At 40.9% G+C, this 68581-nt stretch overlaps 9 protein-coding genes across 13 annotated transcripts in view; 8 read left to right on the top strand and 1 right to left on the bottom strand.

Annotated features, from left to right (window-relative positions):
- The window catches only part of prrc2a (proline-rich coiled-coil 2A), a 14515-nt gene extending 5207 nt beyond the window's left edge, over positions 1–9308 (top strand). For 2 of the 4 annotated variants that reach the window (XM_031866457.1, XM_031866456.1), the window contains exons 6-17: positions 68–211; positions 777–1012; positions 1854–1942; positions 2091–2242; positions 2650–2740; positions 2882–3068; positions 3272–3364; positions 3598–4153; positions 4280–4536; positions 4758–5109; positions 5309–5531; positions 5820–9308. In XM_031866457.1, coding sequence (XP_031722317.1) covers positions 68–211; positions 777–1012; positions 1854–1942; positions 2091–2242; positions 2650–2740; positions 2882–3068; positions 3272–3364; positions 3598–4153; positions 4280–4536; positions 4758–5109; positions 5309–5531; positions 5820–8916 — 5477 coding nt within the window. In that variant the 3' untranslated portion in view covers positions 8917–9308. The remainder of the gene's footprint in view (positions 1–67; positions 212–776; positions 1013–1853; positions 1943–2090; positions 2243–2649; positions 2741–2881; positions 3069–3271; positions 3365–3597; positions 4154–4279; positions 4537–4757; positions 5110–5308; positions 5532–5819) is intronic. The other 2 variants (XM_031866458.1, XM_031866459.1) reach the window with 2 other exon arrangements.
- A 4421-nt stretch (positions 9309–13729) lies between these two features.
- csnk2b (casein kinase 2, beta polypeptide) lies at positions 13730–21372 on the top strand. The gene is made up of 7 exons (XM_031866460.1): positions 13730–13872; positions 14457–14538; positions 15428–15530; positions 16134–16249; positions 17686–17761; positions 18306–18495; positions 19134–21372. The coding sequence occupies exons 2-7, from the start codon at positions 14467–14469 to the stop codon at positions 19222–19224; spliced, it is 648 nt and encodes a 215-aa protein (XP_031722320.1). The 5' UTR covers positions 13730–13872; positions 14457–14466; the 3' UTR covers positions 19225–21372.
- A 4773-nt stretch (positions 21373–26145) lies between these two features.
- Positions 26146–36525, top strand: LOC116393927 (sperm acrosome membrane-associated protein 4-like). The gene is made up of 3 exons (XM_031866655.1): positions 26146–26292; positions 34026–34139; positions 35089–36525. Exons 1-3 carry the CDS (start codon positions 26241–26243, stop codon positions 35310–35312), a joined length of 390 nt encoding a protein of 129 aa, XP_031722515.1. The 5' UTR covers positions 26146–26240; the 3' UTR covers positions 35313–36525.
- Positions 36526–37038: 513 nt separating this feature from the next.
- On the top strand, positions 37039–40329 carry LOC116393928 (alpha-elapitoxin-As2a-like). Its single transcript, XM_031866656.1, has 3 exons — positions 37039–37822; positions 38909–39019; positions 39685–40329. Exons 1-3 carry the CDS (start codon positions 37771–37773, stop codon positions 39906–39908), a joined length of 387 nt encoding a protein of 128 aa, XP_031722516.1. The 5' UTR covers positions 37039–37770; the 3' UTR covers positions 39909–40329.
- Positions 40330–46431: 6102 nt separating this feature from the next.
- On the top strand, positions 46432–48984 carry LOC116393781 (protein Bouncer-like). The gene is made up of 3 exons (XM_031866391.1): positions 46432–46480; positions 47635–47745; positions 48667–48984. Exons 1-3 carry the CDS (start codon positions 46432–46434, stop codon positions 48885–48887), a joined length of 381 nt encoding a protein of 126 aa, XP_031722251.1. The 3' UTR covers positions 48888–48984.
- A 292-nt stretch (positions 48985–49276) lies between these two features.
- LOC116393896 (sperm acrosome membrane-associated protein 4-like) lies at positions 49277–51107 on the top strand. The gene is made up of 3 exons (XM_031866603.1): positions 49277–49465; positions 50307–50417; positions 50840–51107. Exons 1-3 carry the CDS (start codon positions 49414–49416, stop codon positions 51049–51051), a joined length of 375 nt encoding a protein of 124 aa, XP_031722463.1. The 5' UTR covers positions 49277–49413; the 3' UTR covers positions 51052–51107.
- Positions 51108–52721: 1614 nt separating this feature from the next.
- On the top strand, positions 52722–58984 carry clic1 (chloride intracellular channel 1). Of its 2 annotated transcripts, none has more exons than XM_031866601.1 (7): positions 52722–52815; positions 53055–53131; positions 54612–54721; positions 54876–55001; positions 55469–55575; positions 56029–56210; positions 56346–58984. In XM_031866601.1, exons 2-7 carry the CDS (start codon positions 53090–53092, stop codon positions 56505–56507), a joined length of 729 nt encoding a protein of 242 aa, XP_031722461.1. In that variant the 5' UTR covers positions 52722–52815; positions 53055–53089; the 3' UTR covers positions 56508–58984. The 2 variants fall into 2 exon arrangements, with proteins under 2 accessions (XP_031722461.1, XP_031722462.1); XM_031866602.1 differs by having other exon boundaries at positions 52724–52811.
- Positions 58985–60189: 1205 nt separating this feature from the next.
- Positions 60190–62086, bottom strand: LOC116393789 (prostate stem cell antigen). The gene is made up of 3 exons (XM_031866402.1): positions 62035–62086; positions 61171–61290; positions 60190–60401 (listed from the first exon to the last, which is right to left on the bottom strand). Exons 1-3 carry the CDS (start codon positions 62084–62086, stop codon positions 60190–60192), a joined length of 384 nt encoding a protein of 127 aa, XP_031722262.1.
- A 4389-nt stretch (positions 62087–66475) lies between these two features.
- Positions 66476–68581, top strand: part of ddah2 (DDAH family member 2, ADMA-independent) — a 5382-nt gene continuing 3276 nt past the window's right edge. Inside the window, exons 1-2 of the mRNA XM_031866667.1 lie at positions 66476–66559; positions 67485–68065. Of these exons, the coding sequence (XP_031722527.1) occupies positions 67766–68065 (300 nt within the window). The 5' untranslated portion in view covers positions 66476–66559; positions 67485–67765. The remainder of the gene's footprint in view (positions 66560–67484; positions 68066–68581) is intronic.

The raw sequence follows: 68581 nt of genomic DNA on the forward strand, positions 1-68581 counted from the left end.
TAATGCCCTCTTTAAAAAAAAAAACCAAAAAAAAAAAAACATCACACTGTATCTTCCCTTTCTACAGGTGGAAAGGCATTAAACCTACCGTCGCCATTCTCTCGCGAGGAATTTCCCACCCTGCAGGCGGCTGGCGACCAGGACAAAGCTGGCAGAGAACAGGGCACTGCAGATCAGTGGTATGGGCCCGGACCAAGCCTCCGCCCCCAGAGTGAGTGATGCCCACCTATTCTCCAATAACTGATCAACTAGTCATTTAAGGAAATCAGTCGTGGTGGGAAAACTTCTTTTACAGGAGTCATGTGCAATTAGTCTGCTGTTAGCCATTTGCATAAGAAAATCTAAATTACACTTTATAATTATGTAGACATTATCCTGTTTTTAGGGGTGGTTCAGCTCATTCTGTTAATGGGGCAGCTGAGCAAATAGTCAGTGAGCTTTTTTCCTATTATTCATTTGGCTTGTATTGTTGCAAATGCACAACACGTGTACAAATTTTGTATTTTTTTTTTATGCTTTGGTTGGTATGCGCTTGCCAACACCAAATTGAATTGGGGAATGAGTCAATAAAAAATGTCCCAATTAATTAACTGAAAGTAATATGAAATGAAAACTTCAATCCATTCCTATTTTTAGTATTCCAGATACGGCGGCTTATTTGAAAGGACGTGTTATCGTTCTAAAGTAATGGTTTTGCATATCTGACCGTATTGCATTAAAAAAAGCCTTTGAAGCATACTGACCACTCTGTCCTCTCCTGTGTTCACTGTCCTCAGACGTTACAAATTGGCGGGACGGTGGGAGCCGCGCCCTGGCGCCCACCCTGTCTGGGGAGGGGGCAGTGGAGGGTGGCACTGCTGGGGCTCTGCTGATGGATGGGGCAGCTGGGGTCGCCCCTCCAAATTCTCAGTCCCATGGGCCACCTAGGAACCCTCCCGCAGGCAGCCCCGCCTTGCCCCAGCCACCTGTGGGGCCCGGGTTCCCCCAATACCGAGGGATCATGCCTCCCTTCGTAAGTTTTCCTCTTGTTTTCCTGTTTGGTTTCAGGCAATGTTCTACAATTGTTTTTAATTAAATTTACTGTATCTTGGTTTTCTGCAGTGCATTTGCAGGGCTCATATATATTTGACATTTGTCTGCAGATGTTGTGCAGAATTGGCCAGTGCTGCACTTTCTTTTCATGACATTTGTTATTTTATTATGATTCCTGCATACGTCAAAGGCAATAGACTACCACAGCAACTAATGAAGCAGTCAACCAAGTTAAACTGAGTTGCTAATTGGATTGCCACTCAACAACTATATAGCAAACATGACAGATGTAAGCATTCAAAAGAAAGAAGAAGCTCCTTTGTATATCTACGACAAGAGCACCTTCATGTTGTAGTATGTTAACCTGTTCCATTCGAGGTCCCGTACACCGTTAATCCCTCAAAACAGAGGCGACTGCCCACCGTATATCCTCAGCACCATCTCTGAAGTGTCTTCCAGCTTTTCCCATGGTCCTCCTCCAGTTTTATAATTTCTTCTTTTGAATACGTCTTTGTGTCTGGGATCATGTTTTTATAACTGTAGGATTAACACTATTTACTGTCGCTGCGATTTTGTTCCTCATCATCTGCCTGCCGAAACGTCACTCCAACACGGCGGCTCGCCAACGAGATGGCTGGGTAGAAATTATGAAAATGAATTTGTCGAATCTGTGGTTTTAACAACTTTTTACAATCTGATTTTGCGCACGGTGGTTTTTAATTAAATAATTGTCTGCTACCAATGCCAAAACATGCATGTTTCAGCTCCCCTGATTACATAAATAGATAATTGTATCTGAATCTTTTTTTTTTTTTTAATAGATGTATCCTCCCTACCTGCCCTTCCCGGCTCCTTATGGCCCTCAGGGGCCCTTCAGGTACCCGGCACCCGGGGAAGGGCCTCCTCCAAGGTATGTTTCTTGCCAGTACCAATTGTAAGGCTCGCGTTGGGCTACTTTATTTCAGTTTTTTCACCTGGTGAATTCCATTTTTCCTGCCGTTTGTGCGGGCATGTTTTTGTACCTTTCGACATACCACTTACCTCCTCCACTCTTTCAGGTTCTCTCGTGGACAGGTTGGTCCTGAAGGCAGGTCTCAGGGCGGCCCACGTGATGTAGGGGGAGAGGTTGTGAAGCGACCACCTATCCTAAAGCAGGATGACCTGAAGGAGTTAGACGAGCTGGACCATGATGGAGATGAGGGCTGGGCAGGTAAATCAACAAGCTGCTTCACAGATATCAGATTTACATGTTAGTTTGATATCACATTTGATGTACAAAACACAGTTAAGACATTTTATTCTTTTTTTAAATCTTTGTTCTGTTTAATGTATCGGATGTAAGACGGAACAGAAATTGTATTTGTGTTTACGAGTGGAACATTTTCAGTCTAAATGATTAATGAGGTGAAGGCGTAGCGAGTCAGATTGATGCTTTCTAACGTTGCAGATGATTCTGCTTATCATATTTCCTGCTGATTAAAGCAGAGTCAGTCACTACGATCGGCTCAGGAGGAGGAGAGGTTGGAGGATCGGGTCTATCAAAGTAAAGGATGATGAATAATGTGCAGGGTGTTTGGTGTAAACAAGGATCTGATGTTGTTGTTTTTTGCTTAACAGGGGCTCATGAGGAGATTGATTACTCCGCCAAGTTGAAGTTCAGTGATGATGAAGGAGATGAAGAGGGGGAAGAGGAGAGAACCGAGAGCAAGTATGTGACCAAGTAGATTCAGGATGAGATCACTTCAGATTATGACGATACTGTGTTTTTTTGTTTTTTTTTTTGGCATAAATGGGATTATATTATACAAGTTACTATAATTAGTTTGACAAAAGTTTGTCTTGTCCTCAGTGAGCAGCAGAGGTCCCAGGATGCCCCCGCTGCAGCCTCTCGCTCTCGAGCCTCGGACAGCGGCGGAGACACCCGCCGCACTCCTCCCTCTAATGCTGACAATGGCCCCCAACCCTCCAGCAAGCCAGGATGGGCCGAGGAGGGAGGCAGCGGCTGGGGGGGCCAGGGAGCACCAGCCAACTACCAGGTAGCGTCCTAACCAGTAGCAACAGGGTGTTGCCTAAGACGGGCCACGCTCAAGCTGTGAAAAGATATGCCATCCAAATTTACAAGACAATTTGGACAAAGACTTACTTGTGGGCAGAGATGTGTTAGTGTATGTGCATGCGTGTTTTTGTCAGTGTAGAGTACTGTGGTGGAGCATGGCTAACTGTGTCTGCCTGTATACAGGGGCGCAGGCCTGGATTGGGGGGCCCCCGGGAGCAGTCCTCCCCCCCACCAGGGCCGCTCTTTGGACAAGGGCCTTACTCCTTTTACCGACAGGTAGCCATCTGGGTAGTGCCTCATAGACGAATCATTTCTATCATTATCTCATCCACCGCCACGGGTCTTATGAAGAAGTCATCTTTAGTTTTAAGTTCGCTTTTTTGCCTCCTGAGTTTTGTTTTCGTTTGATGCAATCATTCGTTGAACATTTTTCACATGAAGATTGCCGTGATGACATCTAGAGAGTTGAAAGCTGCATTATGACGCAATCCTGTTTTCCAACTGTTCAGGACCGGCCCCAAAATCAGGGTGCCTCTCAAGGCCCGGCGAAACCTGTCCCCAGCCAGCTTCAGCCAGCACCAGGAGGCCCCTCTCCTCCTGCCCAGCCGGGCCTACTGGTCCCTGGACCCCAGGAGAATGATGAGGATGAGACCTGGCGTCAGCGCAGGAAGCAGTCCTCCACCGAGATCTCTGCCGCTGTGGAGCGAGCTCGCCGCCGCCGCGAGGAGGAAGAGCGGAGGATGGAGGAAGAGAGGCGCGCAGCCTGCGCAGAGAAACTAAAGAGGCTGGATGAGAAGCAGCAACAGCAGCAGGGCAGCAACGTAGGAGGTGGTGGTAGCAGCGGCTGTAAAAGCCCCAGCCCGGATGGAAACTCTGCAGCTGCCACAGCAGGCAGCCCTAGTCCATCTATTTCAGCCTCTGCCTCCTCCCCCAACATCAGCCAGCCCCCATCCCCCTGTGTGGACCCTGAAGAGTCTCCACTGCTGGTTCTCCAGCCGGGGTCCAGTCCTGGAGTCGGTGACCGACAGCGAGCCAGCAGCAACAGTAGCTATGACTCCAGTGCAGGTGAGTTTCTCAGGTCTGAATCGTTTGGATCACGGACATGGTGTGTTTTAATATGGCACTTCAAATAAAGCTTCCGTGTCTTGATAATGAGCTTTGATTCAACCCTACAACCTTCTCTTGGTTCAGAAGGCCAACAGTGTCCCCAGCCGGCCGTGTCACAGCCACAGCAGCCTACGCTGGAGGTACCTTTACCAGGAGAGAATAAGGAAGAGGCCATGGGCACACCGCACATTCGTGCAGGAAGTGGAGGTGAAAGAGGAGTCGACCCAGTGAAGATTGAGAACATTGGAGGGGGAGCAGGACGTCAAGCCGGTGGTCCTCCTGGCCAGGGTTACTCAAAGTACCAGAAGTCTCTTCCACCTCGATTTCAGAGGCAGCAGCAGGTTAGGATATATATTTGTCTGTTCAGGTATTGCTTGAATGTTTTTTGCATTCTAGATGAGTTTGAAATATATCCCTCTCGATGAGCTATGTTTTATACAGCTACAAAAATAACCACCGCAGCTACGTCTTTTGCTGGCATGCCTTTTTAAATATGTCTGCTATTTCTGTTCTTTAACATCCTGGGTGCTATGTTTTCTGTTTCACATTTATTTCTCTTTAGGAGCAGCTCCTGAAGCAGCAGCAGCAGTGGCAGCAGCAGCAGCAGCAGCAGCAACAACAACAACAACAACAACAACAACAACAACAACAACAGCAGCAGCAGCACAACCAGGCTTCACAGAGCCAGCTGTCCCCCCAGCCTCCACAGGGTCCTTCACCAGGTCCAACACCCCAGCCTGGGCCTGGACCAAAGCAAGGTGGACCCATGTATCAACCCAGCAATATGGTGCGACCCCCACCACTGCCAATGAATTTCGACCCTCGCTGGATGATGATGCCCTACATGGACCCCCGCATGATGCAGGGCCGCCCTCCGCCTATGGACTACTATTCAGCAGGCATGCACCCATCAGGTGAGTGGATGTGACATTATTACTTGGGTCTAATGAAATGCGTTGAAGATCTTACAATCAAAACTTCACTGTTCAAGTTCAGATGTTGGTGCAGTAGCACGCAGGTTGAAGTGATGACTGCATAGTCCCACAAATGTCTTGTTTTGTTGTCGGTATCTGTGTGGATATTTTCTTTAAAAGTAATTCTTCACTACTACAGGGCTTATTGGGCGTGAACGGTCTGATTCGGGGGGATCTGGTTCAGACCCCTTTGACAGGCAGCAACAGCACTCAGGTCACCCTCACCGTGGGACCCCCCCTATGGATCCTAAGATGGCCTGGGGGCAGGAGGTATTCCCTGGCGGAGGGGAGGGCCGTGGGCTAACATCACCCCTCAGGCAGAAGCAGGCTTTGGAGGATGACGATGTGGCCAAAGGGCCCAGGTATGGATATACAAGTCAGTTTGCGGGAGATTTAAGTTCAACACATTCTACTGTATGTACTGAGAACAAGGTAAAAGTTTTCCAAAGTTGGTATTTATTTTCAGGGCTGTTAAATTGGATTGCTTTAGATTGTACATGTGTATATAATACTGTGTCCAACCTCTACATAATGCATATGCTCCAAATACTCAAATGATAAGGGACAACAAGTTATTTTGTAATATGGGTGAAGTGACCCTTTTAATTTGATGGATTAATTGAGTATTCTTTCTACGTTCTATATCTTAGGAGTGACACTCCTCCACAACGCATGCGAGAGGTTGGATTGGGACCCGTCCAGCAGCCCAGCGCCACCTCTGGGACATCCAATCAGACTCCACCTCCAGTCGGAACTCAAGTTGGGGCCCAGGGAGGCGGCCACCCTCATCACTACATGAGTGGGCGAGGCAACTTTAACAACTTCCCTGACCAGGGTGCAAGGATGCATCCCCACCAGCAGCAGCAGCAGCAGAGGGGGGAGAGGGGAAATCAGCCGCATAGCTACACCCACCAGGATGAAGGTCCTCCTCGAGGGTCTCAGCAGGGACAGATATGGGGAGGCCCACACCCTCACTACGATCGCAACGGTCGTGCCGATCACCCCCCTGTTGAGAGCAACTCTCATCTCCATCACCATCACGGCCACCACCCTCCGCAGCCTCACTTCTCTCTCCACCCACACAAGCCAGAGAACACCCGAGACAGAGTTGTTGAGGCCCCTGCTAAGAAGACAGACTCTTCTACTGCAACCCACCAACCTTCACTCTCATCCTCCTGCTCTTCCTCCTCCTCCTCTTCTGCCAGGGAAGATGGCAATGTCAAAGTTGCCCTGCATCATCACCCATCCCAGAGAGAGAGTGAAGCTGGTGTCGGGCACAGTCATGGTGAAAGAGGCAACAGTGGCAGTGCTAGCAGTAGCAGCCATGCGAAACAGGAGAAAACGGGCCCGGCGTATGCTCCCCATTCCGCCATGACCGCTAGCCCACCTCCTTCTCAACATGGCAGTCATTCTCAGCCTCAGCACCAGCAGCAGCAGCAGCACCAGCAGCAGCAGCAGCAGCAGCACCCTCATCCTAAATCAAACCAAAGAGGGGGGCGGGAGCACAAGACCGAGACCCAGTGGGGCCCACGGCCTGGCAGCAGCAATACGGGTGGGGGGTCCTCTCATGGTAGGAGGGCTAATACAGGAGGTGGAAACAACTCTCGTGGAGGGGAGGACTCCTCCAACACTCCATCAGACCACAAACCCTCCCACCAGTCAGGAGGCAGCAACGCCAACAGAAGGGCTGGCCCCATTAAGAAGCCAGTGCTTAAGGAGATTAAGAGAGACGGAGGGGAAGCTGATGGAGGAGAAAAAACAAGCTTTGGGAAAGATAAAGAGAAAGATGGTGGCCAACACACCTCCATGAAGCAGGAAGCCTCCTCCACCTCCCAGAACCCATCAGCTCCATCTAAAGATGAACTGGCCCAGACAGCCAAACCCAGGAATGCAGGAAAAGAACGATCCACAGGAGGAGGCGGGGGCGGGTCTGGGAGAGGGCCCAAAGATGTAGACGCCACTTCTTCAGGATTTTCAGGGTCCTCCTCCAGGAGAGACAGGGACCGCTCCTTTGAGAGAGGAGGGGGCCCCTCCCACCACCATGGAGTACCTGCCAAAGGCAGCAGAGCCAGTCGTGGACGAGGGGGAGAGTTCTATGGGCGTGGCCGTGGTTTCCGTGGCACCTACACCGCAGCTGCTGGCCCCACCGGTGGCAGTCGGGGCCGAATGGGTGGCAGGAGCGGCAGAGACTACCGCCCATCTGTTGGCGGTGGCCACCACCATGAGTCCAAGGGCGAGGGAGCCAGTGGTAGGCATGGTCAGGATCGGTCCCAGCATAACCCAGCCAGGGCCAGGAACCGAAGTGAAACCCGCAGTGAGGGTTCAGAGTACGAGGAGATCCCTAAGAGAAGGAGGGAGAGAGGTTCAGAGACCGGCAGTGAGAGTGGTGCAAGTGACCTTGGTCCCTCAGACAAGGAAGACCACCAGAAACCCAACACCAAGAATGGCTCTGATAATGCCAACGCCACTGGCGGCGGCGGCAACATGTCATCAGCACCTTCTAGAGGTTCCCAGGCCCGGGTCTTCACTCCCAGGGGTGTACCCTCTAGGAGAGGAAGGGGTGGAGGTAGTGGAGGAGGAAACATGTACAGAAGTGGTGGCAATGTTGGAGGACCACCTGGTGGACACCGGGCTGGACCCAGCTCAGCATCTCACAGTGGGTCCTCCAAGTCATCGGCCTCAGCTCGAAAGCAGCAAGGCCCACCACAAACCTTTGGGCCCAAAGACTTTGGCAGGGGAGGAAATGGAGGAGAGAAGAAAGACAAGATGGCTGATGCAAGTCAAACTCAAAGTCAGGGGTCCAATCCCCCTCAGCCATCTTTGCCCGCTGCAGCTCCTGCCTCCTCAGCTTCCACTGAAAATGGAGGAGTTGTGACCCAGCAAGCTTCGACCAACCCGACACCAAACTCTGGAGGGCCAAATGCGCTCCCTCTTCCCACTAACCGTGGGTTCCCTCCCAGCGGGTTTGAGCGACCACCTAGACGTCGCCGCCACGGGCGATCCCAGCATCAGCAGGATAAGCCCCCCCGCTTCCGGAGACTGAAGGAGCGAGAGAATGCCGCACGAATCAACGGAGGAGTGGGGGTCATCGGGGGAGGAAGGCCCTCCTCTCCTGCCCTGAATTCAGTTCAGGACAGTAACGGAGCCCCCGTCTCTGCCCCTGTGACAGGCAATGCCCAAAATGCTAACCACAGCACCACACTAACAGCCAACAATAACAGTGGGGGCGGGCATCTTAACAATGCAAATAGTCACCACCATCACCACTACAACCAGGGCAACGCTGGGCAGACCCACCCCCAGCACCACCACAGCCATGGAGCAAAGTCCCCCGACTTCACCAACCAGAACTCGGACCAGGCCAACGAGGAGTGGGAGACCGCCTCCGAGAGCAGCGACTTCACAGAGTTCAGAGACAGGGAGGGAGGAGGAGGAGGTAAATCCTATTCTTCTCACCATCCCCACCACCTGGGAAGGGGTGGAGGCGGTGGCGGAGGCGGAGGTGCGGTCGACCGTGACATGGCGGGAAAGGAGCCCTTGGCGAATAAAAGAAGCTTCTCAAGCCAGCGTCCTGGCATGGAACGACAGAACCGGAGGGTCAACCCTGGAGGAGGTGGAGGGGGTGGAGGGGGAGGAAGAGGCCCACGAGGGCCGCCCGGTGGCGGCGGCTCTGGCGGGCCTGGTAATGGAGGTGGCAACCGCGGGGACCGGCGTGGCAACTGGCCCTCCCCGAAAAATAGGAAATGATGAAATATTTCAAAACATTTCAGATGAACCCCACCCACATTAAAACCACCCTCTTACATCTAATCCCTTTTTGATAATTACTTCATGGCTTACCTGTTGGCATCCCGAAGCATATTAGTGCATTGTACAGTATATGGAGATGGTATTCAAACTCACTTTAGCCCCCTCACCCCCCTACCTCGGTCATGTCTTTCCTTTGCATCAATCTATCTACCGTCCGTTATTGTAAATTTCTTCGTTTGTTCTGTCTTGCTCTCTGTTCAGTTGTACCCCCTCCCTCCCTCCCTCAAGAATTTCACCCCAGTTGGATTTGACAAGCATGTGGTTCTGCAAATGGTGCATGTTGTTTTGTCAGAGGACATTCACACAAAGCTCCACACACACACACACTCGCATATACAAGCACAAATATGACATCTGTACAAACACATGCAGTCATGTGGTTGCAAAATGAAAACGTTTAAATTGGTAAAAATGTTTGGATTGGGCAAATTTTTATATTTATGTACCTGTGTATATTTCTACCACACTTTGGCCTTGGGTGGTATTAGGTAGTGCAGTTCTGCATTACCTCCCTCACAAAGGGAATGAGTGCAGCTTCATCTTTTAACAAGAATGATGTACCATAACATGTTTTGTTTTGTGTGAATTTTCTTTTTTTTTTTCGGTGTTAAGTTTCAGCCTCTATGAAATGTTAGGGGTGTGTTTTTTTTTTCCTTCTTCTAAAAAGCAGGTCATTAAAATACCTTTTTTATCTAAATTCCCTAATTCCTCCTTTTACTGACTTTTTGGTTTCCTAAAAACTATTTCTCTGATTACTGTGAGTGATGGGACCCATTGAAGTACTCCTGCTCAGTGCTCAACAGTGTTGACCTGCTTCATTAGCTATTGGTTGGTCCTTTTTAGGAAATAAAGGCTTTTTTTCTGCCTCATTGTAGCATCGTCCTTACCCGCAGAAGTTCTGCATAACTCAAAAGTTTCCCCAAGTTTTATTATGTCATGCGTGAGCTTTCTTTGCCCCATGAAGACTGTATTGCTAGCTTAATGGCTTTATTTTAACATCCATTATTTCCTCAGTGACTTCTGTTTTTATGGGAACACTGGTGTTTTTTGTTTTTTCTCTCAGAGGATGGAATAACTATCACTCTTGTAAGAGGTTAAAAAAAAAAAAAAAAAAAAAGTTAAATAAACATGTAGGTCATGATAGAATAAAGAAAAGTTTGACTTTCATAAAAATTGTTTATACTTCAATAGGTATTTGAATATGTTCTAATAAGCACTCCTTGTAGTATAACAAAAACCCACGGTTGCTATTTTTTTTTTTTTTTTTTTTTTTTTTTTTTGGTGTGTGTGTGCAAGTTCCATGTGATGCAACAGGACAGGTACTCTGTCTGGGCCCAGAGTACAGAGCCAGCCCGAGTATTGTACCGTTATACCCCACCCCTCTGTGCTCTTGTGGAGACTCCTCACACCAAGAAAGGACTACTACCAAGAGCTCCTTGTCTGAGGCAGTATTTTTTTTTTTTTTTTTTTTTTTTTTTCCAACGTGTGTGTTCTCGGAATGGCTGTTTCAACCACAAGCCCAAACTAATTGAATTCAGGACAATGCTGTCACGCGAGTCTCCTCCTCACAGTTGACACGGTTTCCAAGATTTTCACTCGCAACAAATAATGCCGACCTGGAGTGTTGAGAAAATTACTGGATTGATGTTAGGATCACACTTGTAAACATAGTTTGTATCATACATAAAAAGATATAAAAATGGCACACGGAGACATCCAAGGTGAACTAAAAAAAAAAAGCAATGTATACACCTGCATCAATTCTTTCACTGCTGTAAGTTGGGGTTTGTGTTTGTATACTGAAAACAGTTGGAAGATCGTCTCTGGGATGTTGTGAGTAGGGCATTTGATTTGTGTATGTATGTGCGTGTGTGTGTGGCATGCGTGCGTTTTCTGGTGTTTGTGTAATTACTCGGGGAAAGGGGGTGGGGGACCAGAGGGGTTAACATGAATGGCGAGCACTTTCTGCCTTGTTTGCCCACACTTGATTTAACCAATATCATTAAGACAAATCTACTGTTTCTTGAATACATCCACATGTATACATTCAGCTGTGTGTATATGTTCATCCAAATGAATAACATGCAGTGGACAACCTCACCTGGTTTTTTTTTTTTTTTTCTTTGTGTGTAATTTAATCCTACATTCTTCTGCAGGCAAGTGAAGTTGGATATATTTTATTTTTCTCACTCCTAGGCATGAACACACACCCATGGGTGCAGCTTGCCTTGCACGTTACCGGTTTATACATTGATACACTTAACACTGGCTCAAAGAGTCCTTCATCCCTCCTTAACTCTTAATGTTGATGTGCGTATTATTTTATGTACCCATGTTAAAAGAAAAACAAAAGTAGTGTATTCCAGGAAAGAAATACTCAAAGATTGTACTGTTTCCAACATTACCGAGGTACCTGGAGTGATTCAAACTGTTTTTTTTTTCGTTTTTTTTACCATTTATGGTTTTATTAATGGAACCGTAATATACACACATGTATGTATATTGGTATGTATCTAAGTTTTATCTACCCCAACTTACATTCCCACAAACAAATGTTGCCATTTTTAGTTTAAGGGAGCGATGTACAAGCAGAGAAGTGTCTTATTATAATAAAGTTATACAGAGAAGGCAAAGTTAAATAAACTACTTTTGATTTAATGAAAAATGTAATGGCATGTCTCATTCTTGGAATATTGTGAAAAAAAACTTGAGCATGGTGAAATACCTTTTTCACTGCACATGTTTTGACATGTCATTGCAGGAAAATAGGTGGAACTAATAATGAGGGTTGAATGCTATGTAGGTGTGTCAGTGAACTATACCACTGAGCCGGCCTCATAGGAATGCAGCTGATAGCGGTTAAGCAAAACAAAAGTTAGCCAACTAAACCGGTGATGTACACAACTGATGGGCTTTTAAGTCACTAAAAACACACTTTACTCCAACTGAAAACAAGCACCGATGGAGGCAAGCAGCTCAAGGTTGCCTCATAATACACTTCGTACAACCTTGCCAAAAACAAGATTAACCTCACCAAGCTGAGCTGCTGCGAAGTACAGCAGTGTGTGTGCTGGTAGTTGTGTAAGTGTTCAGCCAAACACACCGTCCAAAACAATGAAAGTGAGCAAACTGTTTCCCCCACTGTGCCTCAAGCACAGGTGCACAGCAGTGTGGGGACTGGTAGTTCTGTTAGCTGTTAGCCAAACACAACGCAATCTGTTCGACACCCCTCCCCCGCCGTGGGAGGGTCGGAGATGCACCCAGCTGTGGTATCACTGGCGGCCTTTACTCCCTTAAGAGTAGTGAGTGCAGAGTCAGCAGGCAATCGCTGGAAGTATAAAACAACAGATAAAAGGTGTTTTGAGAAAGTGTGAGTCACCGCAAACACAAGAGGTTCATGAGCATGCAGACGTAACTGGCCACCCAAAATATGATACCGTTTGCTGCAGCGGAATGAGAGTTAAGCCGCGGACAGACACAGAGGTGCACACACACTAACGGATGCAGGAGTGATGGCATGATCCTCCTGCTGGAGATATTGATAGTAATGAAAGTTAATAGTTGAATATATGTTCTCCAGGAAAGGATTCTTATAATCTATTAACCTGACGTTTATTTTTTGAGGAAATACAATTCGGTAGACATTATGTAAAGTTTCCACAAACCACATCAGAAATCTGCTAACTTCCCATTTAAGAAGAAGTGGAATAATGTTCGCATGTGGCAACAAATATAATCCCTTATAGGCGTGTCACCATCTTAACAAAGGCTAGTGTCATGGTATCTTCTTCAAATCTATAAGAGAACCCAGTGGTTTAATATGTTTCAATTTTTAATGGGATTCATTTTCATAGTGGGCTGCATTCATTGAAAATCCGACACCTTCCTGCAGGTTTGTGAGGAAGTGTGGGTGTGTTTATGTGTGCTTTAGGTTGTGACCGCAGTGAAACAGTCAGAAAGGTGTTCATACGTGCATTGACATAAAATCTGACCTGTGTGACAGCTAATAAGCAAATCTGGACGTTGTTAATATTATGTGAATTTAGTAGCTTACAAATGTTCCCCTTTTGACAACTGACTCTTACTTGCCTGATGTTGAATATTCCTACAGGCACTTGAACACACCAAACCCTGAAGGGGTAACTTTTAAAGCTGTACTTTTCCTACCATGCAGTAATAAAAACATTTGACAAAAGTGTTCACTGTGCTGTATTAGTTTAGTCTTTAAGCTGATATCTGCATGTTATGCCACTGACAGTAACTATGATAAGTTGGTGGTTGGAGGGTAGGGAAACTGCAAGTCTAAAAACAAAGCCCCAGCATGCTTTTGAAAATGGTTGGCAGTAATGCATGTGGTACATTGAATAAAAAAAAGTGCGTTGCCCAACAACAAAATCACAGCAAACTATCCTTAAAAAAGACAAGAACATTTACCGTTCATCATATCATCAGTCTTACGACAGTGAAAAGATATATGTATAATAATATGGGAGCACAGTAAGACAATAGATAAAGTAGAACATAAATAACTTAAATAAAGTTATGTTATTAGAGGCCTATATATATAAGTAAAAAGAATGTACAGGTTTTTCATTTCTAGAAATAACTCCAAACTTGATGCAGTTTCTTGATAAAGGGAGGGGTAAAGGATGGAAGTACAGGTGCTGGCCATTTGCAAGACATGTGAGCGCACCTTGTGTAATACTCAAAGTAAACAGTGGGCGGCAGCAGCGCGTCGTCGGCGCTGAACGCTGCCTCCGAGTCCCGGGAGGAAGAGGAAGAACGTAACCTAGAGGGTGAACTGGGAGGTGGTGTCCATCTTATTTACACCGGTGTGATTGCTATATTTTTGATCTGTTGGATTTTTGAAGGACTATAAAAGTTAAAAGCCGGGTAGGTTTGCGAAATCACTCACGTAACTATACTTAGACGTTTAAACGCAGAGGCAGAGTTGGCTCCAAAAAGAGCATTTTTTTTTAGTCATGGGGCCTGTTTTTTAGCGATGCGCCATGTTGAATTTCAGTTTCAGTGCTAGCCGCTAGCGGGGTTTAGCTTAGCGAGCTAACGATGGTTACTTTAACCTGTTTCCGTTGCGTATGGCCACACCATAACGTCACATTTAAGATACGATTGATATGTATTAACATATAAAAAACACGCTGTAACGACTGCTTTTATAAAATGTAACAGTGTTGAGAAAATAATGCTAGCTAGGTAGTTAGCCTAGCCATCATCAGGTTTGGCTAGCAGCTATAGCTTCATACAGCTAACGTTATCGTTAAGTTACTCTTGTCACGAGAGAGTGTCAGGTATAATAAAGTTGTGAACATATTTAGGAAGAGTCTGGGCAGTTGAAGTTTTGATTTTGACATTGGGTGTTACAATCGTAGCTATTATGTTACAGAGTGTGAATGTTGATGTAGCCCAGTTGATTTATTTTTGGATCATATCTGACTATTTTCATCTCTCCTTTATAGGTCTTCAGAGATGAGCAGTTCAGAAGAAGTGTCATGGATCTCCTGGTTCTGTGGACTGAGGGGGAATGAGTTTTTCTGTGAAGTAAGCTTCTTTGTCTGATATATCTTCGTATATTAACTGTCGCCATCCACGTAGTTGCATATCAAAATTAAGTTCAAATAAAAACTGGACTTGTTATTGATGAGCAGAAATATAAACATACGAGTTGAGTAGATCGTAATATTGTTGTCTCTTCTTACTGTTACTTTCACCACACAGCCATATCCAGCCCTGATCTAGAATGCTTTAGTGTGTTGGCTCCTGCACTCTCAGATGTCACACATTTCGCTCCCAGATCACTTCATTAAACTTATTTCCAGAGGAATGTGAACGACAAAACAAACGTACGTGATGGTAGAAAGTCTCTGCAATCTAAAGGCTGTGGAAAAAGCTTGTTGCATCAAACAACTGCAAAGTATCTAACACTCCGATTGAGAAATGTTACGTCCATTGAAGTTAATAATAACCATGTCAAATCAAAGTTTGTACCCCAGAGTTTACATGCTCCTTATTGATTCTATTGAACCTTTATTTACTGAATAGATCCTGATGTTTTTGTGACTTTAAACTTCCTTGATGGACTTTTTCGTAGCCTTTGAGTTGTTAAGAACATTTCTTACAATTCAGTGAGTTAGTATTTTTTACACTTTCAACAACATTGTCCTGGATCAGTCCCATTGGTCCTTATTAAAATAGATTGACTGTTTGTCAAGTTTAGCTTAAAACAATACCTACATGTACCTTGAAGAGGTATTGCTTGCTCTAATCAGTTTTTCTGTACATACTGACCGCAAAGAGATCCCGTCGCAATATAACTCCAGTTTGATAACAGTGATAATTACGCCTTTAATGTACCTTTTGGCATTGACTTTATAAAACACGAACCTATCCTGTTATATATATTTTCTCATCTGATTTCCTCCCTTAAAAGGTGGATGAAGACTACATCCAGGACAAGTTTAATCTGACAGGGCTCAATGAGCAGGTTCCTCACTACCGCCAGGCCCTTGATATGATCCTGGACCTCGAACCAGGTACGTATCTCATGTTCTCATATTAAGCTAAGCACTGGTTACCATCCATTGCATTGTTTGAAACGGTGGATAATTGTCTAGACAGGAGAATCATCCCAAACAACAGCAGAATAATCTTTTAACAGCTTTAAAATCTGAATGCTGAGACCAAATGGAATCAAGAGCTGCCGGCGTAGTCGCTGCCAGGTGTTTCTTTCATTTCTGAGTCTAACGTAACGCTGCTCCTCTAATCTGTCATGTTGAGCACTGTTGCACATGTCATCTATCAAATAAAATGAGAATGAACATTTGATCTCGGCACTCTTTTGTTTTAAGGCTGTTTATCCTGCTCAGCTGCTGTGCCGGCTGCTTCTCCCCTGATTACACACACTTAAACACATAGTTGTTTCCCTCTAAGTCGCTGTACATTTTCACAGGATCTTTGAAACCATGTGTGGAGCATTTTGATTGAAGTATTATGTGTCACAAGAGCACTCGCTCTGTTGTATTTTTGGTATTCCCTGTCCTTTTTGAAGATGTTTTTTTCCACAGTTCTGCATCTCTGTAAAATGTCAAACTGAAATGTGGACACCAACACTGTTCTCTGTTGCCTCGTGTGTTCAGATGAGGAGCTGGAGGACAATCCCAACCAGAGTGACCTGATCGAGCAGGCAGCGGAGATGCTGTACGGCCTCATCCACGCACGCTACATCCTCACTAATCGAGGCATCGCACAGATGGTAGGCGCCAGCTGCGTTGGCAAAATCCACTACTAAAAATTATTCACACCATGTGACGTTAAAGTAGTCAGTTTAAACACTTTTGATGACTTGCATAGTCAGTTAAAGGGGTGAATGGGGAAAATGAATGAACTTTTGTTGGACTTCATTGCACTAGTTGATGAAGGGGGTTCACAACAGTCCTGCCAGAGAGATCTTCTGGGTAGTTTTGGATTCATAGCTCGGTGTCAGATTTCACCCTCTGATAGCACCATCAAAGCACTAGATGGGTGTGTCACATGTGATCAGACTGAGTCGTCATCATCAACATGCTTTAATTACGTTCCCGGCAGTGCAAAGACGGACGGGTTCGTCTCGCCTCATTATTGAAAGGGCGAATCCGCTTGAAAAGTAAATCAAACGATGTAGAGCAGCAATGGTTAATAGAATTTTGTGTCATCAACGAGGAAGGGGACAAACTAACAGGGACCTCTGTGCTAACCACTGGACTTTGTGAGACTGTGGTCCGGTGGAGCAAAGTTTGTACATTTTAAAGCTAAACGCATCAATCTGGTGCACGATGAGGGCAAAATGAAGAGGCCAGATCGATGAAGAACTTAGTGCTCCAGTAAACAATGTTGTACTCTTGTTCTAGCAGTGGTGAAATTTAACTAAGTATACGGAGGCTACTCAACAACTGTACTTAAGTACAACGGTACATTGAGGTACTTCATTGATTTTATTTGAGTATTTCATTTTTATGTAACTTTATACTTCTTGTCCACTAGAGGAAAAGGGGTGAAATATTGTACTTTTTACTTTCATACATATCTTTGACAATATTAATTACTAATTACTTTGCAGATTCATAATACAAATTAACCAATAAGCTATGATGTTTTATTAAGAAGTTTATAGTTATTAAGTATATAAAGCAGTTAAGATAAGCTCCACCTTTACAAGCTGCAACATTAAAGTGATATACACATAATTGCATCAATAATTATAAATATTATAGCCTATACTAGTCTGAAATGGGACATTCTGCATAATGAGTACTTTTGGTACTTATATTTTGATGTTAATACTTTTAATGAAGTAACATTTTGAATGCAGGACTTTAACTTATTATTTGTACAATGTGGTATTACTTTCACTAAAGTAAAAAAATCTGACTATGGTACTTCCTCCACCGCTGTGCTCGAGTAAACAATTTAATCATAAACACATTGTCGCTGTAGAGATATGAATGGTGATGACATGGCAAAAATGTGCCACCCACATTGTGTGGTAAACGAGCTCTGACAAACGTCTGTAGTTGGAGGACGTTTGTTTCCAATATTGTGATCTTTACTGTAAAAACTAAATACGCTCTCCTTTTAAAGGTACAACACTTGTTAAATGACAAGTGTTTGCCACCTCTAATATATTATAATATGCTGTTTTATCCTTTACAGTTGGAGAAGTATCAACAGGGAGATTTTGGCTATTGCCCCCGAGTCTATTGTGAGAATCAGCCGATGCTTCCTATCGGTAAGTGAAAAGATGAATACTTAAACACAAACGTCTGTTTTTATTTAAGACGGGGTAAAGCGGCACACGGTGGCTGGTAATTATGAAATGTTGTGTAAACATTTTGTCCCCGTATAAAGTTTGTCTCACAGCATTAAAACAGTGTCGCAGTATTCAGGAATGTAGCCGCAGTCTCTTCCTAGTGTTGCATATCATAAATATAAGAGACCGCTTAGTCTTCTAGACTATTTGTTTTCTCTTTTAAATCCCAATATGTGGTTTCTTTATTCAATTTATTCATGATGCCCTGTTTATATTTGGTCAGTAATTGTTTTTTCTTGTCAATTTTAAATCGTCGTTTTTATCAGTGTATTTAGGGCACAGTGGGTTTTTAGGTCTGTAGATTTATGGAGCCACTAATCCTGGCTGCCTGTGACTAGGAACTATGAAGTATTAGTACTTGTTTATTTGTACTGGCAGCGTTCCAGTGCGGCCTCGATCTTACATGTAGCAGATTTACTCTCTCGTCTAAATCAGTGTCTTTCTTCCTCTTCTCCCCCCACAGGTCTGTCAGACATCCCAGGAGAGGCCATGGTGAAGCTGTACTGTCCTAAATGTATGGACGTCTACACGCCCAAGTCCTCAAGGCACCACCACACAGATGGAGCCTATTTTGGCACTGGCTTCCCCCACATGCTCTTCATGGTTCACCCTGAGTACAGGCCCAAGAGGCCCGCCAATCAGTTTGTCCCGAGGTTAGTACAGCAGGCCGAGCTCCAAGATGTGCTCCTGTTGACTAGAACCGGGTTGCACCGGTGCCGTCATTCATCTGCACTCTGATCCATCGGTGTGTGTTTTTGGGGCACGCTGTGTGTGACAGTTCTCACTCATTAGAAAAGAGTACACCAATTATAGTATTATAATTTCCCATCAAAAATGACAAAGGACATGATATCAAATAGCTTGTTTTGTCAGACCAACCCTCCGAAACCTGAAGATACTCAGTTTTCTATCACCTGAGACAAAGAAAAGAGGAACATCTTCACAATTTAGAAGCTGGAATTTGGGACTAATGAAATACTGAAATGATTAATTCCTTCTCAAAATATATTCTTAACCCAAGTCTATTTCTTACGTGGTGTTTCATTCTGTTACGACGTATGTTTACAGAAGACGTCACACGAGGGACAAGATCATGCCTCACTGCCCTCTCCCTAAAAACAAATACACAACCTCGTTAATTCCAGTGTTTGTGTTGCATCTCGTCGATTTCTTTTGAACTTCAAAGTTAGTCGCTTTTGTGCCGCTCGTGACGTTGTTGTTTTTTTTAACCAAGTTAAACTGTTTCCAGAAGAAGTGCTCACTGGCTTTATTACTGTGTTCTTTTCTCCAGGCTGTACGGGTTCAAGATCCACCCCATGGCCTACCAGCTGCAGCTGCAAGCCGCCTCCAGCTTCAAGAGCCCCGTCAAGGCCATCCGCTAGAGCGGCCTGGACAGAGGAGGAAGAGGAGGAGGAAGATTGGTAGAGAAAGAGAGAGAAGACGGGAAAGAATTACCATCAGATGGGGAGGGGTCACCTGCATTTTACAAAGCTTTTCAGGTGCCCCCTCCCCACCCCGAAGACTGTATTATTTTGGTTTAGATTAGGGCAAATGAAAACAAATGTCAAGATTTTTGAGTGTGAGCGAGAGAAAAACCCACAGCCATGATCTAAATCTCACACACACACACACACACACATACAGAAACACATAGATGCAGCCACACACGTGGGATTCCATGCACGTACCTTACCAAACTCATCAGTGCCAAAAACAGGAGGGTGAGGTAAGAGGAAGCTGAACAATACTTCATGCTGCTGCTCGCTCTGCTGTCGTGATCGGTGGGTGACGCTACGTGGGAACTTTTTCCCCGTAGAGAAGGTTTTATGTTCAGGGCTGTTTGACGTAAAGCATTTGTTTGTTCTGTATTTGGCACAGTTTGGTAAAGGGTGGTGGTAAACCCTCAGTCATTTGAAGCTTCCTGTCCCCATTAGCCCCCCCCCCCCCCCCATTAGACCCCCCCCGCTCTCCCCAAAATGCATGTACATGCTCGGGCTGGCACTCGCAGAGACCGTTTGGACGGTGGGTGTTTTTCTGCATCACTCGTTTGAAAGAATTTCGGTTGCCGGTCTGTCTGGTGTTTTGTGGTGTTGTTGCACAAAGCATTCTGTTAAATTTGCCTTAAGATTTCAGAGAACACGCCCACATTGTTTTTGTTTTCTAAGCGGCACACGCAACAGTAGTTCCCATTTCCCCTGTTCGAGGCGGTAAGGTAGAAACCGCTTCATCTAACACAGATTTGTTTCAAATCGTTCAGACAATTGTAATCAGCCTGCGTCATTTCTCCAGCTGTCTGTGCGTGTGTCAAACAACTGTCTGTATTGGTACCGAAGTGAAAATATAACCTGTGCTACAGTTTTATTTCTGAGACGTTTCCCCTCCTGCAGCAGCAGGCTTAGCTGCGTTTCTATTGTCACCCTTCTTCCCTCATAGCGGGGGGGGGGCGGTCAGCCTGGCTAGCTTGGCTAGCTCTGTCCAAACGTAACAAAACCCTCCTACCAGCACATTTAAAGCTCACTAAGTAAGAAGTCAGATCTTGTTAGTTAATTTGCATTATGCGTTCGGTGGGACATACTACTTTGTCATGACATTGCACCTTTTTAAAAACGCAGAGCCTCGTGCTCATAGGTCCACTTTGCAGAGGATTGTGCATCCTGGTATTTTTGACACATTCAATATTTTTTCTGTCATACTCGACAATATGCTGGTGTGGGTATTGGAACGCACAGCCAGTGTTTGAGTCTAGACAGTTACTGGTCCCTGTTTTTACACCTCGTGTAGGCACGAACCAACGGTGTTCATTATTGAGCTCCAGAGGTGTCGGTAGGAGGATTCTATTACCGTCGGACTGATCCAGGCTCGCTGCTTCCCCCGTTTCCAGTGTTTTTGCTAAGTTAAGCTAACCTGCTGCTGGGTGTAGCTTTATATTCGTCTTTTCATCAGTGTCTGAAAGCCAATATGTCCCCGAAATGTCAAAGCATCCCTGTAAAGATCAAGGAGGTTAACCCGGTGCAAGAGGAATTTCGACAATCTGAATCCTTCAGCTCACTCCACCACTGCACTGATCCCACTGGTGTCTCTCCACAGCACAGTCTCATTATTTATGTTCAGGTTTAGAGACAGACCGACCACCAGCCGCTTTCTTTTTTTTGTTTTGTTTCTGAAGCAGTGGGACGGATGCTCAGCTGTCCTTTCCTCACTCCCGCCCCCTCTTTACGTTTGTGTGACTGGAATAGATTGTTTTTGGATTTCATGATACAAGAGAAACGGTATTTATGTGTCCAGATTTTAACTAATGTTTGTGTTGTTGTCTTTCTGCTACTGTGGAAGGGTGAGCAGGATTCAGACTTCTCAATAAACTTCTATTTTCTTTTCATACTCTTTTTGTTCTTAATTTTCTTTGAGACTGCAGCTCTGCCCTCCTGCCACACGGTGTCAGTAGAGAGCTTAGTGCTTTAAAAGAGATATATTTTTATATCTATAAGATAATGTAACACAGTGGGAGCATAAAACACAGAACTGTACCTGCATTCCTATTGTTGGTGTGTTTTTGAGACGGAAGGAGGATTTGCTGTGGCGACCGAGGGAATGATGGCGGTCTGCATTCTGGGTGTGGTTGCAGTGACATTTCACATGACTCTGAGTAACGGCATTGGCTGGAAAACATGCACACAAAAACAAACACCATCCAACTGCATTGAGAAGATTATAATATCGCGTTGAGGCTTTTGTAATTTCTTTTTAAGTGAGCTTTCGGATGTCCTTTAGCCTTTGGACGTATGAAGAAAGTTGTCCTGGCAGTTACAAATAAGCACAATACATATATATTTTGAAAATATGCTGCCCCTATATCCAGTTCAAGCCAGAGAAATACACAGTTATTTACATATGACTCATGCAAAGTTTTCCTCCTATGCACGGCAGCTGGCTTTGGCAAAAATGACTGGCAGGACTGACTTGCCTTCATGTGGCCGTGAGCTGTCAGTTTTTCCACAGGGAGAAGAGGAGGTTCCTTCATGACTCAAGATAACCTCAGACCATAGCTCGGGACCTGCCCTTCTCCTTTTCTTTTCAGCCAACTCCTTTTTAACTGTGTGAAGAGGATTTCCCATGTTTGTTTTTGTCGCTGCATGCCAAGTGTCTCCAGACAGTGAGCGAGAGCAGGCCGTCTTCCTCTTAACAGTCTGCTGAAAGGTGAAAGGTGTCTTGTGTGTTGAGCTGGAAACTAAAACCCCAAATGTGGCAAGAAAGCAGCTCTTGAGTGTTTGCAGAGGAATAATCTTAGCGCTTTAGCTGATCTTACTGCAGTCATGTGGAATGTTCAGCCTCTGCTTTGCCACACCCAGAGGCCATATTGAGCCATTTTTTCCCTCTCCAGATTGTGTTTTGGGGATGCCTCTCTACAGCAGATACGACTGTTGAGGAAATACGCCAGCCACAGAGACTGAGACCACACGGCCAAACCATCAATATGCATTTTAAGTGGCGTTACTCTCCACATGTGATGCGTCAGTCTGTGGTGATGTTGTGACACGGTGGAGTTTCAGTAAAGCTCTTAACATGACAAGACATGTCAAAGCTGATGTATAACAGCTAGTTTGGTAACTTTGCCTCCTACACTGCTTTTAAAAAGTATTCACTCCCTCTTGGAAGTTTTCATGTTTAGTTGTCTTACAACATTGAAGCAAAGTAGATTTAGTTTGGCTTTTTTTTATGGCAAAAGTGAAAACGGACACAAAGTGATCCAAATGAAAATGGCAAATGTAAAATACGGTCAGTCTTCTAAGTGTTCACCATCTTCAGGTATTTAGTAGGTGCACCCCTGGCAGCAGTCTGGAGTCTGTGTGGATAGGTCAGCTTTGCACAATCTGGACCCATTTTTCCCCCCATTCGTCTTTCCGAATCACGAGGGATCACGAGTGAACGGCTACAAACTCGATTGATATCTGGACTCTGACTCAGCCACTCCAGAACGTTAACGGTGTTGATTTTAAGGCGGTTCCTGCGTTGGTTCCCCTGCTCCGGCTCATTGTCAAGCTGGCAAACAAAACTTCTCCCGAGTGGCATGTTTCTCGCAGACGGCACCATGTTTTTATGCAGGATTTCCGTGCTTTTTGCGGCTTTCATTTAATTCTACTCCCCCCCCATCCCCCGACTTTGCCTCTAGCGCCGCCAGGATTTTGTGACAAGTGTTTTCTTTAATAGAAATATCATACTAACTGATTGCGGGATTGTTGTGAAATATAGTACACACTTTCCCATCAGAATGAAGGACAATAACTTATGTGACCCTCTAAAGGAATTGCCCAATACTTTGTTTTTTGACTGAATACCTGCAAAAGTAATGACATTCCCATCAGCCTCAGCTGTACTTTGTGTGCTGTGAATCGGTATGGACGGTTTGGCTGGCTTCTCCCACACGCCCTCTTTCCAAGTGACAAGAGTTGAGAAACTCCGAGGATCTGTGGGCAAAACAATAGAGGCATTTCACCGGGCCCAAACAACCTCCCTCTCAGCAAAGTATTTCAAAACCATGACTCTGAAGATCTTATTTCATAACTGTCCCCACCCTTCCAGCAAGACACCAAAACAAGCCCCTTCTTAAAGTCACATGCTGAGATAATCATTAAACTACAACGAACATGCCCACCACCCAAAACAAAACGTCGGCCTTTTTGTGACCGACATGGACAAACACACTGTGGAAAACGTCAGAAATTGCTTCACCTAAGACTCCTCTCGTCATTCATTCCCTAAATGCTTTTGTTGTCTCTCTCCAAGGATGTTTGCAAACACTCTGAGACAAACGGAGACGGACAAAAGGTCCCCGGGAACAAACTCTGGGCAGGAACAGACTCATGTGAATGATTCACCTCATCCAAAGTCTTCTGCTTGAAGTGGGGCCGTTTCGTCTCTGCGTCTCATTCATCAAGCTCAGCATGGGAGGAAGAAGCTTCAGAGACTTAATTGAAACCTGTTTCAACTTGGACAGTTGACTCTTCTGGCAACAAACAGAAACGCGGCAAAGCCGTTTAAACACGTTGTCCAGAGGACATCACAGTGTTTGCATTAGTGACAAAATAAGAGCCATTTCTGCAGGCTATGTATGTTGTAAATATGTCTGTTTACCTCTTTCTAACTTGTTGGAGCCAAAACCACGAATGATGTTACCTTGTTTTTGACATTTTTACATTTGAGATGAACATAATTATGGATTTAGTGATACAGAACTTCCCTCACTGACTTGTGGTGCCTCTTTTTGCAGCCGAAAGCAGAACAAAAATGAATATTTAAATGTTTGTATGCAACTTAAATGTCACATGAACCAAACGGCTTACTATTATATAGAAAGAACGTTATGTATAATATTTCACCATCAAAATTGACGACGTATGACATGAAGTTTGGTGTGGCTGTGTTTTATTGCGGTTGGTCTCCATCTTTATAGATTTTGCATCCACATACAGCTGTCGTGTTTTACATGATCAAGCCTGATACAGTGTGGGAACTTCCACACAGTTTTCTGCTTTGAATATTTAGCTAGATGTTCACAAAATCACCTCTGTTGCTCTTTACATATTTTGACATTCAAATGCTTTTTGACATTCAAATTATTTTCTGCAACTCTGAATCTATTCTTCACCTTCACATACCTGAACTTTTCATGCAGACTTTTCACTCACAGGTTTGATAAACTGTACAACCACAGGCTTTGACATTCATGCTGAACATTATTTTCACAATTGAACTCATGCTTTGTTACAATCATAACAAAAATGCAGCACGATTAGCTTTACAAGATAATATTGAGTTTGGTTGTGTGGCTTCAGTTGCAGGAACCGGTCTTCCACGCATGTGTTTACCGCCTCAGGGAAAACCTGCAGGTGGTTCTAATGAAATCATTTCAGCTGACATGAAGCCAGAGAAAAATTAGAAAATCAAGACTTCTTATTATTGCCTCACACATACTTGTTAGTCAGGTTGAGTAAAATATTACTCTGAACATCGAGTTTGCACGAGAGTTGACTGTGTATAATTTATGCATAGTCTCATATCAGTTTCAGTGTTTTCTGCAGTGGTTTAACATCCGTGGGAGAGATCCACCAAGACATGAAGCTGTTGATACAATTTCCTTTTATTTTCTTTAGATTTCCCTTTGTTTCTGCTTCTTTTTCATTTCATCATCTTTTTTTATTTTATTTTTTTTTCAATTTTACTTGAAATAACCGATGAGGAGACTATACAGAAATAATCTAAGAACCAATGGAAATATTCCCGACTAAGTATAAGTAAGTACGTTTATAAGGAGGAGTGGACTCAATAATAAATGTGTTTGCCATGTAACATAAAAAATAGAAGTTCATACTTTATGAAATGCCCTTGCTGCCATTTAGTGTGTTACAGAGTAAAGAACAGAGCCAAAGTCAAGGCAGTCGGCTGTGTCATAATAAACCTAATTTCTTTATTACTCCTTTAAAATGAACCAGGTTGACGTTAAACTTCACTGACCTGAGATATACGCACACATGTTCTCTTTCATTGTTCAACCTGTTGATTTACCAGGACATTTTAAAGGCCGTGATGCAGTAAATTAGGATTCTGTATGTGGTCTGTTTACTCGGCCACTTTGAACAAGAGGTGCGAGTAACTGCACCAGGAGGACAAATAGGAATGAACCTGATCCTGTCAGCTCTGTAGATGTAGCTGCCCCACTATGGATTAACAATACAAACTTCAATTTAAGTAACAGTACAGCGGTATTATCAGCCACAAACTACTGAGTTTTTTTTCACAAGGGGTCACAATCCAAAAAGGTTGTGAATCTCTGGTTTAGTCTGTAACAATTTGATGTATTTAATGAGCTTACATGTTTTTTATGTGAACTCTTAATCTTAATGAGCTGTCAAATATACATAGTGGATGAAAATTACAATATTTCCCTCTGAAATGAAGCGTAAGTATAAAGCACAGAGCTTTAATAAATGCACTTAGTGGCTTAAAAGGTCGTGAAATAACATGTAAGCCACTTTCTTGCACTATCAAAACACTATAAATCCATATAAGTGTATGGTAATGACACATGAGGGGTTTAATACAATAATATCGCCATACAATATCCCCAATCCCCAGCTTTCCCACACTTTAACTTCCTGCTGGAATGTAATACCCCCCCGTGATTCACACAGGTGAGAGAGCTCGCTGAAAAAATAACTGGGTGGACGTCCCCAGCGGACCTCCTCTGATTGGATACCGGTGACGTTGGGATGGGAGGTGGAAGATTATAAATCCCGGGAAAAAAGTTTGCGTGATCAAATATTATAACGGTTTGAGTCCTCACCGGCAGTCAGCCTTCTCCTGAAATTCGAGTTTGTAGCCTCGTTCCGCTCCTTTTTCCAAGATGAACAGAATCATTCTCCAGCTTCTTGCAGTCGGATTCTGCTTTGCAGTCGGTAAGTAAAATACCCCAAATGAATTAGGACTTATTCATACGCACGTTGTTTTCACTATTTTTTTTCGGGGTGTCACTTTTATAATGACCGCTAAAATAAAATGTTTTTTAAACCGAAAAGCCTTATGTTACAGAGACAACGTTTACATCTTTCCCCAGATCAAATCTACGTTTTCCCGCATGGAGTTTGGTGTGGCTGTGTTTTTATTCCCATTAGAGCGCCACAGTTGTCTGCAGTATTGCTGTTCAGAAATACACTTTTTTTTGTTTTGCAAATTGTAAATAACATGTTAAATCAATATTCTACTTTACATGGAGCTAATTTAGTGTTGTAGACAAGAAAAAAAAAAAAGAAGCTTGTGTTTTTAACACGGATCAGATCCTAGTAAATACATTTTGTTGGACTCTAAACGTGAAGGGTGTGTCCCAAAGTGTGCATTTATTGGGTTTGCGCCGTGTTGAAGGGCTGCAGACCTTTAGGCTGCTGTTTGACTGGGTGTGTTCACTCTGTAGGACCAGCAGGGATGTGTTCACATCATTATAGGGGCAGGAGCACCAAAACAAGACATGGGCACCTTTTGTGACAAATTGACACAAATGTGTTTTTAGTTATGTTCATGTCGTGATATACTTGTTTTCCTGGTTTTATACGTCGTGTTTTAGTTGAACAGATAACACATAGTGCACTTGTTTTTGTGTTTCAGATAAGCTTTCATCACCTATTTGGTTATTACATCCACAACATTTTCTCTCAATGCCATCAGTAACAGCCATCTGTCATCCCAACTGATTTGGGGTAGACATGGGATAGAATTGTTTGAAATAGTTACAAAATAATGTGATAAACTGTTAAAATAGTGAGCTAAAAGTAACTGATAAACTGTTGAATCAATCGGAGCTGAAATGATTGGTCGACTGACATCAATGAACTGCTTTGAACATTGGTTAGGCTCATCATTCCGGTAAGTTGTCAAGCAAAAATATCAAACGGGCTCTGAATTCCGCTTATTGAATGTGGATTTTAAACTGAATATTTGGTTTGAACAAGAAATTTGAGGACACCGTCTTGGTCTCTGGGGAGTTTTTAATGGGAGTTCTTCACTAGTGTCAGACATTTTTTTTAGAAGAAGTAGTTAGTCGGGAACAAGTTGGTTGGTTTCAGCCCTAAAATCAAATGTTATCCTGTTTTATAGGACTAAAGATTCAACAGAACTCACACATGAAACAAAGTAGCTGCTGGGTTTTCCTGTTTTTTTACCCTCTCGGCACATCGCAGGCTTTACTGTTATTACAGGTTGGGGTGAGGCAGCCTGTTTGTGCTACATGGATTTTTTTTTTTTCCTTTTTTCTTTTCCTTCTCCACAAGTTATGAAGACTGAATCATGTCCCAACTTGACAACCAATGCATGAGAAATTCCTCACCTTGTAACAGTTGAGGCTTTGCCCAAGTCTCAAATTCCACTTCTATAGAAGTTCTACGGACTGGGTGCACTATACCGACCATTTGTTCTTGTACTATTGTGTTTTGGGTCTATTGTAGTCAGTTTCTATCCTCTGTATCCTGTGAACTCTGTTGTTTCGGTCTCCTATTTCAAACCACACCTTACCTAGAGGGAACTATCTCATTCTGGCTGCTTTTTTTATACTTTAAGTTGATCATTTTTACCTTTTGGCCTATACAAACCCTACTTAAATAGTTGTTTGTGACGGAAGAGTGATTCACAAATGCAAATAATTACATACCGAGGTTTTCTGTCTCTCTGTGAAAGTGTCCAGGAGGGATAAACATGTGTGCGCGTATGGGTGTCTGTACCCTGGGAAGGTGATATCAGATGGCAGTCTGGTTGGCAGTAACGGCTACTGAGAGGTTTCCCCGAGCACCAGCTGGCAGAATAATAGACAAAAACACTTTGCTACTTTTGAATCCAGATGTCGGTAGCCTAAATTGGTCAGGTTGGGAGGAGAAATCTAGAGAGACTGTTGACCAATTTTTGTATCCCTTTGTGTCCCCTTTTTTTTTTTTTGCATTTTCATTTTTGCAAGTTATTATTTTGTGCTTTATTGAAGACATTTAAATGTTATAATATTCTGTAAAAATGAATTCAAAAGGGTTTGAAAAGTATCTTCCTGCCACAAACGTTTTAATCTGAAAAACTCTCCTCCCATCAGTCTGGTTGGCATTGTGAGCTTTAAGGCTATGTTTACCTAACACTCCAGACCCGCCCACGTGTATTTGCCTATACCTTTTGTGAGGTTGTAGGTGTAAGGATGATTATTATCCCAAGCGGACGCTTTGAAGGCAGTCTTTACATATTTGCCCTCGCATTACTTTTCATAAACTTGTTTACGTAGTCCTCTCACGAGATGCCGGCTCATTGTAGTTTTCCGTGCCCAGTCTCACATTGAGTTTAATTTGAGCTTGGTGGTGTTCTGTTTCTCTTCACAGTTGTTCCCCACGGTGAGCTGAGGCAGTCAGAAATACTGAAAAGCTTTCTTAAACAGAGATTTTGTTGGTGAAGTGGACCTTAAAATGTGTTGGTTTTTTTTTTTTTTCAGCTGGATTGAGTCACTGCTCAGCTGCTTCTGTTGGTCACACATGGAGACACTGTTGTTGAGTTAATGACTAAATGCTGATGCCAGAATAAATACTTGTGTTACCTATAACTAACTATTTTAAGATCTTTTGCAACAATGATGCCCTCAAGTGGAGAAATTGAGGGCTGCCTCTTCCTTAGGCACTAACACAATGCCTAAAACATGATCAACCACATCAGAGCTGTTATTCCTCTGCAGTCACTTATATTTTCTTCTTCTTTAGTATTAGACTAAACTGCAGTTTAGGCTTTTTAAACTCTGCAACTGTTACTTTCATCTCTTCCCCCTCTGTGTTTTGGGTTCCTCAAAATGTTCTTGTGGTGGAACCTGAAGGGTTAATCTGTAGGTTGCATGACAGAGCAGTAGAGGGCAGTGTAAGGCTGACACTGCACATTGAGGGGGTTAAGTAACATGCCACACCCCAGAGTTCCTTGTTATCAAACTGGATGACATTTGCTCAATTTTTTACGCAGAATAACTCTCTGTTAATATTTAAATATTATCATCAAAAGTCACTTCAGTAAACACGGTGCTCTTGCAACTTAACTACTGTCATTAATCGAAATAATGATTCTGAACCATCTCTTGATTGTCAATTTCTTGTTTTCAAATTCTAGTATTATTGTTTATAATCCTTCTGAACAAGTTCACATACACCTAGCATATCTGGTATAAAAAACAGATCAATTTAATCCCTTAGGACCGTATTAAACCAATTGGTGTCAGAACACATTCTGATATTTTTTTATCCTGCATTATAGTCACAGTAATTATTACAAATGCAAAAAACTGTCAATATTACGTAAAGGTAATGAACCTTATCAAAGGAGTTCTGAATAATGTCTGCACTTTGGATTGTTTACATCTTGGTGTTTTCTTTACTTGAATACAATTTTAAATGCAGACCTCTACCTGTAACAACGGTATGTCTACAATGTTGCTTTGCAACTTTAACTTAATTAAAAGGATCTGAATACTCCTGCCGGTTACTGTGACATCTGGTTTAGGACTCCTGATTGAAAGAATGTGAACTTCACTTGTGCACCTGCATCGAGGGCAATGATGTCAATGTGCACAACATGAGTTCCCAGTAATAAGTGGAACAATGTTATGTAGCTCAGCCAGGAAGCCGTCTGCGTCGTGATTTATTAATCCTCAAAATACAGGTTCTGACATGCCAAATCTGCTCAGCCTATTGTGTCTTGTCATCAAATGTCATTAACTGCACTTCACTTTACTTCATATTTCACCCAGAGCCTGCTCTTTAAGGGAAGACGCTGTTGTTGATCTGATGCAATCACGGGGGGGGGGGGGGGGTGAAGACGCTACCGATTATATGTTGAGACACTTCAGTGAACGAAACACTGTGCTGAAATTCAGCATTGTTAAGGTGTACTGTTCCCTCGTGAATTCACCCCCGGGCTGCCCCAGTCTCTGCAATGCAGACCGACCTGTCTGACTGAGCCATAAACACCAGGGTGCTGAAGTGTTTGCGTGTTGTGGCAACAACAATATCACATGATATTTACCTTTTATTTACCAAATAAATTGTGTGCTGATATTATACCATATTGCTTAGTAAGGGTGTAAAAGCATGCGAGTCAGATATATAATTTTTTTTTAGAGGTATTGGACATTTAGTGTCTCCCAGATGAAGAAATCAGTATCTATCATAAACTGAATATATTTTACGTGTGTGTTTAGAATATACAGTAGTCGGAGGCGGAGCAATAGGAGTGTACATGTAATGAGGATTAACAAAGGTAAGTCGGCTCTACTTGAATTTGGGTGTGACCGAAACCGAGGGGACAGGGTGCGGGGCTGTTTGAGTACGAAGGTGTGGCTGTGTTGTTGTTGTTGTTGTTGTTGTTGTTGGTTCTTTCTTCTTCTGAAGTAAAGAACAGGGATGATCACATACAAATTGCCATTGAAATCAGGCTGATCCATGGGATCATCATACAGGTTCCTATGAATACATCTCTGACACATTGTTTTTGTTTAAAACATTTCTCTATTCATAACCCTCCCGTTTGTGGAGGAGTTTAAGTGAGTCATTTTATATATATTTTTTAAACATGTTCACGCTGAAAAAGTGACAAAGTAAAATCAAAGATATCAACCCTTGTGATTTATTTTTTTTTGAGTGTGACGTAATGGTGAATGATGATTAGTCAGCTCAGCCACCATCTCAGTCATACAGCAGTCACTTTATCTCTCTCTGTATCATATACTCCAGTTGAATATGTAATCATCCATCCCTCTACTTGAGTCATTGCGTTGCATGTTAGTTGTTGTAAATGTCAACATGTGAGATTAATCATGTTGAAGCACCGTATCAAAACAAGCAATCTTATCAGTTAGTCCTGCATGATGAAGAGTACGCCTTTTTAAAACAAATTCCAGTAAGCCAATCCATAACTATCATTGAAGTTCAAATGATAAGTTGTTTGACAGAAAATTTGGCAAGAATTTTAATAATCCCTTAACGATTGAGTCATGTTTAACATCTGCTGCATCCGGCTTTTTTATTATAGTACATTGTAAACAACAAAACAAAATAAGGCTGTTGATTAGGGATGGGTGATTTTCGCCCAAATCTTCTAACCCGATATACATGTAGGTCATTTCTATGCTATACAGCACAATATAAAATGTTTTCTACTATTCAATAGTCTAAATGAAATAACCACATGGCTGTGTTACATTGGCCACTTGTGGCTGCATAACACCTGCTTTAAAGGAATTTATTTTTTGTAGTAGTAAAGATTTAAGATTCAAAGCTTTATCACTTTGCTAAATATTGAATCAAAGAGTGATTTTCTAAGATTGCCTTTCCTATTATTATCAAAAATGATGACAATAACAACGTGTGTAGCAGAATTTATTTCCTGCTATTAAATACAACATTACGGTCTTATTTTTAGTTACTCTGCTTAAAGGTGAAATATACGGGATTGAGAGCTTTACTATAGCAGCAAACAACGATTTGCTGAAGACGTAGCAGAGAAATGTCTACCTGAGCAGAAAATGAAGTCTGTCTCCCTCAGTGTGTGCTGTAATTAATGCAAGCTTTGTTGACATAGCCGGTGCATGGGAGCGTGCCTCACTGGCTGGCTCACAGCAGCTGCACAGCACTGCTCTCATACGGCGGTTACAGCTGATTACACAGTCCCAGAAGCATAGTGCCCACCTTCCAGTTCCCCCACAGGTTAACACTGTTGGCTCTGTCAGCACTTTTACTGTAGCTTGGACCGTTAGCACCGTTGGCTGTGAGTCGCCGAGGTGAGAGGCAATCAAAATGCTCCCAATCTAGATATAGCGTCTATGTGGAGGCACTGGTTCAAATTCACAAAATTGAGCTTTACAATTTACTTGTGACTTTTACTGTAGTGTGCAGATTCCCTTTTTTGTAATCATCACAATGGCCAACTGCCCCTTCCCCACTCCCCATCCCCTTACTTTTGGCACCCTTGCTTGGCCCACACCCATCTTCGAGCTCTGCCTTTTCGTTTTGATCTCAACTACACACCTGTAAAAATTCGGGATTTCATCTTTCCCGGTTGTGGCGATATTGCAGGCAGACAGACCGACACCCACCCACCCAAAACTGCTTCTGTGGTAGTTGCCGCTACAGTAGATGTCTCCAGCACCACATTTTGCCATAATGACACACGGATTCACAAGGTCAAAACAATACCAGCGTTGCTGTCACGGGGGGTGATCAGAGGGGCTTTACAAACCTAAACTAACTAATCTAAATAACATAATGTTGATCAAACACAAAATATAAAAGAGAACTTTCCAGACACTTCTTTCTTTGCATAATGACTTTGGTGCGTACTTTCCACAAAGACTGCATTCATGCAACGCCGATGTTGAACTGGAGTGACCGGTTTCTAACAAACCTTCTCCTTGGTTCATTCTGATTGTTGTGTTTCTCCCCTCCCAGTGATGGGTCGCACAGTTTCACAATGGCCTCTCGTCTTTCAGGCTTAGTGCGTCACCGTGAAAGCTTTGAGTTGGTTTACTTCAATCTATAAAATAAAACAAAAACGGAACAGTTTTTTACATACAGATTACCATTTCCAGTTTTCCTTTGAACACAATTAAGCCGCTCTGCCAGTTAATTGTGTTACATTTATTTCGTTTGGAGCGTGTCCAGGACAATGTTCAATCTGTTCATTCTAATAGACGGTTTGTTGTCAACTAATTGTATTACTTAATCAGAATTATTTTTTTTACCTCAGCTGGCTTGAGGCTAATGTTCTCAGAACTGGATTCTGCGTTTCCCCTGATGTTCAACTTAATGGCGTCTCTTTGTTTGACCCAGCATTCCTGGTAAAAGACAACAGAGCGGCCCCAATTCTTTTTGACCAGATTTTTAGTGCGAAGTGTGGTTACATTATATTTGATTCTTCATTTATTTATTTACATTTTGTGTGTGCTGTTGATCCAAGAACAAAACAAGGTGTGAACAGTGGTGAGACAGTTCCAGGAAGATCTAAGATCTTTTTAGTTTAAGTAACTTGAACCGTCTTTCCAAAACCGCAGTTTCATTTGTTAGTTGTTATTGTTTGTTTTGCCTTGAGTCACAATATATACGATTACATCTACCTACAGTTAAGCTGATGATACAAGCAGACGACGTACTTGGACTATAATTCATTAGTCCACATCTATTATGTTACACTTGAATCACTTGTTGTTTGCCCAGATGGAAAAGTACATTGATTTCTTGTAGTTGCAAAAAAATAAGGCTATACTCAATAAACTCAATTAAGTTAAGCGCTTCAGGCAAAGTGTACAAGCGTTTGAATCTGGTGCTACCAAATGCTGGTATGACCTCGACCGTAAAAACCTGTGCTACAGGTCAAAGGTCACCCATTTGTCTTCGTCCATGATCACTGGCTTTGTGTCATTATCTCATACTCAACCATGCGAGAACTTTTTTTACTGGCCAAACTGCATCATCTGAGTGGTTGGTAAACACTGAAACAGTCTCAGCAATTTGTTTCAGACAAACATGATGTTGACTGGAGCTTGTTACAAACCTAATCATGCTAATCCTACATTTCTTTTTCTTTCCTTCTTGCCTCCATCTCTCTCTCCCCCCACCCTCCAACTATCTGTGGATATCAGTTCAAGGTCTGCAGTGCTACAAATGCTCCGTTGGCGTAGGGGCCCTGTGCTTTACGTCTAAAACAACATGTGGAAGCGGAGAAGTTTGCTACAGTGGTGTCGGGGAAGCAGCAGGTAAGGAAGGAGCTCAGGAATTTTAAATCTCACCAGACAAAGGTGGGTTATTGGCAGCACTTGCATGAAAATGCATTCTCGGAATGCCTTCTCGGAATACATATGTAACTGCACTAATGCCTAAGGGGGAATAATGTGGCAACTAATTAACAAGTGAATTTATGACCAGTGAGCTGCCAATCAATCTGAGTCATCAGTTACACATTCAACATTAGGTGTTGTCTTTTAAAGGTGTGTGAAAACTAGTTAACAAGTTGGCAAAGAAGCTGAAATAGTTGGTTTCAAATTAGTTTGATTTCCGCTTCAGAGTTTAAAACAGGGCTGCAAAATCTTAAAAAAATGAATTCTTACGTTTTACCATTTAGCAAGCTGCATGATGTGTCAGCAGTTCACGTGACACAGAATTACCTACTGTATACTGTACTGTCTTCTCTTTTTTTACTTCGATGAAAAAAGTAGTCTGCCGATATTCTACATTAAAACCAAAACAATGAGTTGATCCTGATGTAGTTTGTCCACATGAAGACACACATTGTAGTTTATTTAGGTCAACCCTGCTGCTGTAAATACTCACTACAGCGGCAAATGTGTAGCTGAAAATAATCCACAACAAATGCACAATGTAAACTAGTGTTTTATGAAATGACTAAACCTTTTTTTTTTTTTTTTTTTTTGAAATTTAGCTATTTATTTGTCTGTTTTAAAAATGTATGTCTTTATTAGCAACGTGGGATTTTTTGACTGAAAGAAAAAGCACTAGCATAGCGAAGTTCCATTGTTTTTCTGTGATTGGTTTAAAAAAAGGTTTATATGTCTTTTTTTTTTATTGAAGTTAAAACCCAAAGTTACTAGCCAACAACACGCAGCGCTACCTCTCACTGTGCAACCATTTCATGTAGACACAATGAACAATAGACGGTGATGGAATGTGTTTGCTCTCACTTTTCAGGCTTCGTGACAATCAAGAAGAAGGGCTGTATCAAAGTGGCCCAGTGCAACAAGACCGAGGAAGTGAACTTCCCCTCCGACAGCAACACCACCCTCTACACCATGACCAAGACATGCTGCAGCACCGACCTGTGCAACGCTGCGCCCGGTCTGCCCGGGACGTCCAGGCTGAGCCTGACCCTCGCCACCATCACTGCTCTGTTCATGGCCAACATCCTGGTTTGACAGAAAACACAGCGGATGGCGCAACGTACACGCACTCACACACAAACACATACAACACACTACATATTGCACTACAAGGATTAAATTATCTCCTCAGACATGCATTTCTTTTCTCCAAATGGGTCTTGTGTTAACTGTTCTTGAGGTGTATTGTACTTCACCCACATGTTAATATTGGTTCAAATGAAATTCCCCCTTTTTGTTTTTGTGTTGTTGGATTAATCGGTATGTTGTCCTAGCATGTACATTGAGAGTTGACAGTTTAAAGTAGCCTACAATTAACTTGAATGAGTAGTAAAATGTTTAGATAAGTGTCGGGCATTTCACTGTGACTAAATTGGTTTTGTAGGTTACGTAGCGCCATTGCAATTTAAAGGAATAAGCCAACATTTTGGGAAATGTGCTTATTTGGTCTTTTTTTTTTTGCCAAGAGTTGTATTAGAAGATTGATACTCTCATTTCTGTCTGTTTAACATGATGCTATAGCCAGCAGCCAATGGGTTAACGGCTAGCATGGTGCAGTCAGAAGTATATAAAAACAAAAAATGCCTGTAGCACCACTAAAGCTCAATAATTAACATGTTTCATCTCGAGTGTAAAAACAACAAGAAAGTCATAACTAGTGAGCTTTAAAGGTGGTAAGGTTTTTCTACTGACTGTAGCGCCATGTTTATTCTACACAAGTGGTGTCGTTCTTCTCATCTAACACTACGCAAGAAGAGGAAACATCTCTCACAAAATGTCAAACTATTCCATTTAATGTATTGCCTTTGACCCACTGTATAGTGATTTTAGAGTCATGATATAATCTATAGATCTCAACACTCCCATGAACATTTCTATTTCTATTCATTACACTTGTTGACATTTGTTGGCTTTATTAATGTGTAGCTAAAATAATGTAAATTGTCTTGTGTCTGTGAACACACTTCTTCTCGCTGGTTTCATTTCGACACAAATGGCTCCACGTTCTGTGTTTTAATCACTTTTATTTTTGATGTTCGTGTCAAATCCACACTGCACGTTACTCAGACTGTGGGATAAAAGCTTCTGTTCATCTTGCTAGTTTTGAATGTGTATATATGGGGAGAACGTGATGTAACTCATGTTTGCAGATATTGGAAACTGAAATTGCAGCAATTTGAAATGTGTCAGGGCTGATCTTTAGATATCCTCTATCTAACACTAATCATTAAAGAGAAATTCCTGAAATTGACGCTTTTGGCATTATTGTCCAAAAAAAGTAACTTGTCTGAATGTTTTTGGAAAATTTGTTGTGAAGACAATTTGAAGAATGCAATAAATATCCATTCTGGGAAAAAAAAAAAAAAAAAGAACTTCCCTTGTGTGTAGTTTGTACCAGAGTGATCTGCTTTCTTCTCTCTAAATGTCTCTCGTCTCGTTGCCATCAAACAGGACCGACTGGTTCTTCGGGTTTGGGTACCTAACAGCGAAGATGGTGCTGCTGCTGGTATGACGGCACTCGTCTGTCCTGATTTCAGGTTTAGGCACACAAGAGACATTTTTGGTGTATGAGGAAATCTGCAGTTCAAGCAAAAACTGCATGGAAATAAAGAGCTTTTCAGTCATAAATTGTCTGTAAATAACCAAAGTACGATGTTTGTATAAATGGCCTTTCAAATGAAGTATTCCCTCAGTCAAGTTTAGTCTGGCCTTCGTGATCTGGAGGTTTTAATGATTTAAAAGTTAGACTCTCCAAAGAAGACTGCTTTAAGTATGAACAAACATCTGCAATTTCATAAAACAAACTGAGTAGTTTTCATATTTTCTCTTCAGTAGATGGACACCATACAGTAAACCTGTTTTCCTACTTCACTCTAACCCCTTGCAACAACTATATGCCCTAGCGCTGAAGCAATTGATCGCTTAATAATCAGAAACTAATTTCAGTCATTTTTCAAGCTAAAAACACTCGATATTCTCTGGTTTCAGCATAACAAAGGGAAGGATTTGATGCTCTGCTGTGTATGTGATAGTAAACTGAAGGGTTTTTGCACTGTTCCAGTAAAACAATATGAATATATTTTCCCTATTTTCAGACATTAATCAAGAAATCGCAACAACAAAAAAAATCCCGATGACGTCTAGCTTGAAGCTTGTGGTGCAATCTATGGTTACTGACTGACTCTTTAACTTGAACAACCAGCTCAGGCAGTATGTACAGCTCATGGTATTCAGTTAGATCACTGCTTCAATCATGTGGCATATTCCTTTACTCTTACTGATTCTTCCCTCGAGGGAAGATGAAGACAAAGGACTTGGGAAAACCCCTCTCTTGTCCCCTCCCTTCACCTGTCTGTGACTGTATAAATATCTGGCCTGACCAAACACTTTCACTAGACTTTTTTCTCCCACAAACAGCATCTGATCACCTGACTGGAAGGCTTTCTTTTTGACTTTGAGCAGAAACCATAAGGACCAACACCAACGCATCAAGATGGCAAAGATCGTAATTGCGATTATTGCAATTGTTGCATCTTTCATGATGGGTAAGTCATTTTTTACTAATTTTCTCTCTATTGTTTTATCACTAAACTGCATCCTAGTTAATTAAAGACCATACAACAGGTGAAATCAGCTTATTATGCACAATTGAGATTCATTTAGTTTGCCAAAACCAGTTAATTAGTAATTTGCTCAGGTGAAAACGGTGGCTCCATTTCATTCACGTTCTTCTTTTACAAATGGATCCTCAAATGACTTACTGATGTAACGAACTGATGATGCTTCTCCAATGTGCTCACCTCTGGTGGTATCAAGCCACACACATAGTTTCAGATTTATGTGTTAAGATTTTGAATCAAATTTAGTTTGTGCTTCTGAAAACAATGATGAAATTACAAACTAAACATTAATGTTTCCTCCAAGAAACAATTACTCATAAATTAATCACAAACTTCAGCAGTTTTAAAAAAGACTATCTTCCGAAGTTATATTAAAAGCATACCATTACCGTCCATTGAAGTGGGGCGACGGTGAGCCATCTTGGACGCAAGGGAAACCACATCTTTCTGATACTATTTACACTAAAGAAAAATGAGACAATATGTTTTCTTTTGGTGAACTGAACCTTATTAAATAAAATCATAGCTCTTTTATTGTTTTTCCCTCCAAATTAGCTAAAAACCTTCTGTAACCGTGAAAGTGCACCACTGATTAGTATCCGTCACACCTGATATTGTCCTTGATGATGGAGATTCAAATCAGTATCGTTGAAATCGCCATGATGGATTCCTGGAATGTCAGAGTTTGATTGTTTATTTGTCTTGGGGAGCGGTTTGACGACTTCTGCTTGTGCCACAGTGCAGGGTGTGGTGGCCCACAAATTCCCCAAAACATTGCTGGCTATGCTAATATACATCACTGCCTGTAGTCCAAAAGTTTGGTGAAAAAAAAAAAAAATGAACACATCTTTTTAAAAGCAATTACTGTCATAATAGTTAAACATATGGGTTTACGTTTATTAGCTTCACTGAACCTGTTTGACCTCATTTTTGATTACCACTGTGGATATTACACTTACTCAACATCATGTGTTTTTTTTTAACTATTGTGCTATTATTTGTGTGTTTCAGCGGAGTCCCTGATCTGCAGGAAATGCACCTACGGTCTGGGGACCTTCTGCCCATCCAGCTCTGATGAGACCTGCCCCACCAGCAACTACGTCTGCTTTAATGGGACAATAAGTGAGTCACCTTCTAATTCCTAAAAGCTCCCACCGTTTCTCTTCAATCTATACATAACACAGGAATGGTTTAATTAAAATCACTCACAAGTACTGTGTTGACCAGATACACATAAATCAACACGCACACACCAGTGTTCCCAGCTGCCAAACCAGTAGGCAATCCCATCTGACTAGATATTCATGTTTTCTCTTAATACTGATTCAATGAAGTGATTCCGATGTTTTGTTAATATTGTATATAAAATATTGTATAGAAGCTCTTTTACATAACTAAAGTACTCCTTAACAAGTGCTACATGCTGTAAGTAGTGATGTGCACTTTAAGTTTCATTGTCAGGCAATAAAACATGTATTTCACGTTTTGGAGGTTTTGGTTTCGGGTCACTTGAATAAGGATGGAACAAATGACCTTGTCATGTTGAATGTAAATAAAGAAAGTGTATTTAAAAGGTACACATATAAGTAATTAAAGCAGCTTAGTTAAATGTGGTGCAGTAAACTATACTATATTACTATTACTGTACTATATTTCCATTTGGTGGAGTAAAAAGTAATGCAGTAACAAAATATACTCGGCACCAGTACATTAAAACTGTATTTGATTAAATGAACCATCTCCATCTCTGTAACTCTTATTCATCCAACACAACCATTTCTCCTCAGGTTTCTCAGGATTTTCCTCTTTGGGCATCAAAAGCCAGGGGTGTCGTTTCCCTACTGGCTGCAACTCTACCGTCACCAGCACCCTGCTTGGTCTCAGATACACAAGCACAATCAGCTGTTGCTCAACAGACAGATGCGCCAACGCCGCCCCATCCACCAAGATGACCCTCACTGCCGTTATTGGTGTAGCCGCCTTGGCCTCCATGTGGTCTACCATTATGTAATATGCCTAATGCCAGACCACTAAAAACAGCTGTAGCCAGCTGCTCCTGAAGTCCATTTGTACTATCATAAATTATCCAGGAGAGGTCTACAAGACCGAAAGCACAGAAATAAACTCTCTGGATCACATGAGTTTATAAGTATGATTCTCTATATGCTCTTGTGCTGTGACACTCTTCAGTTTTCATAACTCAGGTCTTGTCATGTAAGGGGTTAATTTTTAATAATGATAAGTCCAAAGCTGCGGTCCACACTCGTGGAAGTTGATCAATGGAATGTTTCAGGGAAACATTGAGTTCATAAATCTTACAGGCTGGTTGGTTTGCTTTGGTTTTTAAAAATCTTTTTGTATTTACCCTTATGAACTACTTTGTGTCTTACTTTACACATTGATGTGAAAATAAAGAAAATCTTGGAAAATGATTTGTTGCCTCAGCTTGCAGTTATTTTAACATCTATTCGTTCGTTAGCTCTAGAGAGGCGAAGTCCAGCCCCCTCCGGTGTCCCTATGGGACTGTAGTTGGTAAAAAATATCTTTGATCCTGTTTGAATTTTGACATGAATTACACATATATTTGTCAATTTAAAAAAAGAAATTGATGGATTTAATCTTAAACTTGTGTTAACCACAGACCTGATTCAGGCATCTAACCAAATCCCCATTCAAAAAACCCATCGACTTCAAGATGAGGGGACCGGAAGTGCAAAAATTCTGACTAATTTCCGGGTTATAGGACTCAATCCTCCACCACTAACAGTTCAATATAGTTCGAAAATGAATAGACAGTATGCATGCACTGCACGGGGGTAGAAAACATGTTACCACAATGCTATGGTAGCATATTTATGGATATTTTCAGTATTTAGAAATGAAGCAATTTGCTGAACATCAGTCAAAACAGTGTCTAATGGCTACATTTGTAGGCTGCACTCGCCCAAAGTTTACACCACGTGCCTGTCTTAGCCTGTCAGCTGTGGATACAAGGAACTCAAGTAAAACAAATGGCAGCTAGAAGCAACGACAATGCTAACCAAGCACTATGGGTACCCCTCCCCCACGCAAAGTTAGCATAAATAAGTAGCCAAAGTAATGGGTAAATGGTTGAAATATATATGTATATTAATATCTGTTAGTATTAATACAAACCTAAACATTGATGATTAAATTGTATGAAAACAATATTGTGACGATATAATCTTTCGTACAATTTAGGTATTGAAATGTCCAGTTGAAAATCCGTTCAAGTGACGGGTGGTGCCGATGAGGAGTACTTGAGCTCATCGGGGTTCGTCAGGCAAGAAGGGTTGGAACCACTCTTCTAATCTGGAGGACTGTACTGTACATAATCTCTGTTACTGGAATGTGTCACCTCTTACAAACTTTCTTATCACTACTGTCGATGCATATTACTGATATAACCCCCCCTCCCATGTATAAAGATCTTGACTGTGAGTCATCGTTTACACAAAACTAAATCCCACAGCTTCTGAAACGGCAAGATCTTAAGATTTAGAGATCGACCAACACTCCTCGGTGGTATTTTTACCTGTAGGAACATCACGATGAACACTTTTCTGTGGAGCTGTGCAGCACTGTTGTCTCTGTTTGTAGCAGGTAGGAGTTTCATCTTTAATGTATTTAGTAGATGGAAAACAGTGTATGGGGTCTAGAATAACATTTTGAGGTGCTGTTAAGAAATAGTCTCAAAGCCTGTGGTTGTTGTTTACCTCTTGTGAACCTGTGACAAAACTGCATGAAAAATTCACAAAAAAAGATTGTGTAACTTCAACTGTCTAACTGTATTTATACTTTCTTAATACTGCAAATCTTTCCCAAACATTCACAAACTAGAATTTCTGACGCAGACTTTAAGATTATTTCTGAACTTTAAAATCATTTCACAAACTCAAAATCGTATTGACCGTCATTCAAGGTCAGTAGGCTTGTGGTGTTATTTGAGGTTAACTTTTAACGCAGTGCAGGATATATGACTTTGAAGCAAGTTGTAAGAAATACCTGACCTACGAAAATCACAACGGCTCTGCATTTAAAGGGTCAGTTCACTCAAATTACAAAAACAAATACATATTTTATGACATGCTTCTTGCAAAATGGAAATAGTTTTTTTGTCTTCTTTGCCTGGATTTTTACATAACTCCCATATTTCTGCCAGTAACCAGAAACAAACACTGCTGTTTCATTTTTGCAGGATTTGATAAAACCATAGGACAAAACACACTGTTAGCAGTTTTCATGGTGCGACTGCAAGGACAAGCTGCTGCCAAATGAAATGCTTCCAGCACCACAAATACAATTTCATTCACCTGTAATGGTTACGGTTGGAGGCAGAAATCTCACATATCTCAAAACTTACTTCAAAGTCACACGCAAGTATCCTGGATTGAATTACACTTAAGATAACACAAGTGTTCACCTTGAGAGGTTGTGAATCCAACTCATGTGTACTTTGTGATCACAGCAGGGGCTTGCCTGATAAAGGTGTAACTGAATGGAGTCAGATATTTGTGGCTATTGATTTAACTTTGTTTGTGTCCACAGTTGAGCCCCTCTCCTGTTACACCTGTGATGTGAGAATCCTCGGCTCCTGCCTCCGTGAGGCTCCTGTAAATTGCACCACAACTCAGGACAGATGCTACATCGCAGTTGCCAGTAAGATAAACCGCTGAATGACTCATTAATCATTTTTACACGATTACAAAAATGCAGAGCTTTACTCAGTAATAACCCATCCTCCCCTGATAAAAATCAGAGGTTCCTCCACAACCACAGCTACATAAAAACAGGGAACAAAAATGCTTTGAAACGTTCTCTGAACTGGCCTTCTGGGATTCATAAGTGAACAAAGGTGTTTTATCTGTAACACATCCACAGGCATGCCTTGGCAAGAGGTTGGTAAGCCTCACGGAATTTAAATTATTTTGGTTTTCAGTGATGGTTTGAATTTGCCAACATGCTTTGAATACTCCGTCAGATGCTTTTGTACTCTAAATGTAATTTATCAAATTTAAAAATATGAGTATTGACAAGACTTGAAAAATCTAGTCCAAACATGTGATTTCGTTGAATTATTTATTATAATTTTAAATTTATTTTATAAATATTGGGGTCACAAAGCCAAATTCCCAACCCTAAAGACTATTTTAGACTATACCTGACATTTGGTTTTTGATTATTTCAATTTTTCCCCCTTTAATCATTAATCCAACGGTTCCAGTATGTATTCTGTTAATTTATTCCTCCTAAATGTTGTCCCATAGCCCTCTACCCATTCTGGTCGAAAAACTGGTCGTTTATCAGATTTGAAAATTCCTTTCATACAGACAAATTCACATAATTTAAGCATTTGCCATGAGCTATTTCAGATGTGAAAACAACTTTACATATTATATCACATGTACAAATCAAGACGAAAGGCATAATAGGGTAATAGTAATAACATACACAATTAAAGGCGTAGAGGCGTAAATAGAGATATATTGATTGATCCAAATATCCAAAAAATGGAAAAGTTTCCAGCAGGAATCATCCAACATACGTTTTTGTGGCCAATTGTGGTTTTTGAACGTGAAATATTGTGTCTCATATGTGAATAACTGCATTTTATGCATGGAAATAATATATTTACTTACATTGTAATGTATGTAAGAAAAAACTAATAAATAAGTAAAGATATTTGTTTTTTTTAATCAGCTCCAGAAGAATCATGTCTGAGTATCTCATCCCTGCTTCCTGCAGAGTTTAGTGCCGACCTGTTGGATATCCATGAAGGAGGCTGTGTAGAAAGATCCGGCTGTGAAAACAGTAATGGAACCATCCTGACTGTTAACTACACCATCACCAGGACCTGCTGCTGCAACAGCCTGTGTAACGGAGCCGCCTCCATCCAACTGCCCCTCACTGCAGCTCTGGGTGCTGCTCTGGTGGCAGTTTGGAGCCAGTGGGGCCTTTAAAGAAGAGTTCAGGAGGAAGAGAACAGGTTGCTGCACATTTTCATTTAAAAAAATCCTCACATTTGAGTTCTTTAATTTCTTGAATGTGCTTTAAATGTGTGTTGTCCCCATGATATATAATAGAGGGATACTGGCTGCATGATTTGTCTGCATTTACAAGCAATGGCTGTACATTCTGGATCATGACTGAATAGATTTTCTATGTAATTCTCATACATTACAACTCAGCATTAATGTTAAAATCCGCAACCTTTCAAGACCACTAAAGCTTTGTGAGTTTGTGGAAGGCAACTACAGCCAACTTAATCCAAACGCTGATTATTGCAACAATAAATTATTCCCATTTCTGTTTTCTGTGTTTATTTGGAACAAAACCTCCTCAATGATTCATCTGATGGGACATGCCAATGTAATTTCTCGGAAACAAGGTTGCGATATGGCAGCTGCTCAACAAAGTTGTATTTTTGCTTTCTTGCCAAGAGTAAGATGAGAATATCAATATCACTTCCATGTGGAAATAGTAATGGCACATATGAAGCTACCGCTAGCAGCAGGTTAGCTTGCTCTGTCTGAGGTTACAGTAAGAAAGTCTGATCCCTAATAAGCACTTTGCATCTTGTTTATTTAAACTGAAATGTTTAAATGAGAAGTTGTAGTCATGGGCAGTAATGTACATATTTATATTTATTGGATGGGAGCAGTGAGTCTCGTCATCGCTGTGAGATTGATATATAGAGACTCCATTAAATCATTTTTCATACAATGTAATGTGTTAATTAGTGTAAATTAGAGGTGCTGACAGGCAGATTTTGTTATCTTTGGACAGATCCAAGCTAGCTGTTTCCAGACTTTATGCTAAGCTAAGCCAACTGGCTGTGCCAAGTGATAGGTATCACTCTTCTCATCTTATCAGCAGGAAAGTAAATAAACTACCTTACACTTAACTCGTCTTATAACCTGCTTTATTTGGTTGTTGATTTAACTAAGAAGGCAAAACATTTAGAAAAATGTATGTGACTCTGTGACAACTGCAGGCCACTATCTGATGAGGTAAATCTCACCTGCATGTTTTGTTAAACAGACTAATAATTACCGAGAACAAACTTAAATAGTTTGACATTTGGTAGATATGCTTATTCACTTTCATGCTGTGTTAGAGAAGATGATTAATCGATGACACTCATGTTTATTCAGTGTGAAGCTACGGCCAGCAGCCAGTTAGCTTAGCATAAAGACTATAAACAACAAAACACAACAAAACAGTAATTTCTTGGTGTTTAACTTTGCTTTTTATACAAACTTAACAAATGAAATAAGTTCTGTTAATTATTTAGCTTTATAGGTTTTTGTAGGTGAGGTACCTTCCAACAGTGCCAGGCTAGCTGCTGCTACCCGTTTCCAGTCTTTATGCTTCACATTTACTGTACAGATATGGTGTTATCAATCCTCTCATCTAACTCTGGGCAAGAATGCGAATAAGCATACTTCCCAAAATATTGAACTAATCTTCCAAAAACCATGATTAGCAGCATGTTTAGTAGATGCAAATAGCATTTTGAGGACTTTTTTTTAAGCTCACAGCTTAAATTTCACTCAAAACATATATATTTCGATTTATATTCTATTTTATGATTGCAAGTGGACTTCAATTGGGATTATTCTGTCATACCTTTCCAAAAGTGACGAATAACATCTTTATAAACATATGCTATTCTTTTAGCTCCATACTGCAGCACCCCAAAGCCACAGATAGCAGGTTCAGACGCCGTTATGACATGTACTCGCAGGAAGCAGCGTTCTATTCAAAATATAGATCTTTATTAGTGCAAAAATATCAATTTCATGTTTAAAACCAGCTTCGCACAGACAGTAACAACTTTGTTGGTATCCAACAACACACTACAGGTCACGCATCCCCACGTAATGGGTTGGTAATAATAAGGATTAGTTAACCTAGTCCAGGAGTAGCGCTCAAACTACACGCCAGGGCGCTTACTGTCGCAGACAAACACTACCCAGGGTTGGCAAAACTAACAATTGAATAAAAAAATAAAGACACCGGTCCAGCAGAACCAAACGTCAGTTCCACTTGGTTACAATGCCATAGAGTTGAAAGGAGTGTCTCCTTATTGCTTTAACAATGAATCCTAATATTTGTTCAGTTCACAAAGGTTCAAACACACATTACTATGTACACAAACACACATATAAAGCCATGAATGAGGCTATAAATCATCATTTCTTTTTTCTCTTTGTTAGGCTTTTGAATATACCTCACTCTTGTCAAACAAACCTCAGTATTTTAGAGAATAGCAGTTGATGAATACAAATCGATGCTCATATTATTCTATTTTTTGTATCGAGAAACTGCTCCAAGCCTCTGACTTGACATAAAAGCAGATGGCCTGAGCTGAGCTGATGAAGCTCATTTGAAACCCATTTGAGACACTCGTCTGTGCAGTTGGATCATTTAACGTGTCTTTGAACTTCTCTGTTGCATTGAGATCATCTTCTTTGTGCCGATAAAACACAAATCTGTGTACGAGTTGGATGATGAAGTTCATCTGGGTCTGTGCGGCATTGATGGCCATGTTTGTTACAGGTAAGAGAACCAAACACAAGACAGTTTTTGTGCTGACGAAGAGGAACATTATCTGTAAAATCTTCTACTTGAACATGATCACTAATACAAATGAATAGATGAATTGTCAGAGGTGACAATTTCGAAGTATTTCTGTAATGAGTATTTTTGTTGCAGGTATTTATATGTCACTGACATGCTCTAAATGCTGATAAAATGACTTACCAGTTGAAGGATCTCATCCAAAACATCTTTCTATTTAGATCCAATTAGTTTCTGACATACATTTATATATTTAAGAGTGATTCTGAAATGTTTATTAACTAAGTATGTTAATTTGTTACCATTTTAAAGTTTGCAGGCAGACTAAAGAAATAAAAAACAAAAGGATTTCCAGTTAAAAAAGAACAGGAAACTGCTGTTATCATCATACAGCAATAAACAAAAGCATATATAAGATAAAAAGACAAATATGGGAGTCACAAAAACATCTCTCCGTAATCTCTTTCCACATCCATCGACTTAAAGCGTTGCCTATGATAATGACCTCAGCCTTCATTACTGTTGCTTTGTCTTTCTGAAATGGAAATATGTTTTACTCACAAACTATATCAAGCTTGAGAACATTTGACTACTGCTAACGCCTCGACAAAAATTATCCAGGATCTTATTGGTGGGATTACATCGATGCTTTTGTAAGCGTTAAATATTTTAAACAATATTTTTTTGAAAAATAAAAATCAATAGACAAAAGACACTATAGTTGTTATTAGCAATTAGTGTTGAACTGGAGTTGTATGAATAAAATATTTGCAAGCAGACAAACTTTATTAAAATTGTAAGAGCAAGTCTATCAATGATTCAATTACCTGCGACACATAGAACATAACCATGTCAAGCTTATCTTTCTGCTTATCTGGGGCCTGGTTGCTATAAACATTTTGAAGAAATAATTGAAACTATATTTATATTAATATTAACACTCTTACAAGGATGACGAATATGGTGAGACGTGATAAAGAAGATGATCTCAACACTGTATTTAGGACTGTGGTAATTTGTGTAATATAGTTTGATCACTGTGGCTATCTGAGTTATTTTCCTCATTTGTAAAAACAAAACAAAAAAAACTAATGCCTTCTCCGTCACCTTGTCTCTTTCTCTCCGGACCACAGGTGAGTGCCTGACCTGTAACACCTGCAGGGTGGGCGTGGCAGGTAAATGTCCGTACAGCTCCACCAAGAACTGCATTGACTCTGAGCCCAACTGCTACAAGGGAGAACTGGGTGAGCAACACTCAAGTGATCACCTGCTGTTCTTTTCAGTCCCTGAGAAAAGATGGGTGTTTCCCTGCATGAGCGTGTGACACTTTTCTAAACTCAAACTATTAGACACTGCTGAAGATGAACAACCTGTCCTGGCAGTATGGATTAAGGTGTGGCCGGAGAGCATGACCTCAATGTTTTTGCATGTTTTCGACCATTTACTGTATATACATGTTTTGTGCAGCCTTTTATCAATAATAAATCATCATGCTGGTGAGTTTATGTGAAGGTGGAAGGCTCTGAAAGCCACATAAAACATTTCTAAATCAAGTGTCATATGACCCATGAATGCGGCAGGCTACTGTTTGGAAACTAATACTTGATTTGGATTCTATTAGAAAAATTCGTGGTCATTTCACGTCTTTCTGTGAGATCAGGTTGCTTAGTACTTAGAGGACGATGACGAGGTGAAGAATCGAACATCGTGTACTTCTTTTATTACCAGGTTCCGTAAAGCCTTTGTTTGTTTAATGTCTGTGTGTCAGTCTGCTGCTCCCTTCATAGTGTCACCCATTGTTGTAGTTGCTACTACACAACTCAGCACAATACCTGCCACACAAAATCAAACAAACCCTCTAATGATACACACACACAGAAAAATAATTTAAGGCCAACCGAGGTTAGACATGGCCGTAGTGTTACATACACCTGCATTATTCCTCTTAAATGAACTGTCCCTTGTGGATACTCACCACCATTTGTTTGTTTTATCCAAAGGTTAATTCTTTAAACTGCCTCTTAAAATAAACTTTTAAATCAGGACTTTTAGGTATTTGGGCTTTACAGAATCTGAGTACTTCTTCCACCAATGAATGACACATTGTATTCACAGACTTTTCTCTGTAACAAGTTTTAACAACTTGATCTGATCTCCTCCTTTAGTCTTCAACATCAGTCGTTTTGTGACGCTGCAGACTCGAGGCTGCATTGCCTCGTCTTTCTGCAACCAAACTCAATCCGGAGCCCTCCTGACTGCCGGATACACCGTCTCTAGGACCTGCTGCAGCACCGACCGCTGTAACGGAGCCACATCCATCCAGCTTCCTCTGACTGCTGCTTTGAGCGCCGCCCTACTGGCCGTTTGTTTCACCTGGAGCCTTTAAAAGAAACAACAAAAAAAATCCTATTCATTACTGGGGTGTTGTCTTATATGTAATCATTAAGGAGTAGCTTCATTGTAAACTCATTGTTGTAGCTTCTATGCCTGTAACTGTAGGGTTCAGACAGAACACAGTACAAAAGCACAGTGTAATTACATGTTGTGTCCATGCCAATTGCATGACAATTTGAAAAAATTAAATGCTTCTGTAACTACCACAAAAGAATATTTGAACTGCATGTTAACAATGAAACTAATGAAATAAAAAAATGTATTTGTGCTCAAACTTAATGAACGTGAGATCCTCCGAGCTGTGAATGTTTGAGCAGAGTTTCCAAGTAATTAGCCAAGACTTCCTCTTCACATAACTGGAACAAAAACTTGACGAACCGCATTCTTGCACGTTGTTTCTTCAGTGAGTCCGACCTGAAAACGTCATTGCTCTCCCAAAAGTAGTTTGAAGCAGGTAGTTAGACCTGAAGTATATCTTTTTTTAAAGGAATCGGTTGCCCTCGTAACCCTCTAGAAAGATGAATAACGTTTGGAAAGCAGTGATCGTCCTGAGTGCCTTCATCGCAGCAGGTATGTAAAGAATAAAATCTGAGGTTTTTACTGAGGTAAAAATGAATGTAACAGTAGCTCTACACTGAAGCAAATTGAGGATTTATTAAAAACTATAACTATACCTTTATTTGCTATGATTATTATTGTTGTAGAATAAAATGTGTTTTATGTTATTTTTTCATATTTAAACATGCTTTCATTCATCTGACCCACTGTACCAAGTAGGATCTTCATGTCTTTGTTAAGCACCATCTAACACTGTAATTGGATGACAACTGTTCTCAAAATAAATGGATTGTACTGTGGTTCATTACTTGGAAGAAACCAAATCTTTGGGATAAACAAAGACAAAGATGACTTATATTAATTGGCGTTTGTGATTAAGTCTCAGGGGAATTCACTGCAGCTTAATTGAGTCTGCTACAAATGTCTTTACCGGCACTAATTGCCACTGGTCTATTATGATATTCCTGTTTATGTTGTGTGAGAATCATCAGTATCATATGTTTGAAGGCAAAATAAAATGTTTGCAGAGCTTCCTGAATTTTGACTTCTGTTCAGGAAGGATGATACTAAAGAAAGAGAAATGAGAGAAAAGTAGCCCATACATTTATTTAATTGCCTAAAATATATCAGACTCCTGGAAGTCACTGAACCCCCACCTGTAAAACTTCAAGAAACCATTTCACACTTCATAAAAGTCAGATGCAACACGTGAGTGACGAGCTCTAGAGGTGCTGGTGGAGAAACCCGAAACTAGCACAGATTCCCTGATACTGCTGAAACTCTGAAAAGTTGCTGAGTGAGTTTCTTGAATCTGATTATCACATATTTTTTCACCTTTCTTTTCCTTCAACAGCACAATGCCTGAACTGTCGTCAGTGCGTTGTTGGTGTATTTGGGACGTGTCTGTTCGGAAGCGACGTCCAATGTAACAATTCAACTGAGAGCTGCTTCCGCGGAGAAGCACGTAAGGGATCCGCCACAACACTCTGGACATACTGTGAATACACTACAAGCGTTGACGTTTAACCAGGCCTACAACATATGGAAATGGATAATAAAATCAGACATAATGAAATTACCAAACTAAATAAATTAGCATCAAAATCATGCCTTACGCATGACTAATAGCTTCAAATGCTTTCAACTTCATCATGGTCTTCATTCGCCCGGTTGCCATAAAATTGTCAAATTGTCCACAAACCTTTGAATGAAACATTAAGCAGAAAAACAACATTTAGCAACAGCTACAGTTTCCTGGCAAGTGAGCAAACTCGGTCTGCTGATGAAGATGGTGTGATACAATCAAAAGCTCCAGAATATCTATTATGTGAGTGAACCTTAATGTTTACATCTGCTGACATCCTCTTTTGTTTCCAATCCTGCCAGAGTTCAACGCGACTGGGACGTTGACCCTGCACAGCCGCGGCTGCCTGGACTCAGACCTGTGTGGGAAAACGCTGACCGGCAACCTCCTGGGTGCTGCTTACACCAGCAGTTTCCAGTGTTGTACAACAAACCTGTGTAATGGAGTCACCTCTGTCCAGCTCTCGCTGACTGTGGCCCTCTGTGCTGCCGTCCTGTCCTTTGTCATGCAATGAAGAGATTGTTTTAAAATCCATGAAGCATCAATTAAATGAATCATTGTGAGCTCCTTTTCTGCCTCGTGTCATCATCCTTTAAATACAGATTCAGGGCAATGAGAAGACAATGAGGTCATGTCTTCAATATATAGCCTATAAACAAGCTTGCATCTGTACAGTCAGATGGCTGAGGGGACTACTCTAGATTTTTTAATGGTCCTTCATGCTTTTAGATTGCAGAAAGTCATATCAACAAATATATGTTATTATGCATGAAGGGTTTACAAAAACAGTAACGTTGTTGTAGCCACGCTGCCTGGAAATTGAATTCCAGGAAGCCTGGAGAGAGTTTGGGAAAGCCTTTTAGCTTTATGTTGGGAGATAGAATAGCAGGACTTTATTCATGCGTCCCTAACTATTTATAAAAAAATGTGACTGGCATGAGAAGCTGTTATTATCCACAGAGACACACAACAGGTTTGTGTGCACTTAGCTTGTTTTGAAAGGTTGATCTGTGCTGTGACATGTTGTCAACACTTGCCAGTTGCAGTCTACAATGCGCTATTGTTTTCACCACAGATGACCTGACTGTTAGAATAAGAACCTCCGCCTTATTTTGGAGAGTCAGTTGCTGCTGCACAATTTAGATCTCAATCATCTTAAAACGTTAAAGTCCCTCTAATTGGCTTGCTCAGAATTTTGTCACTGAAAATAGTTACACCCAATTATTTACAAAACCCCCGACTTTTTTAATAACATTGAAAGCATACGCCACTTAAATATGAAATCCTAGTCAAATAAACAAAAGACGAGCAATGAGTAGATCACTATTTTTCATGTATTTGATTGAGTACATTTTACATTTCTTGTCTACTTGTTCAGCCACAGTGAAAGTTCATTCTTGATGGAAACAGGTCGACCAAAAAATAAACGAAATTAAATATAAAAATGAAATCTTAAGATCAAAGTAAACAAAACTAAAGACTGAAAACATAACGGAATAAAAAAGCCAGTAAGTAGAACATATGTTAAGATGTTGGTCAATGAGCTCTTATTTGTTTGTGTTTGGTCAAATAATCATGCAATTTAGATGTTTTTCTTCACATTGAAAATTAAAAAAACTGGGTTAAATTTAAACTATCTTCAAACTGTCCCTGGAAGTTCCTCGTGGACTCCTGGAGCTGCCTGGATCCCAGTTTGGACATCCATGACAGGGAACAGATTGTAAACACGGCTTTGACAATCAGAGTTAAATGCCCATTCGACTGACAATCCTTATGATATCGATTTCCAGATTTTTGCAAAGTAAAGATTAATAGCGCCCTCTGCTGGCTCTTTACTATACTGCAACGAATACTGTAGCCTACAGTACAGAATGTTTTAACAAACTATCCATGCAGCTTATGTTATGTTTACATAATGGCCTCCAGGACTATCCAACTAAACTAAGATGACATATTTTACATTTTAGAGAGACCTCCAGAAAGTTTTAATGTTGAAAACAAAACCTGTTAAATGTACATACTATCTCCTCTCAATCTTCTTCTTCTTCTCCGACTTCAGAGCCCCTCCGCGCTGTTTGTCACTGTCGCTCTTTGAACGCCTCTGTATTTGCTGAAAGCTCAACCCGTCATGCGCCAGCAGGAAATGGAGGAGCTGTGATGATGATGATGATGATGATGATGAGTGTGTCGCTGCAGCAGACTGGAGGCAGCAGAACTGGGAGGAGAAACGACCAGCAGGCGGCTACAAGCGACAGCGACAACTTTAGCCACTTTGTAGGTAGCCTCCACAGACCTAAAATAAGCTAAAAATGTGATATGTTGTGCTTTAAAGAGGCCGCGGTTTGCTTTGTGTTACGTCCACGCTGTTTGTGTCGCTGCTACAATGTTTCATTTGTCACTTACTGACTGCGGTTCGGAGCGGACGATGGGCTTGGCTTCCTAACTCGTTATTGTTTCGTTTCGGAAATGTAACTTTGTGCTTTAATTTGAATGTTTTGTGTTTTCTCGTTTTTAAAGAAAAGGTTTCCGGTCTCGTGCATCAACCGGTGAGGATGAGCGACGCGAATCAGCCAAAAGTTGAACTTTTTGTCAAGGTAAGTGATTGAATGATGCCCCCCAAACCCCCAGAAAAGTGTCGACACGGCGACATTATGTGCCATTCATTTGTGTAACGGGCTTAAAGCTGCAGATACGGCGTGTTTGAGGTTTCATATCTTATCATTTCATCAGCATTCTCACCGTATTGTTATTTAAAGCTGATAACGTATCTGCACTGTCCACACGGGGACACAAAGTCACCTTGTAGCTACGTATTAAATCACATTACAGCGGTGTCCTGTCAGTTACACCACCTCTGCTGACTCAGTGGGCTTATAGTCTGAACGACAATAAGAATAATCGAATTAAATGCATGTTAACATGATCGGCAGGCGACTTGAATCTATCTTTAGTGACGTTAGTGTCGTTAGTGTGTCAGGCAGGCTGGTCCCATTTTCTTTGAGCCCAAAAGACAACAAATATGACTTCCCCTCATGTTCTCACGCACGTTTAAATAATGATTCCTCTGTGTGAACATGTGCACCACCCTCTACTTTTTCCACCTTCAGGGGTGAAAGATACCGTTGTAACTTCTCTAAATTCTGGTTTCTAGTCGGCCTCTTCAGTGACACTTGATACCCTAAATTAACAGAAGAGGCTACATATCAAAAATACAGTTTCACATTGGCCTTGGTAACAGAAAAGTAAGTGGTTTCCTGTTTTATTTGAACGGTGGGTTTATACTGAATGCTGTTCAGGCCACAGTGCAAAACCCTGAATGGGATGTAGAATGACTGAACATGAAAAATGGCTTCCTGCAGCCACACAAGGAACATTTTCATGCTGTATGATCATTTCCTGAGCAGACTGTAAGCTCTGCTTGGATGCAAGATTTAATTATGCGTCTCAGTCGTGGTGATTTTGTGCTTTCCTATAAACTAATATTTGTGTTTTGGACGGTTGAGCGGACAAAACGAGCATTTTAAAACTTCTTTTCCCTTTTTATTTTCTGACAGTTAAAGAACAAATAATTAATTAATCAATAAAAGGTTAATCAGTATTATCATTTGAGATAAAGAAAAGCGGCAAAGCATCACATTTAAGAAGCTGGAACCAGAACGTTTTTGTCATTTTTACTCGTAATTAACTGTTAATAAAAATAGTTGCAGCATGAATTTTCTTGCGATCGATTATCAATTTATTTTGTCAACTCGTATTGCTTTTATCAATGCTCTGTTTTAAATGAAACAAATGGAGACATGCTGCAGACTTTATGCTGCAGAGCCAAGAACATTTCGCTTGACTTCTCCTTTTCAGCTTGTTTTATTTTTTTATTTTCTTTATCTGCTGCTTATTTTCTTTCTTTTATATTTTTATTTAGTTTTCACACAAAAAAGAGGAAATGACACCAAAAAAACCCTACAAATAACGGCCATGTTCCCCATATCTGCCTCTACTTTGCGATACTACATATGATAAATATATCAGCAATGATGTGAAAAACATGACATCATGTAAAATGTTTTTGTGGCCCAGGCAGGGAGTGATGGTCAGAGCATCGGCAACTGTCCCTTCTCCCAGCGTCTCTTCATGGTGCTGTGGCTGAAAGGAGTCACCTTCGATGTTACCACAGTGGATATGAAGAGGTGAAAACACTGGACTTACGTGTGCGTGTGTGTGTGTGCGTGTGTGTGTGCGCGCCCTTTTTTTCTTCCATCCCTCTCCTGCTGTGTAACTCTCTATCTCTTCACTGCTGGATGTCCGTTTCTGACGTTTCCATATTTCCGTCCACCTTTTTAGGAAGCCAGACATCTTGAAGGACCTGGCTCCAGGAGCCCAGCCTCCCTTCCTGCTGTATGGCAGCGAAGTGAAGACGGACACCAACAAGATCGAGGAGTTCCTGGAGGATAATCTCTGCCCTCCAAAGTAATCACTCCATGCATCTGTTTTATTTTGGTCTTTTTAGAGCTGAAACAACTAGTCGAGTGACGGAGGAATCAATAATTATTGTTTGTCATTTTTCATTTCCCCTCTTCAGGCTTCTCAATTGTGAGGATTTGCTTCTTTTCCTTGTTCTATGTGCTTGTAAATTCAATATCTTTGGACAAAAATAACAATTTAAGAAATCATCTCAGGCTTTGTGAGATACTAAAAGGAATTTTCACTCTTCTCTGTCATTTGTTCAACGAAACAATGAATGGATTCATTGAAAACAATCGTTAGTTGCAGCGGTAGTTGTTTTGCCTCCTACTTTGACTTTTTGCAGTTTTTGTGTCATAAATGCTCTCGGTCTAAGCCTTTCACATTTCATGCACAATTCATTGGTGTGGATTTTTGTTTGCAGTGTGATGTGATTTAAATGTGAATCATTATTGATCTCTCTGCTTGTTCAGGTATCCCCGTCTGGCTGCTCGTAACCCGGAGTCCAACACAGCCGGCATGGATGTTTTCTCCAAATTCTCTGCTTATGTGAAGAACTCAAACCCTGAGAAAAACGAAAGTAAGTAGATCTAACATTCCATCGAATTAAATGTGAGTCTTTTAAACGGAATCTAATTATTTCCTTCATCCAGACTTTTACATTTCGAATAGACACCCCTGTTTCTATTTTTGGTGGTATTTTCGGTAGCAGATACTGCTGAGCTCCTTCTGTCTGTCTCGGATGGACAACACCAGCAGGGAGCGTCCGAGTTAATACCATTATGGTCTGAGCTTTACTGCCTCACCTGCTCCCCTCTGTGTTGGGTGATCTCACTGGAAATGTCGCTGTTGTTGGGAGAAAGAATCTACTCACTTATCTCTTCAAATGAAACACACTCTTTTCAGCCATTTTAATAAATATAAAATAATTGCCTTCGTCTGAAACAGCTTAGATTTGCTCCAGTCTGTTTTGGAGGAACAAACTGGCTCTTTAGCTTTGATTCATATATTTTGTGGGTGTACATGTGCTCAGATCTAGAGAAAGGCCTACTGAAGGCTCTGAAGAAGCTGGATGACTACCTCGGCTCCCCGCTTCCCGACGAGATCGACGAGAATAGCACTGATGAGCTCACTTCCTCGTCCCGCCCCTTCCTGGACGACCAAGAGCTTACTCTGGCCGACTGCAACTTGCTGCCTAAGCTCCACATTGTGAAGGTAATCTTCGGTGCTTTAAGCTGTGCAGCGGGGGGGGGGCCCTGGGATGAATAGATAATAATGTTGACTGCATGTGTTCAGTCTGAAACTGAAGGCTTAAGTCCAGCATGTTTCTTTCTCTTTTCCCCTCTCCAGGTGGTGTGTTTAAAATACCGCAACTTCAGCATCCCTCAGTCTCTCACAAACCTCTGGAGGTACCTGAACGCAGCGTACGCCAGGCAGGAATTTGCCTCCACCTGCCCTATCGACGACGAGGTCCACATCGCATACTCCTGTGTAGCTAAAGCTCTCAAGTAGGAGCACAACAGGATGCACAAGTCATTAATACACCTGCACAGAAAACCACACATTTGCTCACCTGCACACACCAAGCATTCACTCTGCAAGCAACTCGGTCGACCTGTTTCTCAAGAGGCTTTCGTTGCGTCTGTTGTTCATGTAGTTATCCTGCTCTTTGTTTGCCACATGGATCAGTTTACACCAGGAGGGAAACAAACATGCGCACACACAAAAACAGTCAGCTGTAGTCAAATGTATTCCAAGTTTTCCTGGACATTCACCTCTGTAGGAAATGAATGGTTGATCACATTGCTTGCAGGCTCACACACACACACACACACTTAAAACTACGGCCTTGCTTGTGTACAGTTTCACCATCAGTAGATAGACTCTGTAAAGTTGTTTCTTGTTCCCTTTTTGATGTTTTCTGCGTTATATCTTTGTATTTTTGGGGGGATTTAACAGACACAAAGCTGCCTACCAGATCAAACTTTCACTAGTACCTTGCAAGCCTCACACAGTCTGATTCAACTGGGTTTTTTTTTTTCAGTCTTGGTGTGAAGGAAGTAGACACATGCGTACCATCGCCAGCTCAACTGCCAAAGTGATGTGATTTGTCTGTAATCGCAAAGCTTCACATTTCCTTTTTATTGTTTCATTACTGAGGGAACAAGGCCTTTTAACAGTTGTTGTTTTATTCATATTTTATTTTATTAAATAGATTTCTTGTTCCTCATAGTGCACCTCAGAAAGGAAGTGAGGTGCTTTTCCTCTGCGGCCTGCAAGACCAGTTCTCGCTTTAGGGAGGCAGAAACTTCTGAAAACGGTTACAGAGACAGGAAACCATTTCAATAGACTCGGGCTTCCCCTTTCTGCACTGCCCCAGCGGGCGCCAAGGATTATTCAAGATTACCGAGCTTGTTTGTGATCCGCTGTCGGGGCCTCTTGCCAACAGTTTATTTAGTTCTGCCGGTCACATATGAAGGATCCTTTTTAGTGTCGTATAAATGCGGGAGCTCAGATTGTGAGTGTATTAAAGTTAAAAGCTGAAAGCACTTGCAGTAGCTCTGGTAGCTCATTGCCCAAGACCTCTTCTGTCTCGTGTTTCTGAAGAGGCAAAGAAACCCAGCAGGAAGTTCAGTGTAAACATGCAAAGATATGCATGTGTAAAATACGAAATCGCACTTATTGTCCTGATGATCGTCCAAATACTTCAAACTTTCAAAACGGCACTAAAACACAGTGGAATCACGCTCCCTTCCATTTTGTTAAGAAATATATATTTTTATTGCCACGCAGATGGGACACACCCCCTTTTTTATGAAAACCGATCTTAAATAGATCACAGTTCATAACGTCCCCCTGCATACATAGAAACATTGTATGAGTCCGTTGTTTCTAACATAACTCCTTTTAAAATCAGCCTCTATTTTATCACTTTTTCAAGTTAATTATGCGAGGATATTCAAGCTCATGTGGCTCAATGAGGCCTTTCTGGCTCTGCGGATGGTTTTGCTTTTTTTTTAATGGGAATTGTTGATAATTGGAAACATTTGTAACATCACTCAACTCATCCTTAAATCAGTAACCTTCTATATTGAGTGATTGCAGGCTGTCACTTAACAGTGTCGCCAGTCGGGTTAATCCACTCTTGTTGAGCTTGATAGTCTGAAGCAATTATATATAGTAGTATAGTATTATATATTAACTGCTGGGAAGAACTGGACCCAATAAGAACACGCCTTGTCCGACGGTTTTATTCATCACATCAGCGACTATGCAAATGAACATTTATGGAGGCTGTTTGCAGTTAAGACTTGTTGTGAGCTCAAAATAGCGTCATCTTTCACATCTATTTTACCTAAGTGCAATTTAAGCCTGTTGGAAAGACAATCTTTGTACGTCCAGTGGGAGCACAGCTAGTTATTTTTCTACATGATTTTACTTCAATCCCTCCTGAGAGGCGTAATGCAAGTGTTGATCAAAGAGATGATTATGTATATTTTATATTGACTGAATGGATTTCATCTATTTTCTAAATATGGAGCAACATTTAAAGGGACTGTCTGAATAAGTTCAGTGCTGATGTATTTTAGTATTTCTTCTCTCCCAGTGTGGAAGAGTTTTTCCGCTTCTTACTGTCGTACAGAATTTCAGGGACAATTTAACTTGATATATTCATTCAAATGTCTTTAGATTTTTTTTCACTTCACTTTTTAAAAAGAAATGTTCCTGTATTTGAAACTCATATTTCGTTTTTGACTTTGTTTCCTACCCCTATGAATTCCCCTACACATATTTTGACCTTTTCTCTTTGTATTTTTGCATGTATTCTCTCACTCGCACTGAAAACAAACAGCGGTGTGTAAACTAACCCAGTGGATTCAAACTAATGGCACAGCTGAAATGTATTTTGTGCTTAAAAGCCTTTACAAAGATACATTTATTAATATCCCAATAAAGAAATATCTTGATAATAAATCCGTTTAGAGTTGTGTTTTTATTTTATTTTTTCACCGTTACGGAGGGTAACAACGTGGAGATGGTCAAAAACACATTATTCTGTATCAGTAGAATGCTGAAAGCTTAGAACGCATGTAAACGATTGTAAACATGTCAGTACAGTAATTCAGAAAATAATATCTGTAATATCACAAAGCAAATACACAGAGCATAAATATAAATAAGGCATCTCTTCAGTGTAGATTTAGTTCTAAGTTTTATTAGCATTATGTCATCATTAATGTCATTTGGAGATACACTGATACATGCCCAATCTAAGGGTATTGTCTAAAACAAATATGTATTTTGAGTTTCAAACCTCGAGATCCATTTAGTATCTCTTCTGGAGCTTTCGCCCAGTTGACATGGAAATGTGGACGTTCAAATAGAGACTTTTTCTGAGTATTTTAAGGATTTCTTATCCACGTTGGTGTGAAAGTTCAAGGTTCGTTCTTGACATTTGAAACAAGTTGATAAAGCTCTCTAACTTCAATTCAGTAGCTGTTCTGCAGCTTTCCGTCATATCGCATGATCTTCATCTGTTTCAAAAATGTTTCAAAAAAATTAATTTAAATATTTAAACTTAAAGTTGGGCGGAGAAGTCTTGAGCGTCTACTTATTTGTTGATGAAGCTCATGATATGATCGAAAGCTCCACAACAGCCACTAAAAGGACCTTGAGGTGATAATGTTTTGTCAGCTGCTGTTTTATGGGTAAAGAATGAACTATTAAAAATAACTTTATTAATGGAAATCTTTTCAAGTGTGATTACCTGAACTGAGCAAAATCGTATATACTGATGATCCAGAACAATGGACCTTGAGCTGAAATAGTTTTTTAACAATATATATTTTGATATTGGTCTGTTATTTTTTTTATTACAATAGTGTGGCATTTGCGTTTTTGTGTTGGTCTTTCTACGTCACGTTTTTCTATTAACATTTTTAATGTTATTGATTTATTTTTTGACCTTTTTGATAAAAGTAGATGCTATGGATTGGAAAATATCACATAATATGGGCCAGTTCATCACTAATACAACATGTTCCCTGTTAATTTGTTATAAAAAAAAAAGGAATTTAAAACCCCCGCTGTCTCATGTGCCTATGAGTATACATCTTTTCCAGGTCACTCACATCTTCAATATTCGGTGTGAAGCTGTGACCCCGTCCCGACCCCCACCACCCACCTCTGATGTTCAGGCCAGCAGCCGAGTGAGTGCAGGCAGCAGGCAGAGAGCCGCTCCTCCCCAGCTGAGGGCAGCAAAGGACTCGGCCCCGTTACAAAGGTCTGTATCGCAGCAGATATTGGTGTAGTTGAAGTAGAGGCCTGAGGCGTATTTCTGTCCACTCACACCGCACTGGGACGGGACTGCACAGCTCTTCTCGTACATCGTCACTTGTAGAGAGCCTATACGAGAGAAGGGAGGCGAGTTTATTGTGGTGCTCATTGAAAACTGCCCGAGCATTTAGGGGTTAACCTGCATGTGAAAAAGAAAGAAGGGGCTTTATGAGACACAGAAAACGTTTTTGCTCCACCCACGAAGCCCAGAGAGCTATTTTTAGAGATTTGATGGCATCACAGGCATTAGTGATCTGACAACCGGCCTGAAGAGAGATGAGAGCCGATCCTTTGAGTCTTTCTTTTGTCTCGTTTTGTTTTTACACTTATGGAGGTGAGACATGACCAGGGCTGAGAGAAAGCACTGAAAACAAATTAAAAAAAAATATTTTAGTATCCATAGATACAACGCACAGAAAGTGTGTGTTTAATTTTTCTAACTTAAACCAGTTATTTAACATCCGGTTTTGTTCCAGATTTTGGAGGTTTCTGGGTTTTCCTCAGCAAATCCATAAAACTCAATTGAGTTGTCCAGATAACTCAATAAACTTGCTTCTCAGAACTGGTCCCCCATATCCAGGATTTAAAATAAAACTTTAACTTAATAGCCATTGTTTCTCCTCAAATCCAAAACAAAACTGTCCTAATGCATATTTGCAGTATGGTGTACGCTTCTAAAATCTGGTCCCAGACAATGTACGGTACAATGAGGCTTTGTTTGCCAATTTGTGACCATCCTGCCCTAGATTCTCAGAAAATAATCCCATCTACAGACACAGAAATAAACTCTTATACACACGCACACACACACACACACACACACAGATCTGGATCTTACCCCGTTTTCCCATAGCAGTACTAGACAGGCAGCGCTGTCCGGCTGGACACTCCTGTGGAAACTTAAAGCAGTCCAGAGGAGAGATGGCCGGGAATAAACAGGTGTAGCAGCACAAGCAGGCTGAAGGAGACGATGGAAGAAAAATATGAAGAAACTCACTGTGAGCCTGATCGAATATTGACATTGATATTTAAGTTATAAAAATGTTCCACTGATGCATTGACTGACAACAGATAACAAGAAGTTTTAAAAGGGATTCTTGAATAATTATTTTTTTTTAAAACAGGCTTCAGTAATCACAGTTAGAGCAACTACAAGGAACTTTTATTTAGTGTTGATTTGTGCAGCCCCTGTGGACAAAGGCGGTAGTGATTCCATGAGCACTGCCTCGTGTCGAAAATATGCAAAAAATGTAATTCTCTGAAGAAGAATCTCCCGCTGCTTCCTGTCTACTGGCTAACACACTTCAGACTTTACCTGTGAACATGTGAACATGGACTCTTCCGGTCTGCATGCTGTCAATTACTTTGTCTGACTTTGTGCACAATCGAAACTTGCAACAGTCATTGAGAAAAATTGTAGTTGTAGTAACTTTATTTACAGTCAGAATAAGCTTGCCAGTCCTCTCTTTGTACAAACTATGAACCATAGAGACACTGTTTGTATATATGCAGACACCAATTCATCGTTGAGGAGCTACTATTGTCCAATATATGGGCTGGACAATGGCAAGACATTCTGCAAATTGGAAAAAATGTATAATCTTTGATAATTCCTTAACGCATTCCAGTTATATGGGCAATCAATTCAGCGTGAATAGATCCTTATAAATAAATAAAAATGATGTAAAACTGAACTCCATACCTGCCAAAGGTAGACAACACAGCAGGACAATCACAAGTTGTGAACCAGACATGTTGCTTCCAGTAAGAAGTCCTCAAATCGTTTCCAGTTATCGATTCAAGCACGTACAAAAATCCCCGTCTTGGTACGTTACAGCTCGCTCATTCAAACTAAACGCTACGTCCCACAACTCACTCCGTAATCAAATTTTACTTGTGAGCTCACACCCTCCGTCTTTTAATCCTGTTTTTTCTTTCTATTAAGCGGATAAAAATGGCACCACCTCGAAGGTAGTTTGTATTGTCAGCACCTTTAGGTTCAGGAAGAAGTTTTATCTTGATGTCACTCTTGTTCTTCTATCTTCGTCTTGAATACCTATGGTACTCAGTGTCTCCTCCCTGAACCAAATTTCATTTGGAGCAGTAATTGTGATCAGCTGACGTAGTTAAAGATAGTCTCAAGAGTGAGAGTTAAGTTTTGTATTCAGTTGCTGTTCATTTTTATATCACACAGAGCAACCCCTCGCAACAACAGGAAGTGAGTTTAATACAGCTGAATGAGATGACCTCTGACCTCAAAGGAAAGGAGGTAGAGCAAAAATGTTTGAGACAAAAGTATTGAATGAGTGGTTTTATTTGTACATAACTTTATTTATATGTCATTTAGAGGTAAACTGAACACTTTAAAGTGGAAATGTTTCTATGCTTGTCCAGGAAAACAGAAAATGCAGGCGCCAGGTGACAATTCAAAATATAAAAATATATGATGTATATCATATTCAGGCCCTCAGGCATTCTGTATTGCTTTCAAATGTTGTATCCTGTAGATGTGCTTCTCATGTAATGTTATCCCTGTTGGTGAACACTAATGCCTCCTCTCTTCTTCTCCTCGCCTATCTTTCTGCACAAGATGGAAAATGAGTCAGGCAATTGCTCTCAGTGATTCTGCAATAAATATTATCTGTATTGGTTAAAGTAAGGTGTTTATGTATTGTGTGTGTGTGCATGAGACAGTAGCTAGAAAGCTGCTAAGAAGTCAGAAAAGACAGCACTGAAGTCAGCACAGAGGAGAAAGAGTCAGCATCTTAGAAAGAGAAAGAAACAGAGAGAGAGAGAGAAAGTCAGCATGTCAGAGACAGAGAGTCAGTGAGTTGGAGAGCGAGGCACTTTAACTGAATTATCCTTTAGGGCGTAATAGGAAACATGAGGACAGCGTGCAGGACGGTCTGCTGACAGCAGTCTGGTGATGGAGCGAGCCAAGCAGGCTCAGACTGAATAAGCTGTTTACCAGTTGATTAATGACAGAGCACACGGCCTAAAAGCCTGAAAAAAAGTCCTTTGAAATGTTGACAGACTCCTGCTAGGTTCAGATGCTAACAGCTTTCACAACGCCTTTGCTTTGATTTCTCTTGTTTGTTTACTTTAATCTGGATGATATGTTGTACGCTGAAATCAGTGGGCTTAGACAAGTCATATGTGTGTGTGTAGGCACTTGTTTTACATTTTCTATTGAAAATGTTTGATACAACCAACACTTTTGACACAATGATTGAAAGAATACAAAGACAAGAACTGACTGACTGACACTGACATACAGTTGTTGTGTATTGCCTCTTTCTTAATGGACATTTTGTCCATTTGTGCCAGCTGTGTTAGAACAGATAAGGTGCTGAGGGTCTTTCATTGTAGGGGAGTGGAGGATACTGTTTTTAAAGACTGTGTGGTAAACTTGCAGATCCTACATTTGACTGTGATGATTTGTGTGCTGGCTGAAGGATCTCAGTGAACAGATGGTATTCTTTAATCCTGTCTGTGCCAACATCATTTTGACCCACATTTCAGGAAAAGCCAGATTATTATTTTGGTTCGTGTCACACAGACAAAAAACAGACGACGACGACGACGACTCGGTAATCTTTGATGCATTTGATCAGAGGACGATGATAAAAACAGCCCGATCAAATAAATCCACTGTGAACCTGGTTAGGTTAATGCAGGCTTAATTAACACCACTGTGGGAGAGGTGAGGAGGATAATTACACAGATAGTCCAAGTTTGTATTTAGATACAACCTGACCTTACATAAACAATGTATGATCAAGGGGAGACTAAAGGCATAGAAGTACTCCAATCCATCATTAATTCAATGTCTCAATAAGAGGGAAGGGTGTCAGAGTAGGGATTTCATCAGTTGGGCCTTAATGCTTAACTTTCTGGAATTTGTATAAAAAAGGTCAAAGTATAATTTGTTGAAAAAAAGTCATAGTATAGTGTGTCGTATGTCATTGTATACTTGGAGTCCTGCACTCTGTCCTGCCGTCTGCCCGTCAAGTGAAGCTTGATCCGGCATACCACGATGGAGGTCTCTGTAAAGATGTGGGCTCAACAGTCATCGACCTCCCTTTGATGCTTTTGCTTAAAAATAAATTCACAGTATGTTGAAAAAAGTCATGGTATATTATGTTGAATGTTAGCGTCAGTCATAGGATTCAAGGATTATTCATTTTTTATTATGCAACACAAGAAAAACATGACAAACAAAACAAAAACAATGGTGTATTCCTGTAGCGCATTTTTTTAATTTGCAGGAGGAACGTAAACAGCAGCAACAACAATTCTCTGGGGAGATAATTTAACAGAAAAAATCATAGTATAGCATGTCAAACATATTCATAAAAATCATAGTATAGCATGTCAAAAATATTCATAAAAATCATAGTATAGCATGTCAAACATATTCATAAAAATCATAGTATAGCATGTCACAAATATTCATAAAAATCATAGTATAGCATGTCACAAATATTCATAAAAATCATAGTATAGCATGTCAAAAATATTCATAAAAAGTCATAGTATAGCATGTCAAAAATATTCATAAAAATCATAGTATAGCATGTCACAAATATTCATAAAAAGTCATAGTATAGCATGTCTAAAAAAATCACAAGTCATATTATAGTATGTTGAAAAAAACCATACAAAATTCATAGCATAATATGTCAAAAAGTCATAGTATAGCATGGCATATTTTTTTTACATGCTACACTAGCATTTAGTTTTTACTTTTTTATGACAAACTATCCTATATTTTTATGATTTTTTATACTTTTACATTTTTTATTACATACTATACCTTTATTAATGCACACTATACTACGCAATTTTTGGGCATTTTTTATGGTATACTATATTAATATTTTTATGACAAACTATGCTATGGCAATTTGTTTATTATGGTATACTTTACTATGAGATTTTTATAGATGTAGTCATGACATTTTTTATAGTATGCTATGGTTTTATATTATGACAGTATTACTTTTTATGACATACTATATCATGAAACACATTATTATGACAATTTTCATGATATTTTTAAACTACATTTTTGTGACGTACTATACCATGACATTTCCAACGGCTTTTTATGACATTCTATACTATGACATTTTCAATGAAATATGGCTCCTATATATATATATATATATATATATATATATATATATATATATATACTTTTTTTTTATGGCATACTATACTTTCCTATTCCTATTTTTTTACATACTGGATCATTCATTTTTCTTGAAATACTATACTATGAAAATGTTTATGACATTCTTATGGAATAATATACTTGGACATTTTATAAAATACTTACATTATTTTTATAGCAAACCAAACGTATCATACGAAACTATGACTTTTTTTTATGGCTTTTTTATGGCATGCCATACTGTGACATTTATATGACCTTTTAATGGCATACTAAAAAACATGACTTATTTCATGACATTTTGTGGCATTTTCTATGAGATACTATACTATGACCTTTTTATGAAGTCTTTTTATGAGACACTAAACTGTGAATATAAAAATCGGAGGGTCCAGTATGTCTCAAAAAACCGTCAGATTGAAGAAGAGATACTTTTACTCTAAACTTCAACAGAAAATGTTACGCTTGGGATGCTGTTCTCACCGTTTTTGATTACCATCATGTTTAGCTACAGTCAACATTATTGACAGACAGCCAATAAAATTCTCTAATCAACCTTGATTGAAACCGGACAGGGCGTGTGGGGGATGGGGGTGCGTGGATGAAAGGGAGCGAGGGCTGTGTCAAACTAAAGTTAAAAACGCAAAAAAAGGCCGGAAAACGAGCGATTTGGCTTTAACAAAATAAGAGCATAACGTTCCCTAAAACGAGTACGTATAGCCTCTATGCATATAATGCTTTGTTTTTAGATTAATCACCACTGTGTTTGGGTTATAATACATCAGCAACTTGATAAAGAGAGATGTGGGGTGATATTGTCAACCATGAGGTAGATGAGATGACACAAAGTTCAAAACTCACGGGCTCCTCGTAGCCGTTTTATTTTGAAATACTTAGCCGGAACTGTTCACATTCACAGTCGCGTCTTGACTTGACATGAAAGCTCAGTTAGTTGGTCCGCAGAGAAAGACAACGGGAGAATAACGGGAACTGGCTGGAAATTAAATCGAACGAGAAAAACGCGGCGGAGCGTGAAAGCTGAAACAATCAGGTAAGATATGCTTCTAAATCCGCCATGTTATTTGTTATTTGTGCAACTTCTGGGAGTGTTAGTGACACTTTCCCCATTGGAAAGATGTGGAGCCATCATCAGGAGTAGCGCTCGCTGTGAACTGTTGACGTTATTTGGGAAGGAGCGGTGAACTGCAGGGCGGTGCACTCCTGCAGCCTCACTGCTTTTGTTCTGGACTATGGTTCATTACTGTAGCTGGATAACTCAGGACTACGCAGTTAAAAGGAGACATTTATGGTAAATAGTCAAAACACAAAATAGTGCGCCAACGTGTCATTGATCTCGTTAGGAGGTCTCTACAGACCCAAACAACAGTGGATTTAAGCACCGTTAACTGTGATTTCACAGCATCAACTTGCAAGGAAGTATCCTTAAAAAGCTCTCCGTGCTGCCTTTTATTAAAAAAAAAGCAAATGAATATCAAAGATCAGCACTTGTTGCGTAAGTTGTGATTCAGATTTAGGAAACATCCTGTGTGGAAGTCCCGTTCTGCAGCCTCATCATGGGCGACTGCTGCGCGGTACAGGGAAGATGATGAAAGGGCAATTGTCCTGAATCTCACACACTGCCCAAACATGGGAAGGCTGGGCAGCATATTGTAGGGACACTGAAGAATGGTTCCTTCTTAATCTGGCTTTGGACAATGCTGCTATTTGTCTACTGTCAACTGTGCTGTCTCTTTTAATTCTGCAGACCTTGGATGAATTACGGGTGATAATGTCTACTTTTACAATTTAAATATCACCATTTCATATTAGTGCAATTCTTTAGTGCCATGCTTCATGTTAATCTCTATAATAATGTCACAGATATTATGGCCTTGAGATGTTTGTATCCCACAAGAGGTGACATTTGTTTCATTGTTCCTGGCTTTGTTTAATGTGTCCATCTCCCTCTTTCTCAGGCTGGAATCTTCTGCTTCCTCTTCCTGGAGGTGGGAATAGCCGGTGGGAGTACTGGAATGAAGGAAGAAGCAGAGAGACAGTGATGAAGATGCTCTCCACGTTCAATTTACACTTTAGCTGGTGTTAGTTTTTGCAAGTTTAGACTGAAGAAGTTGATAACACACATCTTTTTATTACCTCTTGCTTGTCTTCTGGCAGAGTCAACTTATCGGCATCTTGGCAGAACACCAATACAACCACTTTTTACAGACAGACAGACAGTCATCAGTTCGTTGGAATCATGGCAAACATGTGCCCATATGGCCGCTTCACCCACGCCGTGGTGCGGGGCATCCCGGAGACCTTTGGGAAAGCGGTGGAGGGCGGTCGTGAGAACGCGGAGACCTCGGTGGACCTGGCCAAAGCTCAGCGTCAGTTCGGTTGCCTGACCGGAGCCCTGAGACAGAAGGTGGGCCTGCAGCTGATCGAGATCCCCCCTGACCCCGAGCTGCCAGACAGCTGGAGGATAGAGGATGTGGCCGTCATCCAGGGAGACACGGCGCTCATCACCAGGCCCCTCAAACAGCAGAGACGCAGCGAGGTGACGCGGCTTAAGTTCAGCACCATAATCCTCTGACAATGCACTTAATCTGGCTTTGTCTGATAAAGGGCAGCAAGCAGTAGACATTTGTTTCAGTTCATATCATTATGGTGAGAGAATGACCTTGCAACAGATACTTCACTTGTTTAGATGTAATTAAATTGCCTTTTGGAACCCATATTATCTGAGACGTAAGGGTAGACTTAAGAAAACCACCTTTTCAAACCAAGAGGTGACGAAAATGAAATCGTCATCATGACGCCCATGTTTGTGTTGACATTTGTTCTTAAAGTTTGATTTCTCAAAGCACTCTAATGTGTTTTTCCGGAGAGGGAATTCATTCTATTGTAGATGTCAGAGGTTCTGTTGACACATTATTTTAAGGGTCTGTGAATTATTTCCAAACAAAAAAGAAATCCTGGAAAGAATTATGAAATTTGATACTAATTATTGGAGAAATAAGGATACAATTCAAATGATACACATCCAAATACTAATTAGTTATGCTTTATTTTA

The sequence above is a fragment of the Anarrhichthys ocellatus genome, unplaced genomic scaffold, assembly GCF_004355925.1.
Source record: "Anarrhichthys ocellatus isolate YVR2014 unplaced genomic scaffold, GSC_Weel_1.0 scaffold35, whole genome shotgun sequence".
NCBI lineage: Eukaryota > Metazoa > Chordata > Actinopteri > Perciformes > Anarhichadidae > Anarrhichthys > Anarrhichthys ocellatus.

Coding starts and splice junctions, on each gene's coding strand:
- csnk2b (XM_031866460.1), top strand. CDS start 14,467: ATGAGCAGTTCAGAAGAAGTGTCATGGATCTCCTGGTTCTGTGGACTG. Junction 16,250..17,685: donor ATCGAGGCATCGCACAGATG/GTAGGCGCCAGC, acceptor TATCCTTTACAG/TTGGAGAAGTATCAACAGGG. Junction 17,762..18,305: donor TCAGCCGATGCTTCCTATCG/GTAAGTGAAAAG, acceptor CTCCCCCCACAG/GTCTGTCAGACATCCCAGGA.
- LOC116393927 (XM_031866655.1), top strand. CDS start 26,241: ATGAACAGAATCATTCTCCAGCTTCTTGCAGTCGGATTCTGCTTTGCA. Junction 26,293..34,025: donor CGGATTCTGCTTTGCAGTCG/GTAAGTAAAATA, acceptor TGTGGATATCAG/TTCAAGGTCTGCAGTGCTAC. Junction 34,140..35,088: donor TGGTGTCGGGGAAGCAGCAG/GTAAGGAAGGAG, acceptor CTCACTTTTCAG/GCTTCGTGACAATCAAGAAG.
- LOC116393928 (XM_031866656.1), top strand. CDS start 37,771: ATGGCAAAGATCGTAATTGCGATTATTGCAATTGTTGCATCTTTCATG. Junction 37,823..38,908: donor TGTTGCATCTTTCATGATGG/GTAAGTCATTTT, acceptor TGTGTGTTTCAG/CGGAGTCCCTGATCTGCAGG. Junction 39,020..39,684: donor CTGCTTTAATGGGACAATAA/GTGAGTCACCTT, acceptor ATTTCTCCTCAG/GTTTCTCAGGATTTTCCTCT.
- LOC116393781 (XM_031866391.1), top strand. CDS start 46,432: ATGAAGTTCATCTGGGTCTGTGCGGCATTGATGGCCATGTTTGTTACA. Junction 46,481..47,634: donor GATGGCCATGTTTGTTACAG/GTAAGAGAACCA, acceptor TCCGGACCACAG/GTGAGTGCCTGACCTGTAAC. Junction 47,746..48,666: donor CTGCTACAAGGGAGAACTGG/GTGAGCAACACT, acceptor CTCCTCCTTTAG/TCTTCAACATCAGTCGTTTT.
- LOC116393896 (XM_031866603.1), top strand. CDS start 49,414: ATGAATAACGTTTGGAAAGCAGTGATCGTCCTGAGTGCCTTCATCGCA. Junction 49,466..50,306: donor GAGTGCCTTCATCGCAGCAG/GTATGTAAAGAA, acceptor TTCCTTCAACAG/CACAATGCCTGAACTGTCGT. Junction 50,418..50,839: donor CTGCTTCCGCGGAGAAGCAC/GTAAGGGATCCG, acceptor CAATCCTGCCAG/AGTTCAACGCGACTGGGACG.
- clic1 (XM_031866601.1), top strand. CDS start 53,090: ATGAGCGACGCGAATCAGCCAAAAGTTGAACTTTTTGTCAAG. Junction 54,722..54,875: donor ACCACAGTGGATATGAAGAG/GTGAAAACACTG, acceptor CCACCTTTTTAG/GAAGCCAGACATCTTGAAGG. Junction 56,211..56,345: donor CTAAGCTCCACATTGTGAAG/GTAATCTTCGGT, acceptor TCCCCTCTCCAG/GTGGTGTGTTTAAAATACCG.
- LOC116393789 (XM_031866402.1), bottom strand. CDS start 62,086: ATGTCTGGTTCACAACTTGTGATTGTCCTGCTGTGTTGTCTACCTTTG. Junction 61,291..62,034: donor GTGTTGTCTACCTTTGGCAG/GTATGGAGTTCA, acceptor CGTCTCCTTCAG/CCTGCTTGTGCTGCTACACC. Junction 60,402..61,170: donor TACTGCTATGGGAAAACGGG/GTAAGATCCAGA, acceptor TCTCTCGTATAG/GCTCTCTACAAGTGACGATG.